The following is a 72,089-nucleotide window of genomic DNA, read 5'->3' on the forward strand; positions in this document are numbered from 1 at the left end:
GAAAAAGGCTTCTTTCTATTCTTTAAAAACCGGTTCATTTCACCATTGTGGCACATTTCAAGAATCAGATATACGTAATTGCTATCTTCAAAATAGTTATAAAGCTAAAAGGTAAAAAAAAAAAAGAATGTAAAATGACGGTAAGATGAATGTAAAATCTAATTTAACGCAAAACACGTCGAGAAATAGTTTTCTTACCTCCAAAATCGAGGGGTGCTTTAACTGGCAATGTATTTCCACCTCGTTCCTGACCCTTTGCACCATCCCAACTTTTTGCATGGCTTTTTTGTCTATCTACAGAAACAAAGCATTTCCACATTGTAAGTACGATTAACCACTAAAAAGTTAATGCCAGCTCTTGCCTTTTACTCAGTGCATGATATCCACAGGTTTAATACCTAAAACAATCCTTATCGGATCCCAAGATCACTATAAATGCGCCTGGACACTTTCCACGGAAGAAGAATTCTTACAGATAACGTCCCATGTGCCCTTACCATCTTTATGGCAACCTCGATGCCAGTGTTGATAGACTGTGCCCTGTAGACGCAGGCAAAAGAGCCTTTGCCAAGGAGGTTGAGGACCTTGAAGTCCTAAAAGGGAAATAAAAAGGGGAAAAAAACATCAGGTCAACTTAGAAGGTCACAGGTTCTTTTGGGAGAATAAAGATAATCTAGAACAGTTTAACCATCTATGATCTGATATATATATATATATTCACACAGAGTCCTGCTTATCCCCAACAGTGTACCTCAATGCAGCTCTCCCCTTGCATGGGGGGCATGCAGAATCCCCCTGTCTCCTTCTCATCTCCTCCTTCAGGGGGGCTTCCTTTGGAGGTGAGGTTCGGGAAGAGAAAAGTGAGGACCTTCTCCAGCATAGTTCCAGAGGAAGCTGCAGTGGCCCCAGTACGGGTGTGCGGAGGACCAGACGATCACAGAGGACAGCAGCACACAGGCGGTGATGGTGCCAACCCACAGGGGAAAAAGGCTGCCGCATCCCGGCTATATTCCCGCTGCCCCAACTGACAGCAACAAGACCACTCAGCAACCACAACATGACAGCAAGCCAGAGGAGGGGCGAATGCCAGGGGGGCAGACACGCCCCCTGCTCTAAGCACACAGGTAAATAAGCACCGCTCATTTATATGCCCCGTGTAAACGCGGTCTGTGCATAGCGCTCTACAGGAATTATATGATTAACGCATTCCATGCCGGGCACACTGATATTGTTAAGTGGGACCGAGACACGGAGTGCCTACATGTGAGTGTAAAAGGTTTACCCGCCACTACTATAAACCGTCCTTATGTTGTTTCACATAATGAAACCCGGGCCTCTCGTTACATTTTATCTAAAGGGTACGGTTAAGCTTTAATTTAATGTAAGTGACGGAGGCCGGCTCTCCGTGGGTTACACGCACCTCTATCCTTGCCCCTATGCTGCTCGCCATATTTGTTCTTCGCAGTCCGATTTCGGCTCATTCTCGCGGAACCACACACCGTTGACTCGCGGCGGGGAACAGAGCGCCAGTGGAGCCGGTGACGCGTCCGGAGTGGGGGCTGGGGCCCGCGGGTTCGGGATCCATTCCCGCGGGTCCGCTTGTTGTGATTTGAAAATTCCGCCCGTTAGAATCACGTGATGTCGAAGGGCTCCGACGTAGCTGAACACGCCTGCAAAGACGCAAACCCTGCCCCCTAAACGCATAGCTGTGCGTAGAGTATCCAGAGAAGCCTTTGTATTGTCATGTTAAATAAAGTTATTTTACTTCACGTTTTGAAGCGCGTCGTGTCGTAGCGTGTTCCAACTAACGCATTTATTCCTCTTTTTTCTTCATGATTTCGTTTTTCGTGCCAGAACAGGAGAATCGGTGCTGTTGTAACAGTCTCATCTTAAACGCTGTATACCAAATAACGTGATTATATACTAAAGACGTTATTCAGTAGCATCTATCCTTCCCAGAACGATAAATTGTCTTTACTTCCTCTTTATTGTTATTTTTTTTGTACTTGCGCAGTTTTCGGAGCACAACTTTTTTTTTAACGTTTCCCTTAAAAAAAATGACGTACCAAAAAACATTTTATTTTTTAAAAGGAACTTATCTGTCTCTGAATTTTTTTATTTAGTTTTACAAATAGTGTTGTCCATTGCATGTATGTATTATAAACGTAATATGCTATTTAAAAAAAACACAAACACAGTTTAAATTGGATAACAAATGACCATAGCTTTATTATTATAGGGTATAGGAGGCATTAACAAACATTAGCCATTTAATGTAATAAAAAACAAATATAACAAAATACAATCCACTCTTCCCTAGCCAGATTGTATAATAACCAAGCCTCTGTCCACCCCAAACCAGAGGAGAGCTTTACCCTTATGAAAGCTGCGACAGTATAAAATAAAACTTTTAAAGGGGAGGATGGGACGCTCGTTCAGGAACAGCTCTTCACGATTTCAGCTGGGGTAAAGAAAACTATCCCTTGCACTCTGCTATTTATTTGAATTCAAAGTTGTCTCACCCCGCAAACACAGCTGATTGCACCTATCAGCTGTGTGCGTTTTCCCGCCGCAAAGGCTCGTGCTACCTGCCTGACAGCATCAACCAAAATGCCCTGACCTGCACTTGCCCTCTGAATGACCCCTTAACCTATCTAATGTCCAGCAATAGACAATTACAGCGCAGCTTTAGACAATTCTGGTAATATTTTAATGTCACTGTTGAAGACTACAAACAAAAATAAACACAAGGAATTAGACAAAATACAACAGTATTTCTGCCAGTGCCTCAGAAATGTGTCTAGGAATGCTGAGAAAAAAATCAGAAAAAAAGAATCCTTCATAACATCGGGATTACATATGACTGCACTGACTATGAGATCTACCGTATTGGCTGGATTATAAAACGACCCCCCGGAGTTTGAATATTAATTTAGGAAAAATGAAAAATCTTCAATATAAGGCTACCTTATAGGAAATCTTTAAACTAGTAAATATTAATTGACATATAAACAATTTTTTCATATTTAATAAAAACTATGATTTTTATGCACATCTGCCCCATGGATTTCTACTCTGACCCCCAGATATGCCTTATACCCTCCTATTTGCCACTCTGCCTCACTGATATGCCTTATACCCTCCTATTTGCCACTCTGCCTCACTGATATGCCTTATATCCCCCTATTTACCACTCTGCCCTCCAGATATGCCTTATTCCCCCATATTTGCCAGTCTGCCCCCTGATATGCTTTATACCCCCCCCCGACTTACGAATGCATCCCTAGACTTGTCCTCCGTGCTCCAGACTCCCTGGTGTCAAGTGGGGCAGCCGGTGGACGTTTGCGCGATGTTAAGTTTAGTGCACATTAGTGCAGGGCATGACAGGTTTGCTTTGAATCTTGGAGTCAGCCTAAAAAAGTTAGGAGCCAGTTTTTTCTTTGAAATAAAAGGGAGAAGTTCCTAATAATTTCAAGGTAGTCCAGGAGAAAATGGACTATGTGAACAAATTTAAAATCAGTAATGCGAGTACTGAAATTTCTGGATTTTAATCTTAAAACTCTCAGCTGGCTGCTTGAGCTGTCACATTCTCTTGGGTGAATACTTTTAAAATTGGTACAGCGTCTTTTAAAACAGATTCAAGGTCATCAATGCATTCTTCTTTCACTGAACTGAATGTGCCTAAATCTTTGGCTATCTTCAAGAAATCCTGTCTAGGAGACCATGCACTTTCAAGTCTCTAGTGATTGTTTCTAAGTACTCATCTGCTTTCCCATTGTTGATGTATCTGACATACGATATTAACTCTTCTACTCCTCCTTTTGTCAGTTGATCGGTCTACCATCAAACTGACACTTTTTGCCTCATTTAGCTCACAGGTGAATTCTTTCCTGATTATAGTGGCAATATGTGAGATGAATTCCTTTAATCTCTTGTCATTTGCAAACTCACAGCAACCCCTTGTTTTCTGGTCACCTCTAACAAACCTTCAAATAAAATAGGCCTCATTAACTAAAACTTTCATATGGTTGAACATCCCTTCATCCATTTTCTTAACACATATAGCCAATGGTGTAGCTTCTGGAGCTAACAATGCGTGTTTGGCCTTTACACACTTTCCATGCTTTGTTGAAGGTCTCCAGTTTAAATGGCACATAAAATCCGTTCACAGTCTTAGACACTTGGACAGCAATAAAGGGAAGGAGACACAGACCTCACATATGGCTATACTCGTGGTATGGTCATTTTACTTTAAATCTCTTTATTAATTCACAGGCATTGGAAAATATATACCAGTCAATATACAAGGTTCCAAGAAAGCAGAATCATTCTCACATGGAACAATAGTCATCTTCCATACGGCGCAAAAAGATACACCCAACCACCTGAGTTTGGCAAGAAAGTAAACAATCAAGCTGTGTACACCAGCCCATTTTTTTCTACATTTTCCTTAAACCAAAATAAACAAACAATAACTAAATAAACACAATTAAGTGAATTGTGTGTGTCCAGGGTGTCTACCATCGCTTACAAAATTAACTACCCTGCACACCGTTGCCAAGGTCTCCCCCCAGAGTCCCTCGGAAGAAGGTGTCTGTCGCTAAGGACGTGTTCTCTATACAAACTAGTCTACTGAAAAGCTTTGAGAAGACTTTGTGTGGGAGTCTAGGTGCTTGATATAAGGAATCCATGTCATAAATAACCTTTAAGTCTTAGGCTTCTTATTTAAGGTAGTTTCCAAAAAACTAATAAGTGAACCTTTGGATTTAATAACTGGCCAAACTTCAACTTTCTTTGCATCAAGCTGACTCACGGGCATATAAAAAACAAGATTAAGAAGAATATAAGAGCGAATAAACGTGAACATTTTTAAACTGACTAAGCAGGATGTTAAAGCTAAGGAGGATAATGGCGAGAAATGTGATGGAGAGGAGAAGAGGCAGTATAGGGGTATATTTCAATGGAATATAATATACTGAACTTTGCACTCCAATAAAAGATAATAAAATAAAGTTATTTAATGTGCAATAAAGTAACTATATACACGCATTATGGCAGGAGAGAAAATGAAAAGCTTAATCCACTTTGCGCCTAACATGACGCTAACTCATAAGATGAATTGTATGTGCAAACTGCAAATAAATAACAAGTGTAATCAATGAATTATTACATCAATATAATTACATAACATTGTGATATCAATTTCACCGTTGTACAAAAAAGCAACAATATAATTTATTAATATTGTATATAGTATGAAATACCTTCTTTCAATCAATTATAAAGTTCAATGACATCAATTTACTTTATTGGTAAAAATTAAGTGCATAATTGAGAATAAAATGTGTGAATATAGTGCCATTGTAATTACCGGTATTTATAAATACAGACAGTAGATTGACATCAAGTTTACCACGGTAATAAATAATACAAGTTAGGGATATATAATTCCTTATCTATAAACTCTTTTACAATCATGAACATTTATAAATACTAAATATTCAATAGATAAATGCGCTCACTAGAGCTATTTCTCTTGCAGGTTTCTTAAAGAAGGAAGTACTGATTGTTGATCACTCCTTCATCCGCTGAGCCGATTAGAGAGCGGCATCTAGACTTTACCATAGTAGTCGAGGAAAAGATTCCCACAGTGGTGCCCACCTGCCATAACCCGAACGCCACCTTAGCACGATGGCATATATCTATTAGACATTGGTCTAGATTTGTTTAACAATGACCTTCAGAATGTCATTAAATTGTTGCAGCTGGGCCAGAACTGGGCACTGACTTTGTGGTCGGGGTTAGCAATGGCTTAAGACTGGATGCAGGCATAGCCCTCAAGTGATGGTATCGGTCAATGGCAAGCATTTATTTTGTGATGGCGAGGGAACCCAAATTTCTTTTTGTTGTATTAAGTAATAAAAGTGACTTTGTTTTGCCACAATCTTATGTTTTTTGATTTCACATAGTTAAGGCATGCTTAGGGAATACATTCTTGTTAACTCATCTTTAATAGTATCTATCTATCTATCTATCTATCTATCTATCTATCTATCATCACTATTCTTCCATCCATGCCTCAACCGACTTTTGTTTTTGCCAAATAAATGATAGATCTACATGTCCAAACTAGTCCAAAACATTCTTTCACAAGAACCCCACAAAACAGAGTGCTTCCTCTTCTGCCAAGTAATGCGTGTGATGACGGCGTGCAAATGATTGCTCATAGCTTTCTGCCCTCAGCCACTTCACATGGGCAACATTATACAATATTCTGCATTGAGAAAGGTCAGTGACCTGTGAGGAAAGGTATTTGCATTCACTATTGTTCTACCCTTTCCCCAGTGTTTCTAAATTATGTCACCATAGCAACCCCTACATGTTTAGCTAGGTCCTTTTCAGTGTTCTTTGGCTGCTGCTGGCACCGCACTGCATTGTAATCTCTGACAGTGCCCAGGGCTGTGCGGTATCTTTAACCGGTAAGTATACTATCTGATTCCCATTACCGCCTTTTAATCACTGCCTGTAACTTTTTCATACCGCAAAACATGTCATTTTAGTGCATTTGTTTATGCATTTAAAAACTAAGTTCACAAGACTGCATTATGTGACATTTATTAACGATCCGTTAATAAATAACTGTTTTTATCTGTACTATAGTAATGTTCTTTTGATGTTTTTTTGGAATATCTGACATGAAAAAAAATATCCAAAACTTTTAATAATTTTAATGATTTTTTTAATAATAGTAATGATTTTTTTGTGTACAGGTTAATAGAGTCGAGTGGAATAACTCAAAGCAACCTAACCTATCAGTTATTGCTAAGTGTTTTATGAAAAGAAGTGTTATTCCAAAGTTAGCATTTCCCTGAAATTTTGGACTGTGTTTGCTTAGAGTTGTACAATGTTTGCAATTTACCGTGTTCATTTACATTCATTTATATGGTACTGGAACTATAAGTTATTACTAATGTCATTTCTAATTGATTCTATTGAATCCAGTTAACTGTTTTATTCTGTGAATAACACATGTGTTTTCACTCAACAAATTGTATTAAATGGATATCCACCCTCTAATGTCTTTTGCTCTGTTATACACTTGTTTCAAGATGTTCTAGGAAATATATGAATATATATATATATAACAATTGCACTCCAAATGCCAAATTTCTGCCCGGTGCCAAATAACTGCAGCAGTAAATAATATAAAGTCCAAAAATAGTTACCGGCACTCCAGGGACTTTGCAAATGACCACACAAACAACTTCGGTTTTCAAGTCAACGTTTCAGTCTTGTTTATTACAGACTTTCATCAGGACATATATATATATATATAAATATAATACACACACACATATATACGCACATATACACTGCTGACAGCACCCAAGTTTTTAATGTATAGTACTTTGCCTGGAATACGTTTATCACAGATCTTCTATTGTAGGCTGTTGTTCCGTGTGTTTTTTTAACAAGCTAATAATGGCTATTTAAATGTAAATTAGAGCAGTTAAAAGATAACAACTATACAGGGTTGTTCAGATGGCATCATAGAAAGAGGCAGAAGCTTGCTTTTACTACTAGTTTGAAATGTCCTGTATGTGATCCTGCAGGATTTATCTATGAATAGTAACAAAGGATATCGAAATGGGTCAATCATGATTTATATATTTACAGTATATAGCTGTTCTGTAACATGTATTTTAGACAGCAGGAAAAGTAAAGTTGGACACATATAACTGGGAAAGGCAGATTAAATGAATAGGAATAAGAAATTTGTTGCTCTGTGGCTGTGGACTACAGTTCCCATCATGCTCAGTGAGAAGAGCCAAGATTCACTAAGTATATTGCGGCTGGTAACTCCCCAAAGCTGGAGTCATAGAGGTTTACTACACGTAGTTCAGATAGCTGCATAGTTAATGCGTTTGACTGGATAATTAAAAGTGTGCTACTCCCTAGTTGTCAAAAAGGACAGATAAATACTGTCACTTTAATCAGTTTTCCATGCTAAATTACATTGTTATAACTCAAAATGCCTGCTTTAAATCAAACATCGCTCTCAGTTTTACCAGGGACATCATTTGGCAAGAAATCTATCATTTTAAATGTAGTTATTTAAGAAGAGAAATTCTATGCTGCATTTCACACTTCCCTTTCTCCACAAGCCATCTGCAAGGTTCTAAGAGTATGAGGAGTTCCCAAGAAAGATGCTTATATTGACCTTGAATAGCTGGTAATGACATCATAAATAATCATTCACCTTAACACTCATGCCCCTTCGACCCATCTAGGGCCACCTCTAATACTATTTACACTAGACTATTTTGTCCTCTTTAAGAGACTGCAAAAATGCCCTTTTTTGTTACCATTTAGATACCATTATGTTTTACACCATTATTGTGTGTTTACACAATTTCATTTAATATTATTTTCCTTTTTCATCTAGACATAATTGTAACTTTGAGGGCTGTAGGACACTAGTAATACACTCAAATGCACCAAACATTCTGAGCTCTAGTAGTAAAGCAGCCCAAAAAACATGCTTAATGTGCATTATCTGATCCTGTCTAAAACTATTTTAAGAATGGCAGATGAGAACCATTCAGTCCATCTAGATAGGAGTAATCTAGTAGATGGCTAGATGGGTTCTTATTTACTGTCAAATTCTATTCGTCTATTAAAACATTGAAGACCCAAGGAAGCATGTTAATGCTGTCCAAAGCCTTGTTATACACAAACATTGTTAGTGGCCACAAAATCTTTTAAGCAGCCCTAAGGGGACCCCCATGGCAACTCTCATTTGACTGCAGAGTAGAAACATTGTGGCTAAAAAGGGATATATTACACTGTTTATACATTTTGTATAATGCAGCAGGCCCTTTATAAAAAGTCGATGGGGAAACGGCTACATGAAAAGCAGTAGAATGACCTTTATGAGAAAACCGTAGTTGAGTAACTTTGAGGAATCCATGTCTCTTACATTCATTAAGGGGCCCCAAGACCCCTGGTGGCCCCTAAATCTGCTTATATGATGGAGTCAAAATTTTCTTACATTCCAGCACAAGCTACTGAAGTACAACATTTAAAAATGTAATTTTGTTGTGAAAGTTTACATATGACCTATGACCAACCTAAAGCAACAATGCCCTCTTTTTTTCCCTTTTTTAGGTAAACAAACAGAATCCTTAGCTGGCAATGGCTGCCCAGGTAACTGAAACATCTCAAACATCTAGTCCAGGGATTTATATAACATTATATATTTTAAAAGCAACATACAATTTATTTTATGGGGCTTCATGGAGCACTTCCTTTTTAGGGTAGCAGTTACTAGAATTTCAGTTTGTGTTAAATAAAAATAATAAATGTTGCAGGTTTTTTGTATTAAACAATCTCAAAGTAGCAGCATTTTTAGTAGATGAAAATTCAATAAACACTCTCCAACTTGGGTGATGTAAGTAACATATGTTATCGGTGAAGAGAAGCCTGGACAACGTTCAATGTTCTGATGTTTTATGACAGGTTGGTCATTTGAAAGACATCGAGCTTCAACATCAGCCACAACCAAGCAAAGTCTTGTTTCACCTCCCTGCCACAGTGACAGAGACCCCGCACAGGGAGCCATTTATCCAAATATCACCCATGCCCGATAATACCGTAATGGGTGTAGGACAAGATGGTTTAATTTCAGTTTGGACTCCAGACCTTAAACTGAAGAAGAGTCGGTCTATTCTGGTGGGTGTTTCTATAATGTGCTATATAATAACATATCTTATATGCATTCACTACTATTAGGAGATTATGGTGTAGAGAAAAGGAAGAAGTTCTGGTCTTAGTGCCAGGTAAGCCAGGCAGCTGCCTCGGCGCCTGGACCAAGAGGGAGCCAACAGTCATCCCAATGTGTAGAAGTCAGTCTTCTACCTGATAGGGGTGCAACAGAATCCTCAACATTTTTTTTTCTTTTTCAAATCTTTTATTAATTTGGTAAAATTGACAACCTGTGAGGGACATGCACAACAGATGTATGCCTACATTGGCATTCTAAAATATAATAAAACATGTAGTGCACTAGTTTAGGGCGGCAAAGGGGCTTTGTGCCTAGGATGCTCTTTGGTCTCCCTACTTTCTATCAATGTATGTACATTAGGTACCCATCTTGCTTCGCCACTAGTGATTAACTTAATGCCTGAAGAAATACTTTCTTTTTTTGAATTACATATATTTTATAAAAAAATATTAGCTATACCTGAGCTTAAACCAAGGAACTAAAGTTTTGTCAATTTGCCTACTTTGCATAATAGTAGACAATCCTGTTGAACAGCTGGAGACTATCATGTTTCGTTAAACCTACATTTTATAGTTCCATATGCTACAAATACCTATGTAATATTGTATACCTATTAAAATAAACAGGCATATACCATAAAGAAAAGTGGTGTGCTTATTTAATTTTTGTTGGATCTGCATGATTATTCTTCAACCAAATCGCATCCAGAAAGAAGCCCCTTTGTTGCCCCACAAACGGGCACACCATGTCTTCTACATTGAACATGCCAATGTAAGCATGGATCTCTTGTGCTTATCCCCCACAGATCCAAATCTCCAGATGAGTACCACGAGTGACAACAAAGCACATGCTATAGGTAGTTTTAATGAATTCATTTAATTATGCTATAACACTGTAATAAAACAGCGATATAACAGTTTACCTTTACAGCAAATTAAGGATTACAACATGCATAGACCGTAAATTCCACAACACTTATTGTGAGCCACAGAATAAAAGGACATGCATATCTTTTGGCCTCATTTATGCAGCTATTTTCACTTCCATGTATTACCTCTACCTTCATAGGATGAAAATAAGCAACAAAACAGAAAAATCAAATGGATCTCAGACTCCATTCTAATGCCTCAATACAACAAGCTAATTATTGGGACTTGGTAAGGACACTTATTTGGCTATCCATAGTGGTTTATTACGCTACACACAAAAAATAAAATAAAAGTACCTGTACTCTCTATAATAGGTGGTGTTTATGTATATTGCTTTCTTCTCCATGAGATTTGTATATATCATGTATGCCTTTTTCCTAAATTACTGTTTTTGTAAGTAGACATCTCATTGAGATCTTTCATTTTCTGGCTGTTATCAGTAGAATGCATCAGAAAGTCTACACAAAACCAGGACCAGGACTGCCCAAATACTTTGGGGTATATTAACTAAAAAAAGAGTTTGCAGGAGAGTTGTGTTTCTACCTCACTTACGTCACTATTCATTATGGAGGGCAAGCAAGAAGGTCAAAGATGACCCTGCATAATGCATAATTCAATGTGTAAAGAGTCTTTCAATATCCTTGACTGATTTAAGTATACATTATACAGGCCCAGTCAAGCTCTTCCTGCATCGTAAACTTACAGGGGATGGCTCTTCATAATGTTTAGTGATGTCAAGGAGTGGAAACAGAGCTCTCCTGCAAACTCTCCCTTTAGTGAATACACCCCTTTGGTCCAAATCTGTAGGAATGATATGAAGAAGAGCAACTTTCATAACAGTATTATAATGGACTATAATAATTGTTATTTCTTTGCCCAAGTTTTTGAAATCAATTATTAAAGTGGTTTTTCTGTATAAATATGTATAATGGTACTGTGATATGTGTAATTTCAGTGACAGAGAGATACGCCTTTACGAACTTTCTAACTTTGAACCATACTGCCAAATTATTGGACTCGAAACTATGCCTCTTCACTTGGGATACAGGTAAATACACTATGCTGCTACAGGCTGCTGGGTTATGACATCATAGAATAACACTGCACTGAGAAACCTATACATATGTAGGTCAGCGTGAAGCAGGAGAAAAAAATCTGGGCAATAATATTGCTATACGTGTTATCCATCTGTATCTCTGTAGTATTTTTATGAAGTCATAATCTTCACCGTTGGTATAAATGGAAACACCACCAAGAAAACTAATAAATTGTATCTGGCCAAAAGTTATGGCATGTGAAAATTTGCATTATTAGAATAAAAAAGGGGAAAGTCTGGATATATTATGAATGGTGGGAAAACATCAATACGTACATTCAGTTAGATACCCCAACAAATACTGTAATAACGCAGAAACCTACCCTGTGTAAAACAAACCTGGCCAGGTACACTATATAAAGCTTCAAAGACGCGTTTCGAAAAGACTTCCTTGGTTCCACTGCGTTCACAGCCTATATTTTTTTGAGTTTTTGATTGAGTTTCATCATTGATTGGCCTTTGTAGCGAATCGAAATCCAGCCATACCTTTAGCTTTTCATTGGGCCAGCATGAAATATTCCAGTGTGTGTGCCAACTGCGTGAAGCTTCTTGCTTACTCGTCTGACATTAGTTTCTTCTTTTCTGTAGTCCGAGAGATGCAGATGAGTGTGTCATATATTTTGGTGATGAACAGGTAAATGAATGCTGAATTTTGGGTAAAGGAAGAAATGCGTTATCAATTGACTGAAACATTTATTTGATACAACAATGTTACTTGGATATTAGCAATGTAGGGTCGCGAAAGCCTGGCGGCCAACCCATGTCTGAAAACTGCTGAAGCACTGAGTCTTAACCTGTTTTATAAGCAACAAATCTTTTTATTGTTTTCTTTGTTGGTTATGGAAGAACACCATCCAGAAATACCTGCTTCTACCCCAATGTACCAGTTAGTTGTCTCTCCTTTAGTTCTTCAGAGTCCAGGTTTGAGCAGTTGTGTTGAGCCAAGCATCTTGTTAATGCTAAAAACATTAGCGGTTTGTACAGCCCGTAGAAAAGGGAACTTTACAAACTTAAGATGCTGTCAAACAGCCAACATTTACAGTCCCAAATACATTTAATTTTGAACTTAATTTAAACACATTCAGAGATGTCACAAAAGTTGTTGTAAGCAAGAACATATATTGCTAAATAAAGCTATTTCTGCTTTATGTTGTATCTTAGGGATGCGTCAACATCATTCTGGTTTCAAACGTGGCAGAAACATTGAGGTATGAAAAATACCAAAAATAATTTTCATTTCCGATAAAACTTGGTCGCCGTCTGCTTTACTAGTTGCTGTAATAATCATCTTTTCCTACTCCAAGCCTCCTCTTGCTCTGTAGTGTATGGTACAGAATTTCTTTGTGTGCGAGTGAATTTTGTTTAATTAACTACAGGAACTGGACAAAGAGCCAACTTATCGACGAAATCCCCAGTGTTAACATTGATTCCATTGAGGAGCCAGGGAATGTTAAATACATTCGCTGGAAGGTCCATAATGACTGGGTGACCCAAGTAAGTTGTCTTGAACAAAAATAAATCCTTATTTGTTTTGCAGATGACTGCAGGGAATATCAGGCCACTGTCACTACTGCCTCAAAATGTATACTTCTATATTATTCATTTGCTGAGAGCGAGTCACCATATTTTTTAGATTTGTCAATTAATGGATTAAGTATATTTTTTCAGGGGACTGATGCAGAAAACATGTTTCTAGTGAGAAGTCTTCACATTCTATTGAATGGGATGGGTCAAGCCCAAGTCATCTAAGTCTGGACACCAGTTCTTAAAAAAGGACGTTATGGAGCATTAAAGAAAAAGTGCAGTGGTGGACTAGAAAGTTAATAAGAATAGGACACTTGTTTTGAAGAAGAGCTAGAGATCTTGAAGTTTTTACATTCGAAAAAAAGGCATTGTTAGAGGGGATATGATATTATTATACAAATACATATGGGGACAATACCAGGCGCTCTTTGAGGACCTGTTCTTTAATAGGTCTGTACAAAGAACCAGAGGTCATCTATTCAGATATACCAGAGGTTTATCTAAAGCAGCAAAAAACGTTCTTTAGAGTAAGAATAATAAACTTGTGGAATTCACTATCCACAGATGTAGTGTTATCAAGTGCAATAGATGCCTTTAAATGTGGGCTAGAATACTGTTTAGACATGAGGAATATACAGGGAAATAACTGGTTATAATGACAGGATTAGTTATAGCTTGTTGATCCAGTGAGATTTTACATTTTGGTGTCAAACTGTGCCCTTTTTGAGGCACAATTGGAAATCACTGCAATGAGGGTTTTTTTCTCGCCTCATTTTGGATCAACAGCAAGGTTTTTGTCTTTTTTCAACCTAATTTACTATGTTACGCACCTTTTATCCCCCTTTGCAGATTAGATATGTTCATTCAATAGAATCAATTATCTCAAGCTCGAATGATGACTACACAGCTCTTGTGATTGGTGAGTGATCATGTTTGGATATGTTCCATTATGGTGTCACTAGAAACACTGTACAATTAAAGAGAAACATAGAATTTGGAAGCATCTAAAACATCCATTTTATTTTCATGTTATAAAGGATCCATAAAAAAACACCACATTAAAACATATCATCCTATAACTTGTAGCAAGATAGATGGCTCACAGCTTGGCCTAACTCTGGTTACAAATAATATATAAGTTAACAAAGGAGCCCTCCATTGAACGGCAGTCCTTGTCCTTTGTCAATGTGAGTGTAAGAATTCTGTATAGAAATAAACTAAATTACAATTTAAATACTTATTTACCTTCATGAAGATTGTACTTCTGCTGCACAGCCCAGAGTCTGTGAAATGGCTAGTATTAGTAATACAAAAAGTGTCTAGACTTTAGGATTAAACAAAAATACTTGGTTGCACATTTTTAATGTTTTATGGATTTTGGACAGGCTGTGTGGAAGGGACCAAAAACCTACAGCAAAGACTCCGAGACCTTATGGATTCGAGCAGCACACATGGCAGGCGCTCCATGCTCGGGAACGCTCCTCCCAAGAGAAATATCAGTGATGAATCCTCGTTCAAAGTGAAAAGGGGTGTCAAGACTTTTGATTTCTGCAAGGAAAACAACATCCTTGTGACTGGAGGCTTGGACAGGATAGTTCGTGTGTGGAATTCGTATGTTCCCGGGTATGAAGCATTATCCATTTAAACAATCCATGTGTGTTAATTATTGTATGTTGGAAGGGGTCAAAGTATGCCATGAGCAAAACACTTTTAGGTTGCTTCACCTAAAGGACAATAAACAAAAAGAGTTCACAATGAAGGACAGGACGTTTTGCACAAAAATCATGGAGATGTGAAATAATATTGTTCCAAAACACAAAACATTATACAGTATTCCATAACATATACACACATACACTACAAGAAATAAAAGATCCCTCCAATAATTGCGATATTATACCAGAAGGTTCCTGATATACCTCGATGTCTCCATTTTATATTCATTATGCATTACCAAGCTCAGCTACTCTGTGTCATAACTATAATCTTGGTGAAGAACGTTACTAAACATTACCTTGTGGAAGCTGCATGCTCCTGGTTATTAGTAATGTTTTTGAAAAGGGCCTGTGTTTGGAACAAAAAACAACTGGCAAAAATCAAATCAACAATATATTTTTAAACTAGCTTTTGATAATGTCATGTGGGCACAGATGACACTTATCTAGATTTTAAAAAATTGGTGCCGAGTTGGTTTTGGAATTGTGGGAAACACAATATCATTTGGAAATATAGCACCAGCAACTAACATACTATGGGGTATGAAAAACTTAAGACAGAACAATACATAAGGTAAAGCCTGCAAGCTTATAACTCCCATTTTTACAAGCTACTTTTATGAGCAGTACTGATTATGGGCAGGATCTCCCCTACCCACTCACTGAGCTGTTAAATCAATTTAGGTCTGTGCTTTTGCAGTACAGACTCAATTGCAGCTTCCTAATGGCTAGGGCTGGACTGGGGATAACTTGGCAGCCCAGGTCATCTATTGATGTAATTGCAGCCAACAGTTGGATATGAGAAAACACATTGTAGGCTCACATAGCGTGAGGCCGCCCATATCCAGCCAACAGCTGCAGCACCCAATGTGCTGCTGGAGAGGCAGATGAGGTGGATATCCAGCAGACCACCAGGCATCTGCCCAGTGTGCCATATGGCCGGTCTGGACCTGCACATAGCCACCCCACTATGTATTGAAGCGTAATACGACATCATATCCTGGTGCTTGGTTTTGTTACATCGCAAGGTGGTTGGATCAGTAAAGTAGGTGAATGGTCTTGCCCCTGGCCCTGCCTCCAGCCATGACCCCAATAAGGGTATCCTGCCTTGGGCACCTGAAATGTTGGAGGTATGTGCAAGCACATAGATTTCAAACTCAATACATGAACTTTCTACTCATGCAGTCACTTAATAACACGTGATTACAGCATTTCAGATTCTTTCTTATCCTTTCTAGATGGCCTACTGGTTTACTGCGTGGACACGCTTCACCCATCACCTTCCTGTGCATTGGAGATGGAAACACTAAAATATACTCAGTGTCTACAGACTGCACTGTTATGGTAACAGAACTTTTTGTGTGATTTCATGTACTAATGTGGACAAGTTGTTATTTGACATGTCATATTTGACATTCTCACAATCTCGTTATTTTATATACTGATTAACAATTAGTGCTTATAACCAGACCTCTCTTGTCTGGAGAGTCCAGTGTTCAAAATATACTATTTCCATAATTGTCTACGTTTCAAAAAATGTTTGCCTTGTTCACAACATATAATTGCTCACAGTTCAAGTTTTCTAAAAGCATGGCATGTTTGCAGAGCTGACATAATAACACCATTCTCTACCAAGGCTCCTTGTTTAATTAAAACCCAAGGTGACCCAGGTGTTTTACCTCATTAGATATGAATATGTGGGAGCTTTAAATAATTTGTTTTTAATTATAAATACTATTATTCACATTACTGAAGGTGGTTGCCCTGTATTTTCTTTTTAACTTTAGATGTAACATTGTATAAGCCATAAAATATTTTGAATCTTGTATGATGACATTCTCCTACGACACCCTTTGATGATACTTTCTTGGAAACAGGTGTGGGACATTGAAGACCATACTTGTCTCATCAATGTAATATCCAAAGCAAGTCAGATAAGAGGAGAAATAGCCACATGTTACTTCTCATCAAACCTCAGAGCCCTGTATGTGGCAGCCGATATGCTCTGTGTATTACAGCTCCAAGAACCGTAAGATACTCATTTAATGTCTGCTGGGCTTCTGATCCCCCACATTCCTTCCTTCCGTTGTTTGCTGTTACCACGAAAGCATTGTAATTACACATGTATGTGGTTTCATTTTCAAAACAAGCAAAAGTCCTTAGCCAGCTGAATATTAGATGTCATGCTACAGCTGTTTGATTTCCTATATTGTTTTATTTTCCCTTATAATGAAATGGTTTTCTAAAATGTTATATCACAATTATTATTGTCTGGATGCCTTAGCCTGACTCTATCCAGGTGCTGCACCCTTTAAAACCTAAAGCGCTAGGCATTTGCTTAGTGTGCCCTGTTGATCGAAGTGATTTAGACTTTGTTTAGGGCTGCCTGCATAATAGCAGAACTGCCAAGATCTGATTTAAAAATACAGAGACGAGGTGGGCACTCACTAAAACAAATATAATAATGTTTGCAAAAAGAGCAATCAGGAGCAAGCTCAAAAATACGGTGACCTCAACCGTAATATAATATAGATACTGAAAAGAGAAGGCTATATGTCCCGGACTGGGACAAAAAAAAAAAAAGTAAAAAAAACCCCGATGTTTTAATTTAAACCCTGTGCGGCGGCACACCCCTAAGGCCTGCCCTGGTGGGGGCTGCCCGCCTCCTAGAGTGGCAGACCCGGTCGCAGTTGCTGCGGGCTTAAGGGGCAGGTGCCCCTTATGCCCTGCGTTAATGCGGCCGTAGAGGCCGCATAGGCTCAGTCAGTCCGGTCCTGACTGGGCCTATTTTAAGGTAGGGGCCTGAAGCTGCAGCTCCATCAGCCCCTACGTCAATCCGGCCCTGGGCCGCCCGGCCCACCATGCAAATACCCGGTGTGCCCGATGGCCAGTCCGGGCCTGCTATACTATATACTATATATTATGTGACAAACCCTGTAGCATGAGGGCCATACATGTCACATGTAGGGGTCCTAAGCACAGTCCTCTAGGGCAATCAGAGTCGGGAACACCAGCTTGTTGCAAAACAGCGCTTTATTTTAACTCAAACCCCAAAACCAAATCATAAAAAGAAACACCTAGCTCCCAATTGGAGCCCTCTCTAACTGTACGATGCTGGCCCAGACTGACCAGCCTAATCACCCACTACCTCAACCTCCCAGCCAGACCCAGCTACGCCAGGCTCTGGAAAACCTCCCCCAAACAGTACACAAAAGGTCCAGGCAGGTATTGCCTCACTTGGCTCAGGGATGGGCTTCTTGTTCAGGGCCTCTCCTTGCCCTGGGAGCTCAGGGAAACATTACATACACTACATACAGTGCCTCTTAATAGTATCAGACACTGTTAGAAATGAACGCTCATGCTTCCCCAGGAATATACATTTACATTTGTCTTAATTCTTTCCACATTGACAGCTCGGCACAGCTTGGCCCGGTGGCTGTCTCTCACAGTGAGGCCGTTACCTGCTGTCAGTATAACCAACGCTTGCAGCAGGTAGTAAGCTGCTCCGAGGGGTCGGTAAGTACCTGACTCTCGCCTTATTATGCTACTAAGTGCCTAATTATGACAACGTTATGTCTCAAACATGACAAGTTCATAAATAGATATGTGTATAGATAATAAATTATTATTGCTTCCATGAAACAACCAAGATGTATGTGTGCACATTGTGAGTTTGTACTGTACACACTGTTACAAATGGCATTTGTGTATACTAAGTTGGAAAGCATAAGAACCTTCTTGTGTGCAGGTTATAAAGACGTGGGACATCCTTACAGGACAGCTTGTCTGCGAAGTCAGCTCAGCTCATGGGATCTCTCCTATCTGTAGCCTGGCCTTAGACTGCAGTGGGATCAGGTTAGTCCTGGAACAAATGCCTTTTGGTATGCACTATGTATGTAGTATTCATTTTCATATTAGGAAGCATATTGCCACATTACGTGTAAGCCATGCATATGCATCCTGTAGCTGTGGATACACCTTCTATTCCGGGTGAACAGAGGGTATGCTATGGAACATTGTGGGATATCACGGGTGAAATATATGATGGGGATAAGAATTGAAGAGCCTTAAAGGTTAGAAGAAGGAAATTGTAGGCAATGTGGTATTTTATAGGAGGCCAGGGCATCAGTTTTAGTAAGGGTCAGAGTGGTGTTCTGGAGGAAACGAAGAGTATTCCGGTGGCTCATTTCAGAGCAGATTGTAGATTATCATTATTATTATTTATTGTTTTATATAGCGCCATTACATTCCACAGCGCTGTACAATGAGTAGACAGGATATAACAAGTAGTATGTAACATAACAAATTGACTAACAGAGACAACAGGTGAGGAGGACCCTGCTCAAACGAGCTTACATGAGAAATATGTGTAGCAGGAAGACTGTAGAGAAAGGAGTTACAGCACTGTGGGCAGGAAATGTCTGTATAAGTGTTTTAACTGTAAAATGGAAGAGAAATAGACGCATTTTGGCGAATGTTTGGACATTTTAGTAACTTGGTTAGTAAAAGAAAGAGATTAATTCAGACATACAGATAGGTAAAGTCAGCGTGTGGGGTATTGAAATGGCCAATGCAGTTGATGAGGTGTTAGCATATGACATAAAGAAAGATTGATGGGAAGGATAGGTCAGAAACCATGACTGGGCCAATACTACGAGAGTGAAGAACTTGGGAGACGGTTGCAGTCAACCATGTCAAATACAGCAGATAGATTGAGAGACACCCTTTAGATTTTACTATATAAAGATAATTTAATACTTCACAGAAAGTGTGGTGAACACTAGACTACATTGGGTCCATGGTGAGTAGACTAGGCATTCAAAAAATGGTAGGAATGATACAAGGCAGTAATTGAACAGGGATATAAGTACTAATGTACACTCCTTTAGAATGGGGGATACTATTGCATGTTTGACACTCCGTCAATAATGAGGAATGAAACACATTAGTATAGGACCTATGGAAAACGAAGGATAATGAAGTATGGGGTTCGGAGGGTAGCTAGTGACTGGTGAGGAGAAGAGGACAACGGAAGTGTCAGATTCAGATGAGAATGAGTCATAGATAGAGGTAGGAGGGTCAGTGGTTGTGGTGTAAAATAGAAATTACCGAAATTAAATATCGCACAGATATACTGTAATAATATATACCGGCATCAAAATTATATGATCTAGAATCAGCTGAATAAATTGCATCTGTATATAAAATGTGTAAACACGGAAAGATGAAGAGGTTGCACTCTAATTAAGCTGATTTTGATTTATCAACAATCCAGCTACCTGTGAAATACATGAAAATTATAAACAGATGGAATTTAATGACAGGGAAGGCAGATGGAGGCTGCTAATCACTAACACTGAACAAATTGGAATTATATCAAATTAGCATAAAACACACAGATTCAGTAGTCTGGGGCACTGGGGCTATAAAGAATGTGGCCACTTGCCATCCATGACCATTTATATGATTGTTAAAGATTTAAAAGTTTTGTCACCATTCTGCAACACTTTCAGGTACAATGAACATCTCTCCCCACCCTAGATGTCAACGATGTTGTAAGTTTGGTCTCTCCTCCTTCTCCATCAGTATGTCTTATAATTGGTATTGAATCCAGTAGACATCCCCCATAGCAGATAGTTATGTGGTCAGGCTTAAGGTGGTACCAAAGAAAACTGGGAAGGATGATGACCAAACTGCCATTTTTTCTTCAGCGTGTAGCAATCCACTGCAGAAGGAAGCTCTCTTTAAGTCTCTAACACTTTGAGTTCTGTGCTTTCCAAAGCCACACCACTGCAAGTTGCCCAAGAGGCAAATAACTGTACCTTTTAAGATAAGTTTTTCTTTCAGCGGGCATGTTTTAATGTTATATTTCCAGTTACATATCATTTCTAAGTATCGATTTCCTCATCTAGTCATTAATCCAGTTTTATAGAACAATTATACGCGTCCCGTGCTCACTTAGCAACATGACGTTAGGCAGTTGACATGTTCTGTGACCTAGCTTTTACCTAGAATTATGCACCTTTCCTCTTGAAGTGTTTATTGCTGAGTTTATCCTCTTAGGATCAGCCATTCCTTCCTTAAGCTTTTAAGCATGGACAAATACAAGCTTTTGTCTCTATTGTTTTATTGTGTGTAGTTTAGACAGCCTTTTTGAGAACCAGCAACAGTGAAAGCTAATATTGTGTCATTACCGTGCAGAGTATCATGTCTGGTAAAAGTGGTTCTGTTAAATCAATCAATCTTCTCAAATCATACATTCAAAAGTAAATCCACCTGTGTACTGGAGCGCACACATCAAAAAATGTTCATATACAAACTCACCGTATTTTAACGTCTCAGGATCTGCATGGTTATTCATCCCCATTAAGTCAATTCTCTCCTTGTTGAGTTACGGCTCCATTTCTGTTGCAACAGATTGGTTCCTCCAGTTTGTATAGGGTTAGAAAAGAGAGACAAATTTAAGCCATGATATCAAAGGTTGTGTAAAGGTTTTACATTATTTAAATAATGTAAGCTCACAAGTAGAGGGCCTTCTTCTCTGTTTGTCTTAATATTAAAGTAAATTCTCCTATTGCAATAGCTCTATGGAATTTGCAGAAGCTCTATAAATATGATATAATGTAGGTGTCAGGAGTTGGTATGACATCAGTAGAAGGATACTGGTGTCTATAGGGATACAGGTCTCATGGAAATTGGGTGCCAATGGGGCACTTAGTGAATTGCCCTCCACAAAATCACGTTGCCGCCCACCCCTGCTGAAGGCTGTGAAGGTTAACAGTTCCCTATTATATAATATTTGGTCAGGATGTCTAAACTCAATACATTGACAGTTTTTCTTAATTCAGAGCACTCAATAAACAGTTTATTTTCAGAATGGTCACAAGCGGCAAAGATGGAAGTGTGAAGCAGTGGAACTGCACGCCAAACTCAGTCAGCTGTGTAAAAACTCTAAAACACAGTGGATCAGGTGTGTCCATAGCTTCATCATTTCCTTTCAGCCATTGGCACAAACAATAACGTATTTTTAACATCTTTTTGTTATTTTCAGACAGTTCAAAAGATGAAGTCAGCGACTGCTCATATGCTCAGCTTCACAATGTGTGGTACGAATTCTTTGACACTTTTTTCCAGTAGAAAGTCATTGTTTATTCATACCCTCATACCCTAGAACAGAAATATCCTGAAAAATATTGTTTGTCATTATTGGTGTGTTCTAAACGTAGGTAACATTTAGGTAACTTGTTCTTCTCTAACCTGTGCAGCGCTGATTTTAATACGGGCCTGTAGTATAAACTTTCAGTGAGAGTCCATCTTAATCTCAGAGAATTATGGAAGATTATTCTTTAGGGGTCAGACAAAGCCCTCATAAGCAATAGCATACCTCATTCTCAATTTCATATTTTCTGATCATGAAAAAGTACCGATTTTGCCTTGTTTTTACATATAACCACGTATTCGACTTGTTCAAAATATGCAAATATTAATCTTAGAAGAGTATAGAAAAAAATATTTATGAGACAAAACAAGACCTAAAATGAATTTTTACACAAAGCTGATACATTTTAATAAAAAATTACAGCTTCTTATGAACTATCTAGGAAATATCATCTTTTTCCCCTTGCCTCCACCTGTGAGCCTGTCAAATGGAGGTGTCAGAAGTGTCTATAACAATGGGCAGGGGAAGGCTGGAGCCTTTTGGCCCCGGGGCAAGTAAAGCCAACCCCCCCCCCCGCCACCCATATACGAACTAGAACACATAGAAACACCTACACATACTTACACTAGCAAACACATACTCAATACACACTTACACACTCCCTTTCACACAAACACTCATGTTAACTCACACATACACATTCATGCTAACACACATCCATGCTAACAAACAGGCATATACATTCATGCTCACACAAACGCTTAGACATACACATTCATGCCCACACACATATACTTTCATGCTAACACACAAACACTTACACATTCATGCTCACACACAAAAATGTACACATACATTGTCATTCTAACATACATACATACATTAATACATACTCCCTCTGTCATCACTCACAGTTTTCTTTCTGGCCTTCGAGTTACGTGACCACGCTTTGTTACTGCCTCCCTGGGCTGATCCAGAATTGTTTACAAAGGGCTGGTCCAACCAGGACCAGCCTGGTCCAGCTCGGACCGGCCCTTTGTGAACATTTTGCACTGGCCTGGGAAGCAATTGATACTGGTGGAGTCATAACAACTAAATGTATGCGAGCACCACAGTTCTACCAGGTAATGCTTTATTAAACATAATACTCACTATTAAGAATTGCATTTATGTGTCTGGTTATATAATGTGTGGCATATTTTGATTAATATGTTACAAGTAATATTGCTATTATTTTTTACTTTAGGTACATAATATCTGTTGGCTGTGACAGACAGATCAATATTTTCCCGGTAAGGGTAAATCAATCATACGCTACAATAATTTTGGGTTAAAAAACGATTGTTGAAAGTAGCTCCTTAAAGCACATTATCAAAAATGATGTCACTTTATAGTGTAAATCAGTTTTAATAAGTTACATTTGCTTATTTCTTGAGGAATAATTCACATGGTGTCAAAATCTATGACCTCCCTGATGTGAAATGAATGAGAGACATCTTAAAAAACTTGAGGCTTTGATTGTTAGAGATTACATTTCTGTTATTGTCAAGCATTTGTAAGGCATCAGCAGTGTAGACAACACTTATTATACTATTTAATAGGTAGGCAAACAGATACATCTTAAATAGTTGATGGAGTTTCTGTATTCCTAAATCATCTCTTGAAAGCATGAAATTCATTGTGCATTATCCAGACAAAGTTTTACAAAGCTATCCACTATTTTTTTTCTTTGCACTAAGGTTCAGCTGGACGCAGTGATACCAGAAGAACATTACCCACAATGCACCTCAATTAACAATATGGTAAATTCAAGCAGATGCTATGTATGTATGAATATCTTTTGTTCTTTTCTACATTTTTTCGATATCGATAGTTTTCCTCATCCTTTTGATAAAGCAGCGTTTTGACAGCTGCATCTAAAGTAAAAAAAAAAAACATTTTCTTTTCTCTTGTACTCTATATGTAGAGAAACACTTGACCCAACTGGAGTGATCAATCAAGTCCTGATTTTCAGTGTTCTATATGGTGTTTAGAGATGCAATATATATATGTATGTATATATATATATATATATATATATATATATATATATATGTGACTTTTTGTACTGCGTTATGTCTAAAATTGGATGGATAAACAGATGGCCCCCAAATGTGATAACTGTAAGAACAATTATAGCCTATACTAATGATCACATAAGTCGTATATTGATAATGGGCGCATTAGCTAGCAGTTTTGTATATGCTATTCTTGAAATTGACCTGGAAATGTAACAGTTGCTACCCTATACTTTAAGCGTAGTTGTATTCCCCATAGTGCTAATTACCTGCTCTGCCCCAGATGGGCTCCTGCAAACTGGTTGCGATTAGCCATGTGTAATGGAAGATATTCTGTTAGAGAGATAGGATGATTGCTTGCACTGTTAATGTGCTGTTAAAGCAGCCGTATGTTAATTTATTTATTCTTAGATTATTAATTTAAAATTCCTGGGTCCTAGTCATTCAAATACATTTTGGAAAGCCCTCAAAGGTACATTAACCCATATACTAGAGTTGCTTTAAGTATTTATCCCCTCTGGACAAACATCTTTTGTCAAGAAATCAGAGGCGTAGCTATAATCCAAATTTTTGCACTGGGGCTCCCCAACTTCCCCTAGCATATCCCACAGTGCCAACTTGCCACCAAATGTTTTAACCCCACAAAAAACCTGTCTGTGCCATCTTAGCCCCTAAATAGTCTGTTTGTGCCTTCTTTGTCCCGAGCTTACCTGAACCATCTTTGTTCCTAAACACCTTACCTGTGCTATCTTAGCCCCCAAACTACTTGCCTGTGCCATCTAAGCCACCAAAAAGTTTGCAGATTGATCCAGCATCCAGGAAATTGATGTGATGCTGCGTTACCTGCAGCTAGTGGCTATTAAAAGGCTGTCTGAGCCCCTTAGAATGGTGGACATATATTGCTTAACCTGCCACTACGTCAAAGTAACCAAAGTAACCAAAGTTTGGTGAGTCCTATCTAATTTTGCATGGCTATATTGCTTACCAAGGAGCTGAATCAATGGGTCACCTGTGTGGCAGGAGGCTTCTCAGCCCAAAGGTTTAGTCAGAACCTGCATATAAGCATAGCACAAAAATATAAAAATATACCATTAATGTACATTTTTGAAAAGAGGAATAAAGTAAAAAAAAAAACAAAAAAAAAAACCTACTCGGTTCGCTGCACTCAGGAAACAAACGCAGCATCTTAATAACAATATTTGCCTTGGAAACGTAGCTGGAAATGTAATGGTGCGTGGATTAGTGCAAATCATGCTAACACTTTAATGTTCATTAACCTACAGAAAATTCATCGTAAAGTATGGCTGAATATTAATGCCATTTCATTCCTTTTGCAGAGAAATGATCATGCAGTGGGAAGTTTTTGTGTAGCATCAATGCCTCCAAACCTTGTGGCTACATCCAGTTATAATGGGGAAATCATTGTATGGAATCTGGAGTCTGGCCATATTCTGTGCCATCTAAATGTGTCCGAATGTGAGGAACTGGAAAATGGAACAGGTGAAAATAAAGTCTCTTTATTGCCATTACGTCTAATTTACTTTAGGTTATTTCTGCTGTAGAGCTGGCCATGGACGGGGCACTGCCCTTTCTTTGTATCTATCTGTACCTTAGTGGTATCACCATAATGAAAAGGCATTATATATTTTTGGTTGTATGGTAGTTTCTGTTTCCAAGAAATATAACAGTGTGCTAAAAGCCTGCAATTTTCTTTTTTTTTTTTGCAGATAATCTTATTGTTAACAAAGTTGAGTTTATTCGCTCGAGAACTGAACAGAAAGACAAATCCGCTGTTTTAGTTGCTAGCGGCCCAAGAGGTAAAAGCTTATATTTATTCAAAGACGGTTTAAAATGATCTAGGGAATCCATACATACCTACAACACAACGTTCAGGGTTTATTCGCTAAATTGAGAGTTGTAGGATTTTAAATTCACCATGCATTAAGGCTAATTTATCTGGAAAAGGACTGAGCTAGCCTTGCATTATGACTAGTTCAATGATTAGAGTAACTTTTTTATTTCAATATTTTTGTTTATGATTTTGGGGTGCACCCAGTTTCTTTTGTGATTGTTGGCCAGTCTAGTATACATAGTGACAGAGCATGCTGTACCCACACAAGGAGCTGTAGTTTTTGAGACCCAATCCACAGTTGCCCCAGTTTCTCAATGAGAGCAAATGATGGGGCGTAGGAAAGAAGTTATAGACTTGGGTTTCAGAATAATGCAGGCTCTTGAGCAAAGACCTTGAGGAAATCGATCAGTCAGACCCGGTATATGATACTTAGGGGGGTCATCAGCAGAGGATTTCTGAGGATCCTATTAATTTATAGTTCCCACAGTGTTGCTTCTCAATACTAAAATGAAGAGTAGAGAGAATACTTAATAAACAACGCATTCTGGATCTTTGGCATATGAGCTGGAGACGGAACTGGTCCCTAAGGGGACCTGGTTTTGTACTAGTGCGCAGATTTTAGAACAGGACTAGGAAAGTTAGTGTGTGTGTTATTTATCGCTTATTATGTCGTAACCAGTGCAGCGGCAGCTGTTATTGACTGGATTAGGTTACAGCCAGTTAATTACACGTCATCTGTTTAAATTCCCACAAGAGTTCCAACTGACAAAAAAGGGACATTCTGAAGAATCACAAAAACCCATACTCTGATCTACTCACACGGAGAGACGTCTTCGAGGGGCAGATGCACTAACAATTCCAGGGGTTCTCTGTACAATTCCAGGGGTTCAAGTACAATTCTCTGATAGCACATGGCTTTATCAAAGGAGAGATGAGAAACATGGCTGAGGTGGCTTGAATGATGGCATAGGTAATATGGGGAATTTCTTGAACCTCTCCTCACTGACTTCTTTATATATTATGAACGGTCAGCTCAGCCCTTCCTTTGTGAGAAGTTCACAGGGGTTGGCTCTAGATGAGGTATAGGATATCAAGGGGATGAAGTGTTCAACTGTCATGCAAACTCCCTATTTAGTCAATAGACATCTATGTGCTGTGATGTATGGTTCCACTGATATTATGTTAGGAATTTACCTTTGCTATACCTTACAGCAGTCCCAGTTTTTACATGACAGTCCCAATTTCTGGCCAGGTTGATTGGGGGGAATTTTCTGATTTCCCCTACCTGACCAAGAAGGGTAAAACCCAATGATAGTCTGTGCTGTTGCAGCAACCCCTTTTTCCTCCTTACAACTCTAGGGTCACCAAGTGACTGTTCAGGTAAGGCTTTTGGTTGACCATGTCACATTCAGGGCAGTCCTGTCCACTTTTAGAACTGGCCCCTTACCACACCCCGAACACAGGTGTCCTGATTTTACACCTGGAATGTTGGGGTGTATGCGATATACAGACATAGATTGGTAAAGGAGCCATGGTGATGTATGTGTACACCATGGGAGCAACGTAATTAATTACATTTTCTCAGTGTTGGTACGATTATTCCTCCCTATTTAAACTCCAGTGTATGAAAAGGCAGGTGACAGGGCTACCATCAGAAATGTGCAGGCCCGGTATGAACTAACGTCTCGGACCCGTGTCTAAAAAACTCAACCCCTCTTCCACAGAAGCTGCCTGACTCTTTCCCCATGGACCTCAAAAGCCCCACTTACCTTCCTCCGTGGCTTGTTTACAAAAAAAAACATTCACTCCTTCTCCAAAGCTGTAATTGCCATTACAGCAGCAGGTTCCCTTTAAATTGTTGGCTCACCATAAAATATTTGTGATAATAGCTCTATGGAGAGACTGTACAATCCTACGCTAGAGGCTCCTATATAGTCTGCTGAAACAATGCAGATGGAGCCCAGAAAGCTTGTGCCGGCTTCCTGCTTGATTGGATGAAATGTGGTGACTATGCCTTTGGTTAATGGTGGAGCTGGGTCAAATAAGTCCTGGTTTGCGTTATGTTCATATTGCCATTCCCATTAAATGTGTAAATGTAATTTTATTTTCTACAGTGACTGTGATGCCCCCACACAGTAATTTATGTGATTTTCTCCAGGGCAGATTGTTTTTTGGAATATTTCGGAAGGTGGCAGGATCTTTGGCAGGTTTGCAGGAGTAAGTATTGGACATTTTTAGTTTCACATTTTTTTCTTTTCTTATGAGACATGTTTAACGAAGCGTGTCTCATACACCAAGCATAAAATAATACTCGTACTCGCAAGCTCATATGGTTTCATGCTGGACCAAAACTCTTCTAAAATGGAAAGCTACCCAATAGTATGACTATTTTATAATCAAAGGTCTCTTAGGGTCCACGGTTATTTTCTGAGAGCCAAAGAGGGGCATTCAACCCACCTCTTGTCTGCTTCCTTTACTTGGCACCCAACCTTCATGAACAATATTTATAAGAAGTCAGGATAACCATTGCATGCTTTCACGTGTGATGTGAATTTCCAGAAAGGATCACTATGCAGCTCTGCTGATCTGTATCCTTAAACTTCTAGATTGTAAGCTCATATAAGCAGTCCTTATTGTACTGTGATGTGCTACTTTTTGCGTCATTGTGCATTGATCTGTTGCAGTCACAATACAAGTGTGTGGTGAACGATATGTCTATCAGTGAGGACGGATGTGTCCTCTGTGCTGCTGACCAGATGCATTATGTTTATATGTGGGACATATCACAATATGCACTGCATGGACCCGAGGACCAGCCACCAGCACGTACGTTACCCGCTTCACATTCTCAGCAGTCGTGTGGGTTTTACCAAAACCACTCTGCTGCAGTACAAGTTAAATGCCAAATCCGTTTACTTGATCACGCGTTGTGTGTGCCTTATGAAAACTATGGCACCATTTCACGGCTATCTGTAGAACCACGTGGCTCCATTACGTTAACATTGCCTTTGCATTTCTCTCTGATTAGTGCTGCACAGCTGGAGAGCACATCTCAGGGACATCACCAGGTAAACCCACCTTTCTGTACATAACTGTAGAAAATATATGCATATACAACTTGTTTTGTTGCAGAACTTGTGGCTTAGGAAACACTTGTGAAAGATCTATATTTTAGTTGCACCACACTAAAAAAAATCTTGAGACATTTCTTATAAACAAAGTTGCTTTTTATCAGAGGAAAATAAATGATGCTACTGTAAACTGAGTTACATTTACCAAATGGTAAATGTTATTGCAATATTCTGTATGACCAAGGCCAGACTACAGAGCTTTGGGCCTTGCAGCGATTACACAGGAAGGGCCCCTTCTCCCGATTTCCTACTTTTAGCAAGCTCTTTTTTCTGCCTTCTGCAGCCTTTTCCCCCCTTCTGTTCTATTCTCTCCTCCTTTCCCTCTTCTGTTTTATTCTTTCTTCTGCCTTATCTCATTTTTGCACCTCACTCATCATCTTTCTAACCAGGGGAGGGCTGGCAGCCTAAGGCCTGGGGGGCAAGTCAAGTGAAGTGGCTCCGCCCCCTCGCACTCACCTTTCACCCCTCACGCTGATTCCATCACTATGCGGCCATCAGACTGCTGGAAATCTTATCTAAACGGCCGCTGGGTGCTGATGCCACCGGCCGGAGCTACTTTAATCCTTTTTTTTATTTATTTAATATGCCGGATCGGCTTACCATATTAAAAATAAATAAATAAAGTATTAAAGTAGCGCCGGCCGGCAGCATCAGCACCCAGCGGCCGTTTAGATTTGATTTCCAACAATCTGATGGCCGCATAGTGATGGGAGCAGCGTGAGGGGTGAAAGGTGAGTGCGAGGGGGCGGAGCTTTCAACCCTCACGCTGCTCCCATCACTTGGCGGCCATCGGATACGGCCGCTGGGTGCTGATGCTGCCGGCCGGCGCTGCTTTAATACTATTTTTTTTTCATTTAATAGCCGATCCGGCTTGCCATATTAAATTTTTTTAAAAAGTACTAAAGTAGCGCCGGCCGGCGGCATCAGCACCCAGCGGCCGTTTAGATTAGATTTTGGGAGGCCTGATAATTGCCCCCCGGCCCAACCCGCCCCTGTTTCTAACTTCTATTCTACCCCCCCACCTACATAAATATACACACATATACACAGATGTATACATACATGCACAAACAGAGGGAGGATGATTGCTGCATGTCGCAGGACTTGATCGGATCACCGCTTCGTGGGACAGGTATGGACCTGTCAGAACAATGGGGTCCTGGAGCAATTGCTCCATGTGCTCCTCCATCAATCCAGCCCTGTGTATGACTATAACACTGCTCCCACCAGGGCCAGACTGGGGATGAAAACTGGCATTCAGCACTTTAAGGGTAAGTATGGAGCCCTATCGGCCAGTGGCCCACTTGGCACAACATGACTGATCCATCGTCAAACTGCATAGGAGGCATTGCGTTGTACAGCTTCTTCATAATCAAATCTTAAAGAATTAAAATTAAAGTAATCACAACATACTATAATATGTATTTTGTTTCAAACAGGGTGGTGGCAGTAGCTGAGCACAAGATGGTTATTACCTCATCAGTAGATTCCACCGTCAAGCTCTGGTCAATGCGAGGAGAACACATTGGTACGTTTTGTCACATTTACCAATTATTCTACTTTAAGATGGTTGGTGCCATCAAAGCCATGACTATTCAGTTCAAGCATTTATTTACAAAAATGTAAATGTCACATTAGCGTCATATTAATTAATCTGTTCATATTATAGGAACGTTTGGTCAAACAAAACCGTGGTCCATCAAGAGAATGGCATTCTCAAAAGATCAAAACTGTGACACAAGCACGGACTCTCGGGGGCAGCCACCACCGCCTGAGTTAGTATCCAAGCAGGATCAGGACTGCCGACAAGAAGTGGACAGAAACCTGTGCGTTCCTCTGGAGGCAGAAAATCAGACGGTATTTGCCATTTACAGAATTCTGTACAGTTAGGATAACATGTACCCGGATTGTATTAATCTCCAGAAACGTTATTATAATAAATGCGCTGATATAGTCAATGTCTATATAAATATATAACTATCATACGACTGAAATGTACAATATACATTTACGGTATATGAATTATGTAATTGTAGACTTAATGTTTGATTTAGATGGAGTAATCTAATAGGCATAGAACAATTACTTATATACAATAAACGCGTGTGCTGGTACGTTTTTAGTAATGTATGCAAAACAATAGAATTTGGTAAAACGGAAGAATTATGTATATATTTTCAGGCCTTTGGTGTCTCAGTACCACTTGATGATAAAGACATTGCAGAAGAGCTGAAGAATAGAGCATTAAACTTGAAAAACAGGTAATGAATCCATCATTTAATGTCACATCATAAGAGGGACATCAGTAGTCCCTGGTTGACCATGTAAAGGGGGGTTCTTATTTAAACCATCCATGCCAGGAACCCTTTCTGAACCCCAAATGCAGACTTATTCCTCCATGTGGCCCATTATTTTTAAGAACGCTAAACAATTTCCCCTTTAGTTAGTTTGTGGTATCATTGGAACTCATAATCAATGATCATATCCATTTTGTTTGAGAAAATTGAAGATAATATAGATAGATAGTTTTCATTTTTCTTATTCCTGGTGGCAATATGATCATCTAGAGACTTTCCCTCTCCAAAGTAATCAAACAGTGGTAGAATTCATAATGTATGTTGGACATACAGGTTCTTAGCCGTGTCAGTGCCATGGACATGGACATGGGATGGGTATTGCAGCTACATTTTGGGTTCTCTCCATGTAGTACTATAAATGTTTCTGTGGTATGTCTCTGTACATTCAGACATAGCATGTACATTCAGACATGCTGAAGTGGAAATGTGGAACCCTGGGCTATGGTAATTATGGTGTGAGGAACGTTGTGTCTCTTGTGGCAAAGATATCACGATCCATCCTAATGACATTAATACACCGTGGCATGAGTCACTTGTGGCAATGTTGAACTTGTGAGGATAGTTCTACTGATGGGAACATCTTCCTGCTCATTCATATTGGACAACAATCCACAGGAAAACCAGATATGTAGACCAATTACTGTTATAATTCCTGTGATTTTATGTACTACCTAACAGAGTGAAAACCACCAAGCTGAAACAAGCTGACCTCCAGCAAGCTTGTGGGAGACTCAATGCATACAAATCCCTCCAAATCTGTGATTTAATGACTTTGTCAACCACCATCAAGAAGCCAAATCCAGCAGCAGAACTCAATGACCCTTATGACCTGACATTTTGATTTGGTCCTCTCGCTTGAATTAAAGACTACAAGAAGAGGGAGGATGGTGATAAACCTCTTACACAGCAAACCAAACAACCCATGGAAATGGATATGCAGGGCATGGCTTGAAGATAGCTTTTCACCAGCACAGAAAGGAACATTTATCAAGATGATGAGGGCAGAGTAAAACTTACAGTTTCTTTCTAAGACAACATTAATAAAATATGTAATTAATAAAATAAGACATCAGACAGGTGAAGGTAAAGAGTTCCTGACTACAGGTATTTAGTAATCTGCATTGTGTCACCCCATATGTACAATTTGTAGGAAAACAATCAATGTTACAACATCAATGTGATTTTCTCTACAGGCAATATTATGCAGGTTATACAGTAGATTCTTAGAGGAAGAAGAAGAGAAAGGGTATCTACAAATTTTTGCTCTACCTATTCCTGTGAGTCCATCATTTACTCAGATCATTTTAGCTAGACTTCTTAATATGTAAACATAATATACTTTATTCAGCATCATGAACAAAGTTACTAAGATACTATTGTGTTTTTGAGAATATTTTATAAAAATAAATATCACTTGCTACTGATAATAGTAAGTCAGATCTCTGGTATACAGTAATAGTGTCATGTAACTACACTAGCCTGTGTGATCTATATTACCTGTTAAATAAAACACCCTCTAGCTGTGTGATCTATATTACCTATTAAATAAAACACCCTCTATGGGTACTACAGGTCATACCTGACCTATTCCATGAGGTTTTTTTCTCCCCTGAATAGGAATGTGGAAAACCTGCAATACAGACAGCTGCCTCTAGAGGGCACAAAAGCTATGAAAATTCTAAAAACATCTCCACTAAGTTCTTCATTTTGAAACCTTCCATAGCATTATTATTATTATTATCTTTTATTTATATAGCGCCAACAGTTTACGCAGAGCTTAATACAATAAATAAATTCAAGGGGTATGACAAGACAAGAATTGACAGACTAAGACAAACCGATACATTAGGTGGTGAGAGCCCTGCTCGCAAGCTTACAATCTTGAGATGTTGAATGTATTTGGAACATTGTGACATGCAAAAAACATAATAAAAGTGGTTTGATTTTTGTGTGTTTATGTTAAATAGCCCATATTTCCCTACTGATAATTCTTAGTTTAGTTTATTTCAATACTCGCTTTGCTGGCTTGTTGGACTTGAAGAGACCTTCAGCAACAAGTTTAATAAATAATGTATTATAAGACAACCTTAGCATGTAAGTCATGCAGCAATTTGACACTAGCTTAGCCGAAGCACATACAGGGTATCCTGTGAAGACTGGAACACAATCAAAAAGCATGCTGTATGTCCGCTATAATCAAATGTCTAGCGAGAGAGATTGTTTCTTAACTGATGGAAGTGGTATATAAGAACATATTCCAGAACCTTTGGTGTCTGCAAGACTGGGTATACAATAGTCTAAAAAGCAGTATTTACGTCGGTGACGATGGCAGGTCAGGGTACTCCTGTTGCCACAAATATAATGTAGTGATTCATATGGAGCTGCTCTGCACACAGTATTTCTAAATGTTATCATCCAGTCCACAAGTAAAAAAAAGATTTTCATTGCTCAGCCCATCAACAGGTCACATACAGCACACCCTGCTCTTATGAAATAGACCTGAGCAGGAGTTGTTTGTTCTAGGTAATTTGTAGGAATAAAATAAGTTTTAGCTGAAGCTAACCGACGTGACAGCTCAATAAGAATTGGTAAATTCCATGGAATACTCTACTAGGATGCCCGATCTCATTACACCCAACTTCATTGGAACAGGCTTTCCAACATTAAAGGATCAGATCTGCCTCATGAGCCACAGTAAGAGTAAGTAAGCACCGCCATCAGGCACTGGCCTGCCAGACATTTGCCTGGTTTGGCAGATGGCGAGTCTTCACCTGGTATACAGCATGGTGGTTGAGAAATCATTCAGAATGACTGCCTTATATTTAAGTCAACTGGAATGACATCACCAAAGAGGGAATGGCCTGGTTGGTGGTAGTAGCAATTGATGCCTAGCCTGGCTATATACCGGTAGTTTCGGTCTGTATGCCAGATGTGACCAGAAGCAGACGTGAAATGAACCACTTTTGGAGGATGCTGTGAGCACGGACACATTACACATCATTCCATTTTGCTGCTGGCTACTTCTGTAAGCGTTGGCTTACTAAAGAAGTACATGAAGCCGTCTGGAAGCACTTTACAAAATAAATGTATAACTAACATATGGCTTCGCTCTACCATGTGATTTTCAATCACATAAAAATTGAATATACATCCATGTCTTCTACGACAAATCGTTGGCTACGTAAATGTATTTCTCTATTGTCTATAAAACCAGATGTATACAAATGGAAGATATTTATGTACATTTTAAAGGTTGTGTATTACATATACAGTTAAACAATGAAGTTGAAAAGGTCAGAAACGTGCAGATCCAACCATCAATCTCCAGGATACCAATGTGCTATTTTTTCCTGACCGTAATATCTTCTATCTCTTTGAATTATTTTTTATATAATTTATAATATATATATACCGTATATATAGATATAGATATACCGTATTGGCTCGAATATAGGCCGCACTTTTTCCCCCCACTTTAAGTCTTTAAAGTGGGGGTGCGGCCTATATTCGGGGTCTAGCGCCCGACGCCCGGGACATGCAGTCCCGGGCGCCGGGCAGGCAGCAGGGTTAGGATACAGATCCCCCGCAGCGGTGCAGGGGACCTGCATCCTACTCCCCGATACGCTAAGACAGCCTCCCCTGCCAGCACTTCCCACGGGGGGGGACCGGCACCGGAAGTTGTATACGCCCCGCAAGACACCCGGGAGTCTGCTCCGGAAAGTCGGGGGGGGGGGCAGAGGAGGACAGTGGCAGCATATCTCGGGGGGGGAGGACAGTGGCAGCATATCTCGGGGGGGGGAGGACAGTGGCAGCATATCTTGGGGGGGGGGACAGTGGCAGCATATCTCGGGGGGGGAGGACAGTGGCAGCATACCTCGGGGGGGGGAGGAGGACAGTGGCAGCATATCTCGGGGGGGAGAAGGAGGACAGTGGCAGCATACCTCGGGGGGGGAGGAGGACAGTGGTAGCATATCTCGGGGAGGGAGGACAGAGTGGCAGCATGTTTTTTTTGGTGCTTTTTTTAAAGAAAAAAACTTTTTCTTTAAAAAAGCACCAAACTTTTAGGGTGCGGCCTATATCCGAGCCAATACGGTATATATATATATATATATATATAATACACATATACATGCACACACTGTTTAGTGCCTTGCAGAAGTATTCAGACCTTAGCAATTATCTAATATTGAATTACAAATTATATATATTGACATTTTGTTCTCAAAATCAATATGTCAATGCGTTATTAGTTTTATTTTGGTAAGATTATATTAAGGGATTGATATAAATATACTGTATATATTACATGCATTAGCAGTCCCTTCTTGTGCTTAAAAAACTCCAAGTTAACACCCTGAAATCAATTACCTTGATTATATATATATATATATATATATATATATATATATATATATATATATATATATATATATATATATTTAATTCATGCTTACATACATACCTAGTTTGACCCAGGGTCTCCAGATGAAGCTTAGCTTATCCAGGTCTCCGAGTCAGTTTCTTCTTTCTCCAGGCCACAGCCCCTGTCCGCCATTGTTCTGCCCGCTCCGCACCCGGGATCTCTCTTACAGTCTCCGCTTTCCTGTCACTCTCATGTTTGCCTATCTATCTATCTATGTAAGTGCTTTATACACTTTTACTTGTTTTTCGTAATAAAAATTATATATACATATATATATATATTTTTTTTTTACTGTTTAGCGAATGTGCATTTTTCCACATCCACTTTCTCTTGATCCCCTTCCACAAAAAGCACTTTGGGGCTTTAGGGTATGATTTTGTTTATTGCATATTCAATTGGGAGTGGCATTTTCTTAATAAATGTATGGCTAGAAATAAAACATATTTTCATCTTTAGGCCTCTACATACAGTAACCTTGAGAGTTAACCAGAGGCCGTGATCTCAAGGGAAAACAATTCCCAGTACAAAGAAAATGAGGTGCTTATGGAACGTCGTCTGTTTTTGTCTGTATTACAATTTAAATCAATTTTATAGACCTTTTGGGGTGTAGAGTATTGAGCGCTATTCTTATTTTAGGCAATGGATCTCATATTGCAGTCATACACCTGGAAGTAGCACTTTTCCCAGCATATTCTGTATCATGGAGTTCCATGTGTAAAAGATAAACTCGTACTAGAAGCAGCAAAGAGCCTGTTTTAGCAATCATTTTAAATACACCGGTATCATTCATGAATACAGCAGCTGCACGTTTCATATCCGGAGATAAAACCCATAAATGTGATTTGGTGCAGGACTTTCAGCAAATAAGATAGATGCCATGTAGCAGAAGGTCTGGAGCATTTAGCTAGGGACGCTTGTATGCAAGAATATAGATGGTTGTAGACTTTAAACCATATTGTAAAGATGGAATTTCAGCCCCCAGTGACATCCCATGCATCAAGACATTTACATCACAACGCACCTAGTATTTTAGGGAGAACTGTTGCATGCATTGTGACATCAACGTTAGAATCCGCTCTACCGTGGTATAAAGTTATATGCAGCCTCACCAATGAACAACGAATATTGTTTATTTGTTGTACTTAGTTATACTTTGTTCACATTTAAGAGAAGCTGCAGCTCTGTTTTTTGTTTTAAAATTAGTTTTTGGGACATTCTTGCCTTTTTTGGAGTATATGAAATGTGTCACTGTATGATGTCACAAAGGCAGAAAGTGTATTGTGAGGTCACACCTACTTGCCGCTGAATGCCTCTCTATTGCTACAGCAACACCATTTAAGCAAATAAACCGATTGTAGATCTTTAAGCTTGTTTAATGCCATGACATCATTGGCATGATAATGTGTTAATATACGAACATTTACCTCCTCTTCAGGTATCTTCACTTGTAATGACCGATGTCTTTTAAAGCCATTTACTAAAATACACCATCCAAAGTTTCATCTTTTTCATATTGATACACTACTTGGCCCAAGGGAGTTGCAGTTTACGGTGAAATCTTCTTTGGTACATGGATAGGACTCTGTATTCTTTATAGTATGCACCCATTATGTGTGTTCTAACAAATGGAGATAATGTATTAAAAGGTATAGTTTATAGTAGTTTACTGAACAATTCTCAAACAATGAGATCACTTTATAAACCTTTAATTGCTGGGGTCAGGATCCCCCCAGCAAGGCTAGGACACTGTTTCTAGTTTGTTATAGATTTAGGGCATAATCTTATAATATAGCTTTATTTCTTTCCTTCCTTGAACGCTGGGACCATTGTGCTTCACCGTTGCCATTTCCAAAATAAATATTTTACATATTATATAAATATACACACACACACACACACGTATACACATTAAGTGCAATGCAAACAAGAAGTGGTTATACTAATAAACTTTTTTTTTTTTTTAAGTAAAATAATTATAAAGCAGTGCATTTTTAAATAGCCAAACAATATAAAAACCTTACAAAATTGAAAGTTATTTTCAGCAAAATGTTGCAGTAGAAAAAAAGGCAAACTGAAAGGAGAAAAATAATAAAAACAAAATACATTTATGATAAGTGCAGGTATAACAGTGCAAAGTCTGTGCATTCTGTTGGATCTCTGGAGAGAGGATGAGGTGTCTTTGAAGACCAGCAGGCTGAACATGCTAGAGAGGCAGCCCAAAGGACAACTTAAAGGCCAGTTCAACTGCAATCTCGGTAACAGAGTCATGGAAGCAGACATAGAGCTCCTGAGGCTGGGGGTGCAAGAAAAGTCTCCTGTGATGAAATAGAAATAAATATAAAAAAGCATATAAACTGAAAGTACAAATTATATTATACATACATATATGATAAAGCCACAGTCTTAAATTATTGGCTTCTAAAACCCTGAGAGCCTTACTCTAATTTTGTCTCTGCACTCCTGTGCGGTGTCTCAAAGAAAGGAAAAACAAAAACGGGGACTCATTTTTAGTTGTGTCCCCTTTGAAATCTTACCCTATCACCCAATAAGACATTGTTGGTGCTGATTTCCTCTGGTCTGTCCAGTTTTCAGGACAGCATTCAAATAAGACCCCATGCTCCTTAACTGGACCAAGCCCCACAAAGTCAGCGCAGGTTTTGGAATCAGAAATGTTAGATTTCTAGTAAAAAAAAAAAAAAAGAATAAAAATAAGAAAGGCAGAAAAAGCAGGAATATATTAACAAAAGCTCAATTTTTTTAATGTACAACTTCAAAAACGTATGGCTTATTTTACCCTACAGTGCATCCACCTCTTCATTTAGAGTCTTACCTCTTCATTTAGAATTTCTTGAAATACTGAGCGAATTGACAGACAGCAACGATGAAAGTTCTTGATCACCTGCGGATGAATCGAGCCGCCAAGCTGTTCCACGTCTCTGTGAGTAGGGGAGATGAAGATTCCATACAAACTCTCCAGGTACAGGTAATGAAAAAGGGTATTTTCAGGGCCAGAGGTTAACCTTTAAGATAGACACATTTGCATAAAAGAAACAGTTTAAATATAAGAATAAGTAGATACTTCACAGTATTGGCATAAAAGTACTCACTTTACAGTGTCATAAAGATCTTCTGTTTCTCTCTCTGAAAGGTTCTTTCTCAGGCTTCCCAAATTGAATGGGTTGGGAAGGGAAGATTTCTTCTTGTTAATCTGAGAAGCAAAATTATTTCACATAACCATTGCACCTAAAAAAAGTTAAATCCCTTCAAAAGGGCCATTTAACTAAATTAACAGAATTTTACAGCAAACAGGAACCCTTTGGTCCATCTATTCTGTCCATGTTTTCTTGTTCTTGATCATGTCTTAGACTCAGGATAGCTTTACGCCTATCTCGTGTGTAAGTTCCAGTGTATTGCCATCTACCACACTCTTGGTAAAGTAAAAACATCAGAAGGTTAAAGAACTCCCCAGTGCTACTGAATATTCCACAATTTGTTGGCAACCACAAAAACGATAGACAAGAACTGTTCATCACAGTTTGCCTGTTGTAAGGTTTAAGGAAGCTTCACCAGTACCTTGAACAAAGAGCCACTTCCTCCACTTCCATCTGAGCCGCCTGAACCTTGGGACTCCCGCCTTCCAAATTTTCTGGTCATATCTGGTGTAGATTGGCCCCCAATTCCTGCACAGTCCCTCGTGCCTTCATTGCCATTGTCAGAACCTCCACTACTCCTGGTAGGGCTCTGTCTACGCATCCTTAGAGAGGAGGCAGTTTCTGCAAATAAGCCCTTTTTACTACCTGGCGAGGTTGCCTTTTTTGGAGGCACAACAGAATTAGAGAAACTGTTAAACCTGTCCCGTGATGAGGGAAGAAACCAGTCAGCGCATGACAGGCACGGAGTGGGGGCAGCATTCAGCCTCTCTTCTATGCCAACATCTAATGTTTCTAGTTGAAGAAGAGTTGCTTTTACTTGGTCCACATATATGTAGTCAGGGCTTGGATTCCCAATGGCTTTCGATGTGCAACCACCAGCTTCTAGCAGGGTACACAACATGAAGTGTTTCTGCAATAAAGTAAAAAAACAAAGAATTACAATGAAAAAAAGACCTGGTTAAAAATTGTGCGCAGTAACCAAAGGCACTGTAAATCGAGTGGATCCCTTACCAAGCCCACGATGAGGAGGAAGTACCTAGCCTCAGGCTCACTGTACTCCTCAGCCATAGGAGAGCCACATCTGCCCAAGTGATGGTTCGGATACACTTCTCTCCATACAACCACTTGGCCAATTCTCTCGGACGATAACGGCAGGAGACAGTAATGCCGGCAATACAGGACAATGTCAATGAGGTCATCTTTTGGTAAATGGTTAGACAAAAGGTAACCCTTCAAATGAGAAACAAAGAAGCTTGTGAAGGCAATGAAATAAACACAAAAAAGGAACCCCCCCCAAACAAGATCAAACAAGCCTTTTAAACAGCCACATGTGAATATCTATTGTTTAAATGAACCAAAAGTCAGGAATTTAGGTACTTTTAGTATTTCCAAATGACTCTTGGGCTATGTTCTATTTCTTCACATTTCCTATATTATGTATAACACATCTAGGTCTAAGCAATTTGGTATTTGACATTGAGGATATAACAAAGTAGATGAGTTTTCATTGCGAACATGAGAGCTGAGCAAACGCTTGTAGACATTGTTTCTAGCCTACAACATTCAAGGAAGCTCAGCATCTGCCGACTTTGGGAACGGGAATGCTACCGAGCATGTGCTTTCAGTAGAAACATCTGGGGAAGAAATCTCATTACCTAACTGCAATAACCAAAGAATACCTGCACCGATCTGTAAAATGCATTGGAGTCCATGCAAAACGGACTTCAAGGTGCATTAAAAGATATAAAGTACACATTTAAAACTAGATGTTTTCTCAACTGCATGTATGTATGTATGTAAGGCAAGTGACAGTTTTTCAAGTTTGCCTTACCTTATAGAACAAACACGTCCCCAAGATCATATAAAGCCGTCTCATCTCATAGTAGTCTTCGGACTAGAAGTACAAAGGACAACATTGTCATTTCATGAATAACCATTTTACATTCAAGCTATTCAGAACAGAGCCTTCTGACAAGGTTTATTCATTATACTGGGAGTTTGTAGAGGAATTTGAAGCCATTCAATTACCTTTACTATACATTACACAAGCACGCATACTATGTATTATACATGTTATTACTATACAAGACCATGGGAGGTGCTGGCAAGAATTTTTAAACCTTGACTATGAATTACTAACTAAATAAGCCCCAGAGATAGATGCACATCCATTAAACTGCTAACATTTAAAACAAGCTCTTACTTACCAACTCTGCAAAATCGAGGGCTTCCAAATCACTCAGCACCGTATCAATCTCCACCTGAAACGCAGAACACATTTTCAAACCGCAGAGTTGGTTCTTTTTACAATAAAACTTCAAAAAGTAATGCCTGTTCATTCTGAAAAATGCTTTAATGCATAGTATGGCCTCTTCAAGTAGATGTACCCCCCCCCCAAGATTTCTGAATTCTAGAATTATCACCATCGGATGTGAAAAAGGAGACCGTCATCTATTCTCAAACAACTACCGTTAAAACCCCGCAAAGTTCACACTATATCATTTATTTTAAATAGCATTTTGTAAGGTTTGTGTAAAAAAAAAAAACAAAAAAAAAAAACACATGCACACGGGAAATATTTTTTAGTGTTCTACAGCATTGTATATTTTTGTATAGAATGCCAATTTCTAACCATATATTTGAGGGGGAAAGGCAGTTTCTAGCTCTGTGTTAAAACTAGCGGCCAATTTATTTTCAGACTAAAACAAATAAAAGTTTATACAAGAGCAATAAAAAGGTATGTGTGGGCAGGGCAGAAACAGCAGATCCAAACAGCATAACTTTGCATTTACAATATCATACCCTATAAAATAAATATAATTAACGTAAGACAGAAACGGACAGAAATACTCTATTTCGAGTATTTTGCTGCATTGTTTTTGAAGGTATATGTCGTTATTTAGTGCTGTACATAAGGTCCAATCAATAAATGTTTACTTTATTTATGCAATTCATAGAAAAATACTCCTTACATGGAATAGTCGGGTTCACAAACAGCATTTGTAAAAGACTAAATAGAAAAGCAAAATTAGATCTGCTTTTAGTGTTTTTGTCTCATCGTTAAATAAAAATCTAGAAAACAGATTTGATATCCAAACTCATCATGAGAAGAACTTTAATATACACTGATAAAGTAACACCATATGTGAACAGATTCATTATTTGCGGCTCCCTGTGTGCCCCCTAAATACAATTCCTGCTGTCGTGGGGCGACATAAGCCAAGTATGTTTTGTACTATATTAAATACTCTATAAAATCCATAGCTAAGCACATTCGCGTTTTTACTTTAGACATTTGAGAACTCATGCGCGCAACATCTGCATGGGCCATTAAATAAAGAGGATGGTTGCTTTCATGCAATCACATGAATTCACTGAAGAGTGACAAACATAAAGCTGAAATAACTATAACATGCATGTATAAAGCCCAACTTTTATAAAAAATAATAATAATAGTCACTTCTGGATTAATAACAAACATTGTTGAGATGCATATAGTGAACTTTCAATCAGCATTCTGTATAACATTTTTTAGTAATAATTGAATGAATGAATGAATGAATGAATGAACTGGACAAGACCAATTATTTCATTCTTTATCCAAACATGCCAATCGGTAGTAAATTGTTGTGTGGTGAGCACATAAGACAGGGCTCGACAAATCCCAGGCGCCAGGTCGACTGAGAATTTTGTCCTGGCGCCTAGGCGTTTGTCAGCCTGTTACATCCCCCCAAAAAATGCTGCCACGCGGGGGCACTGCTGCTGCTGTCTGCCCAGCACAGCCACTCCGAGCCCGAGATCACTCACACGGAGTGATTCTGTAGGCTGAAAACGCAATTGCAGGAAAACCAGCAATCGCAATTGGGTTGTGATGCCTGATCGCTCCATGAGAGCGAAAGTGCAGCGTTAACCCCTTCAATGCCGCGATCACGGCATTTTAGGGGTTAATTCCCATTTTGTACGGGGCTCTGCTGCTCGTGGTCTGCCCAGGCAGACCAGCAACAGCAAAAAGGAACCCCCACAAGCCCTTTAATGACTCCTGTAGGCATAGAAGCCTACAGGAGTCATCAAAGAGACCCCTCCCTGCAATGGCTGGTCTATAGACCAGCAATTGCGTCTCAGCTGCCAGAGGCAGCTTCAGGGAGAGGGTTCTTCGGTCTCCACATGAGTGTGGAGACCAGCCCCAACCCTCCCCTGCTGCCTGATCGCTACATGAGATTGACAGTGCAGCGTTATCCCCTGCAATGCCACGAATGTGTCATACACAATTGTGGCATTGAAGGGGTTAACATTTGTCCCCACAAGCTTGTGGGGACTAAATATCAGTCAATGCTGTGCTCCAATGGAACATCAGCATTGAAAGAGTTAAAGAATATTTATCAAAAAAATTATTAAAACATAAAACAGCACTGACCTGAAAGTCCAGGGTGCTTCCAGGTCAAATGCTGTGAGTTTAGTAAGTGGGCTGAGGTTGATCAGATCACTCCTGACCAACTGTTTTAAAAAAAATCCGGGCTCCTAACTTTTTTAGCTGGCGCCTAGATTCACAACAAATTTGTCAAGCCCTGACAGAGGGTATTAAAACAACAACAACAAAAGTTGTTTCACCTTAACGTCCTCGGGTAACGACAGCCACCTTACTCCTGGAACGCTGTCGACAGTTAGTGAACTGCAGGCCTCATAGAACCGAGCCCCATGGTCTGCGTTTGAGCTTAACGTAGACAGCCTGGCCACCCGCTGAAAGAACAGGCTGAAGAAATGATCGAGGCGAGGTGTGTTTTCAGTTTGACAGAAGGCCCTGCAAGACACAGGAATGAAAAATCCGTATCAAAACATTATTTCCTTAAAGCATTTAATACAATGAAAACCAGCGGACGGTATCTGTTTGGCATGCGCCTACCTGTCCAACGTGCTAAACATAATCTTTAAAGTTCTAACAATATCAACGGTCATGTTCTTCAAGTATAAGAGAGGGATTCTGCAAAATAAAAGAGTAAAGGAGCATTACACAGAAAGCTAGAATGATGAAAGACGCAAAGCTCTACCTGGCAAGCTCGAGATCTGTATGAACTTCCTTTGCCACAAAAGAGAGTTATTGTATGAAACAAAACAGCGGCTCTTACCTCTCTGCGGGAACGCCAACAACCAATAACTTATCGGACTCTTTCCAGTACGATACGTGAACCAGCTGACCATCCAATATAAGGGAGGAGCTAAAAATACATAACGTAATCAACATGACATCATTAAAACTAAACTCCAAACACTCTTACCACCGGCTCTTATCCCAATTATTCTGTGAAGTTTCCTCTTCTTATTACATTTTGGTTACATATGTATTTTTTCATGAATCCCTGTGCCATGGGCAGAGTTGCATATCATGGGGGGAGGGGGGGTGTCAAATAAAAGGAATTAAAAAAAAGTTTACATGTGAATATTTAAGAATAAAACTTTTTTCTATAGGGTAGTCTTATATTCAGGCTTTTTCTTGTTTTTCTAAATGAGTATTACAATTTTGGGGGAGGTCGTCGTATAATCGAGCAAATAGGGTAAGGAAAGTACCTCACGATACGTGCAGCTGTCACATTCTGCAGCATATCACTTAGGGTAAGGAATAATCCACGAACGCTTTTAAGTTTCTGTGAGGCTTCTGACACGGGATACTGGTAGAGAATTTCTTGCTGTTCAAAGAAAATAAATACATTTTAAAATGAACATCGATAACAATAAAGTGGCAGATAATTACTTCTCTTTACATTATGCAACACTCATCTGTTTTTTTTATGAGCTGCCCAAAGTGCCAAAGTGGAACAGCACCTTTAAAGCTCATATGATGGTTGGAGCGTCCCTTAATGGGAACAAAAATCTGTTTCCAAATTATTCAAGACAATAAGGAGAAGAATTACAACAGAATCATCTTGCATAAAATACTAATCTAATGAGTTCAACCTCTTTATTGTTTTCGCGCACCACCAACATACTTATTTGCATGCATGCGACAGTTTTATTTCAGAAATCTTTGAGCGAGGGCCAAAGAATGTATAAATACTCTGACCGGATGAACCGGTGGAGAGCAAATCTAGTTTTGAATAAGTAAATCCTTTTAGTGTCAGTGCTTTTTACTGACATCTGCTCAGCAGATTGCATTCAAGTGCATTGAGGTAGGAGGTCTGAAGCTTAGTTCAATATTAAACATATTTCACACATCAATGTTAAACGAATGACATCCTGCCCCTGCATGTCAATGCTTTTTCTTAGTCTGGGAGATAAATTATTTTTCAGTCTGCCGGTGCCTTCCTGGGCCCTACCCCTCTAATTTTAGGGGAAATTCCCTGTCCTGTACCGTGGAGCTGGATGCGTCTACCTGCCAGCTTCTACCCAGTGTCCTTACACTACTGCTGCTGCTGCTTTACCACCTTCCTAACGCTCAGGGATCAATTCATCACAATAGTTACATTTTTGTAGAATTCGCTGCTGAAAGTGTGTATCCATTGGTGCAGTGCTGCTGCTGCTGGCCCTTTGTGAATACCCCTCAATTTTGTTCCTGAATCAAAAAAGCCCCCCCCCTGTGAATTTCATCTGAGCCAAAGTTTGTTATCTGAAAGTGAACGCAGCAAAAACAAAGAAAAATGTAGTGTGAATCAGTTTTGCTTGCTGTGCCCAGTCTACTACCTATGCAATTAGTAATTACAACACAGTTCATATTTTTAAAGAAGGTCCAGCATCCTCCAAGTTCATAGAACTTCACTAACCAGGTGGGGTCCAGGTCTTCAATTGGAAAAATATATGCACCTTAGTAGAGGCATTTCCTCTACAGAGTCAAACGGGCAAGATGCCAGTAAAGAGTCTCCTTGACAAAAAACGTAGCTATGAATGAGAACATGGCTTAGTAGATGGGTTTTTTACTGCACACTAAGCAAACTGGGCATTTACCGCATTTGCTCGATTATAAGACGAGGTTTTTCAGAGCAAATGCCCCTTGTCTTCTAATCGGGGTCGTCTTATAATCAGACCTCAAATAGAGGTCTGACTATGAGACTAAGATCCAGATCCCCCGCACCGCTGCAGGGGACCTGGATCCTTCTGTCTCCCCCCCCCACACACACTTACCGATGCTTCCAATTTCCTGCTGTATACTGGGGCAGCGGGTTGACGTCCACACAGACAACCCCCGCTGCTAACCACACCTCCTCCCGGCTGCAGCGCAAGTTGTCTACGCGGATCGCGTGGACGTCAACCCGCTGCCCCGGTATACAGCAGGAAATTAAAAGCACCGGTAAGTGTGTGGGGTGGGGGGGGGGGAGACAGAAGGATCCAGGTCCCCTGCAGCGGTGCAGGGGATCTGGATCTTAGTCTCATAGTCAGACCTCGATTTGAGGTCTGATTATAAGACGACCCCGATTAGAAGAAGAAGTGCTAAATGTGGGGGAGACAGAAGAAAGACTGCTGTCCCGGTATACAGCAGGAAATTGGAAGCCCCGGTAAGTGTGTAAGTGTGTGTGGGGGGGGGAGTGTTAAATGGGGGCATAGGGCATTTCTGGAGGCAGAGTGCTCTATGAAATGCCTTTTAACCCCCTGAACGCCACTCTGCCTCCTGAAATGCCTTATACCTCCCTATATGCCACTCTGCCCCATAATATGCCTTTTAACCCCCTAAATGCCAGAGTGGCATATAGGGGTATAAGGCATTTCTGGAGGCAGAGTGGCACATAGGGGGTTAAAAGGCATATCATGGAGTGGCAAGCCTGGGGGCAGATGTGCGTAACTGGGGGGCAGGTTGGAAAATACAAGGAAATAAAAACAAAAAAATATTTTTTTCAATCATAGCTTTTATTAAAAAATGTAATAGTTTACATGAATTAACATGAATTACCATTAACTGGTAAAACTTTTTTTCCTATAGGGTCGTCTTATATTCAGGCTTTTTCTTTTTTTCCTAAATTAATATTCAGATTTTGGGGGGTCGTCTTATAATCAGGGTCGTCTTAGAATCGAGCAAATACAATAAATGTAGAGCCGCAAAGGGGAAACAAAACTGAGAAGGAACCAGATTCCATGGCTATAACAAAAGAAGGGTCTGGTTAGAACCCTCGAATGCCCTCCAGTGCAATGATATAGTCCTAGCAATAAGTGCACACCTAGGGAGTGAACACAGGCAGCTATGCACACAACCGTCAACAGGATAAGTAAAAGAATCACAAAGAGTTACCTATATTACACTGCTCACCCGTGTATTGCTAAAGCAAAAACAGTTACCACCAGTCGGGATTCAAATTCATCTCAGGAGCAATACTGACCTTACCCGCTTTTCTGATATGTTGCTTCAATAAGCAGCAAAAAAATAAAAAAAAATACTAAAACAAATAAACTTGGGGATATGAATCTAAAATTTTACAGAGACAGTCTGGAGGACACTTTGGCATCAAGGAGCTGAAAGAGGAAGCTGTTTTGGGGGAAAGAAGGTAGGGGGATTATGTTTTTTTCTGTGGTAGGCAATAAAGCATACCTCCACCAAACAGGGGCGATACAGACCACACTCTCCACTGGTCTCTCGGCAAAAAAAAACGAGTGGCCGCAAGAGCAGAAGCACTGGTCTGTAGACTTTATCTGAAGGTGATTTGGGCCAGCCTCACAAGCACTCTCATACCACCTGAGATAGAACATCACGAATAGCACTGGCATGACTAGGGTGAGCTCTTTCTATACGAGTCTGTCCTGTTTTGCGGCAAAGCTCATCAAGTATGCAGCTGAGGAGAAATGGGTGTTAGATTTTGTAAAGAATCATGTACCTTTTGCGCCTTTTTACCTTTTTTCCTTGTTACCACACATCTTCATATTTACCCCTAGACGAAAGGTGTCGGCACATGGAATCCCCTTTTCCCAAAAATACCCCATTTCCGACAACTTCTACAGAACACTTACCTCTTCTTTGGATGAATCAGAGTCTAAATGCAACGTGAGGTACATGACGATATGAGGCATCCCTTGTAAGACGTGCTGGTGGTTTACGTACTCTTCTCCCCAGATGAGCTTTGTCAAATTACTCATAGGGGCTGCTGTGCAAGTTTGTTGTTGGAGGGCTTGTGCATCAAAAGCAGGGGTTTCAAATGTCAGCTTCACCTAGAAAACAGGAATAGAAAACATATTTGTATATCACTTTTTACACCTTCCTATCATTTGTTACCATAGAGGCAAAAAATCCTAAACAAAGGCTATCAGAGAGGTGCAAACGCCCCACCTAATAAGTATCCGATATTTTTAAATAAGCTAAATTACTTACTCAATGAAAATACTGGGGAAAATATCACACAATAGAGAATCAGAAGTTCCTTACCTGCATTGGGCCAGGGATGCAAGATAAAACTCTCTCAATATTTTCAGTGTGAACTTCCACATCATTAACAGCGACTAAGGCATCACCTATTAAAATATAATCTCATTAAAAAAATATATATATCAGCTCAACACAAAAATGTACTTTTTTGTACCAACTTTTAACATAACAAGCATGCCGACACCTCCAGAAGTTCTTTCAACATTTAAGAGCAAGAAAACACCAAATATATATATATTTTTTTTTTTTTGCAGGTGAAGAATTCCATTTCTGATATTCTACAAACAGAAGTTGCCTGATGTACTGTGGCAATAATTACAAATCCATGATTAAAACCAACATATGCCACAATCAATTCCCTTTTTTGCCAAGTTATTTTGTGTTCAAAACACATATACATTTTATATCCGATATCTGTATAAACACACACCATTTCTCCTTACCAATTAGGATCCGACCATTCCTCATTGCAGGGCTACCTTGGACAAAGCCATGAACAACAATTTTTTCATGTATAGGCCTTCTCTGGGTTGCATCTTGGTTGCCTTGCTTGTCTACTCTGTTACTGTTCCGTGGTGGCTGGTGAATAATGCCAATAAGCCCCTCCAGCAGACAGAGTTCCTCCTCTGGTCCCTTTTCAAATATATGGTTTGGATTCACATACAGCCAGGTATCCTTGTACTGATGATGCACCATCAACCCTGTCTTATGATTGGAATGATGCTTGAGGATAGAGGTTGGTCCTGTTTGACCATTACATCTCGCTGTAGCTTTTTTGCCGCTGTCCTTCTTCTTTAGCATTTTTGCGAGTGTTTTGAAACGTGGCTCAGCTTTCTTTTTATCTTTAAGCATATCCTCTGCGATAACCTCTGCTTCATTTTCACAAAACCTGACATGGTTACCCGTAGGAGACTCTAGAGGATTGGGAGGTAGAAGGGTCTCTTCTTCTCCTTCGCTCAGTTCAAGGTAGAAGAGCTCCCCATTCTTCTGTACACTGTCCAACCATTCAGGCTCGAGATCACTGAAGGACAACACTGAGTTAGTAATGATGGATATGTCAAGTAGAAAAAGAGTTTATAACAAAACAGCGTGAAACATTCTTTCAAACATCAGTTTCATTATTTCTTAGGACCAGGAAGACAGATAGTCTTTTTTTTTATTATTGTTATATTTATTATGTCCCCTTTACTGTAATGTTTACAATGTTGGTAATATTTTTACAACTATTTCAAATAGTACTGCTGATTCTTTAGTACTAGAAATCTAATGTCATAACTCATATAGCATCGATACCAAGTAACACTTGATCAGACCAAACATTTAAGCAATCTTGGTTTGGTTGGGCGGTTTACTCTGGTACTAGCGGTGCATGAATGAGGGTATCCCATTTGCATTAAGTCACAACAGCTGCAATTGCTTTACATATAACAGCAGAGGTAGAAAATAACAGCATTCAATGTTGACTTTAAGGAGTAGACAATTGCCACATAGAAAAACCATGTATGAACTAATTTGGGGGAAAGAGAGGTTCAAAAATGGGACCAGCACGAATATCTTCAAAGTCAGTGTACAAAGTAAAAAGTATTTGATCAAGAGCTGAAGCACCCTGGTACATTCAAGGATCACCCCATTCCCCCACATACACAACCAAGGGTGCAAGCCAGACATCTGTACCAGATAAACATACGTCTCTGCACCATCACATGTAGAAATACTGATGTAAATTATTTGGTTTACTTAACAAGGATCAACCATTTAGGACAATATATTCATAAGACTGAGCAATTAAAGGGAGACTCCAGCTATCATATGCATTGGCTTTTTTTAACACGCCCCCAGCTAAATGTCGTGGCAGGAGGCTATATGCCTGGACGTGATATACTTACCTTCAGTAAACTCCAGCTCAGGGAGCACTGTGAGCGGGTGACTCTTCAAACCCCTATTCACATGTGTGGAATGGGCGGCCATTATTTTCTATAGGAGCAATTTCCTAGAACTGATTAACTACTTCAAGCAGCCAATCAGTGTCAAGAACAGCCGGACCATGGAGGAAGGCAGCTGATGACAGTAACGTTGTTGCTGAACCTGTTGTGAAAGCCCTCTTTGGAACTCTAGTGGGCACAGGTGGCATTTCAAAACCTGTACAAAAGGAACACTCCAGCCATCATACACATATTATAGCCAAGATGTCCTTTCATGATGCCCCCTCCCCCAGATATTTTCCATGCAGGAGATGCATGAGCTAAACACATCTTCTGACGCATGATATAATTAATGTCAATCAGATCTAAACACTCCTGTCTGCCTGAACCAGCCAATCAACAGCAAGTAAGTGTTCTCACGCTACCTGACCCCACTGAGTGCCTCACGTCACTCACTTCACCACGCACCCACAGGAACGCATAGTGTGCATGATTTGCAATGGCAGAAGACAGGCAGTGGTGTGGCAAATATCCAGCAAATGCTGGAGTCAGTGTGTAAATGTATAGTGCCAGATTCAGTGTGTATGTGTCCATCCTGGTACAATTAGTATTTTTATATACGTATAGCTTTAGCCAGCGAGTGTTGTGCCAGTGTGTATGGCACTGTTTATGTCACAGTATGGCATTAGTATAAGTTTGTATGCCAGCATATAGTGTTAGTGTGCATGTGTATTAGTGCATCGTGTTAGCATGTGTGTACAGGAGCAAACATTAGTATGTGTGTGTGTTAGTGTTTGTAAGCATAAGATGTTAGTGTTTGTTCCTGTATGGTGTATAAATGTATGTTAGTGTATGTCAAGGCTCAGCATTTTATGAAAATAAAGAAGAAAAAAGCTGGCTCCTAGAACCAAACCAAGTTTGTCAATGCCGGGTTTTACATAGAACCATGTATAATATCATCTGTCATACACAATGAACGCAGTTTGGCTCAATAACTACAATATAAGTTTATTTACAAGGGGAAACTTTACCATGGGCTAAGAGAAGAAAGTAATTTTTTAATTTTAAATGTGTACAATTTTAATCACAGCTAGCAATAAAGAATGCATTCAAACAGTTTGTGAATAAATAGCATATTAAGTTGAAATCTAAAACTGCATTATAAGCCATTCTGTCTTGCAATATGTTCCAAGTTTCGATAAGTTGAAGTTGGTATTTCATGTTGATGAAAAGACCAAAGGCCAATTTCAAGCCAATGTATAGGATCCAGAGCGTAAGGGAGAAGTGAATTTTCTTCTGTCGGTGCTTAACAAACGTAAACCTCTTTTATCCTCTAAGAGACTGATGGTGCAAGGTTTCCATGCAGCTTCTGCCATGTATAGACCCCCTGCCTGGTTTTTACCTAGAATAACATAGAGCTTGTGTGGATTATTTCATCACATCTCCTCCACAGTCAGCGAGGGCCACTCAGTAAATCCTCAATGCCCTGCTTCATACAGAGGAGACAAATTAAGCAAAAAGCAAGTTCCCCCTCTCCTCTCTTTCTTTTATAAAAACCATGGGAATGAAAAACAGATGCCCCCTCCAAAGACAGAAACTGTTGGTATCTGCATTTTAGTATTCAGCCGCTGCAGCATTTATACAGAACAGCCTCATTCAATTGTGGCTTTCAGATCAGGGATTGAGTAAACAAGCATATCCACAAGCGCTGGAGAACTGCTTTGAAATGTTCAACATGAATGACAACTTTCTAATACTCCCACAGCTTTCTCTCTTACAACCACTGGAGGACCTTTAAAGAAAGAGAGAAAGGGAGAAAGAAAAGCTTGCGTTGCCCCGTCAGACTTTTTCAGAGTTAGACAATTATGTGAAACTCAAAGCATGGATTAGAACATTGCATTGCCACTAAAAGAAGCCAGGTTAAAGAGACACAGTCTCAGTCACAAATATAGAAATATAATAAAGATGGGTTCCTCATTGAATCCATTAAATGTTGCCCATGCTCAATGAACTGGGACTCGTTTGGATTTTTGGGGAGTCCTCCTACACACTGGCATTGTGCTTGGTGTTAGAGGATGCCCTACAGGGCACATCATCACCGGGCCCCCACATTTATTTAATGGGTTAATGCAGAACAAACTATTTGGTCTATTGTAATCAAACCCTAATTTGCATGCTGATCCTAGTTGCTTTTACAGTTTTAAAGTTTACAAACATCGTAGATTTTGAACAATAAAACCGTTCTCCTTGAGGAACTCCCCTTAACCAAGTCTTGGCTGGTTTTGGGTGGGTTTTCACCCCTTAAGTAATTGCAAGATCTCCAAAATGCTGTAAACAAAGACCTAGGAAGAAATTACATTTTAGAAACCAAAAACCCCAACGGGTCCCGTAAGTCTTGGTGCCATCACAACCCCAATTATTGACCTTTTGGGAAAACGCTAGACCTCATGCTTGAGTTACAGTCGTCAAACATGGGGGGGGGGGACATCACACATACAATACACCAAACCAACTAACAGCAAGCCCCATCGATCTGAACCCAGACACAACTCAGATCATTCGGTTCCAGCATTAGCTATAATCTACCTTAACTCAAACAGAGCCCATAGTGTTGATTATAATAAGAAACAGTAATTAAAGTCAAATATTTGTATTAAGGAAGTCAATTAGTTAATAGTGAGATCAGATTACATTACTAGAATAACGCTTCGTAATCTAATACAGACACGTAATGAGCAACTGGCAAGTCCTGCCATTGTACAAATCCTGTAAACAAACACGGCAGATGCCCTCGCTCGCACATGATAAATATATTGGAAAAGGACCCCCAAGACGTTACCAGCTCAGAGAAAAGAAAAAAAAAGCAAGCATCACATGTAGACATTTCTAAGGAGCGGAAAAAAAAAAAAACCACAACATGAGGCCAGTGGGGACCAAACATCTAGGTCTATTTACCCAGCTCTGGACAGAGCATGTCCATACATGTACCATTTAGCTACCAGGAATTCCCCCACTGGGGGGGCTTTTAATAGTGACCAAACCCAGACAGCAGCTTCATTGACTGCATTCGCTCAGACATATCACTGCATTCGAGACTAAGCATAAGGTCGCAAAATATAATTTGGGAACACATCCACCCAAACACGACTCCTCGTCAGTGCTAGATTTCATAACGTAATCTACAATCTCAGCTTATTTATAGACGTACCATTGGGTGGAAAACTGCCATTGTGCCAGCGCGTATTGGTAGCAATTGCAGAGTGTGCTGCGCCATTAGCCCATTGGGCATTTGCCCAGTTTACCAGATGGCCAGTGCAGGCCTGCTCCTGGCGCCATTCTAAATCACCCCACTGTACTTTTTCCTTTGAGAGAAACTTCTAAATAGAAGGAGAAAGCAGAAGACGGGCAATGACAGATAAACAGGCGTAGGAACCCAAAGCACATCATCCCCAAAATATCCACATGTGTAGATACATGATGACACGTCACCAAGACAGCAACACAGAATTCTGCTTCATTGTAAAAAAAGAAAGAAAAGAAAATGTTTTGATGTCATCAGGGTAAACAGGGTCTCTTACTTGTCACAAAAACACTTATCACAAAAACACTTTGAGTCACCATGTATGACCTTTTAATTGTTTCCTGTTAATCCCTGTCCCTGCCCATCACAAGGACCCCGAGGGCTACCCTATCACAGGCTGTAATACATCACCAGCCATAACTTTTGGCACATTTACTTTTACTGGTCGGGAATCGGATTCTCCTGGATGAGGGTTACCTGGAGCAGCAGCTGCTGCAGTCGGTGTAGGATGATGAGCGGGTGTCTGTAGACTGACTGTCCCATCCTCGTCCCGGCTCATCCTCCGCCTGCTTCGGTATCTTGTCCCTTGTGGCATCCATGTCCTGACAACCCGCCAGCTGCAGGCACGTTCACTCACACTCCGCTCATACTACACCTACAAGGCACAACACAACCTAAAACACCACAATACGGCTACTGTGTGTTACGAAGCAGCGTAAAGTCGTGCAATCACGCAGGCCGGTACCGTCTCTCCGAGTTGTACAACACCGCTCGGGATGCCCATACTTTACAGGTACAACCTTTCAGCGTTTGTAGCAACAGGCTCTCAGGTAAGAGACACTGTCTCTCACCCAGGTTTAACCTCGGTGATTGGCTGAACGGACACATGTGATCGCTGCCTCCCCGGGACTTCTGGGTTTTGTAGTCCTACCCATAGGCTGTCCTTTGCATCAAGGCAGCGAGGCTAACTACACTTCCCAGCATCCTCTGGGAGCGCAAATTTCAAACGGCCGCCGACTACCAAACAGAAGAGTTTGAGTTGGTGTATTTGTCAAGTACCCAGAGATAAAAAGCGAATGCTGACCGGAAGGAGAATAGACCATTCCGGTGAAATTGGAGGCTTGCTTACCCTGTGTGTGCTTTACTAAGTACATGAAAATAAAGCGGTGCCTGAAGCTGTCCAAGTCAAACCCAACAATAATCACTTCATATAATATACATCTTAGAATATATATATATATATAATCTATTAATATTTCATTAACAACAAAAAAATGTAGGAAAGGTATATGCAGATTTTAGAATGTAAGCTCATGAGTGAGGCCCACCATTCCTACCAGGAAGGGTTTTCTGACATAAGGTTAGATTGTACAGCACAGCGGAATATGTCAGTGCTTAACGATAACAGATTTGTTATGTTAAGAAACTAAAATGATTGCTATTGGTAAGTGAGGTTTTTAGTATTCTGAATTTCCTCACCCTCCAGCTAAATGCCCTGGAGGATTTGCATTTGGAGGATGCATCTCCCTGCATGCAGTGTGTATGTGTAAAGTCTTCCCATTGATTTGGATGGGAGCACTTCCTGACTTTGATTGACAGCTTCAAGCAGCCAATGAGTGCCAAGAAATGTTGGATTGTGAAAGAAGAAAGGTGTTTTGCAGCATAGCTGTGTCAGTTCAGTGTTTTATTTAGTCCCTACTATCACTCTTGTGATTTGGGGGTCTCTTATGACCACGTAATGCTGACATAACACATGTATGTGGTACTTACGTGCTCAGGAGAAGTTTACTTTTAATTAAACAAGTATTTAACGTTTCAGAAGAAACTTATGTTTTGTGTTTTCTTTCTTGTTCCAGGTAGCTCAATGTGAAGCTTCCATGCCAAAATGTGCTTGGCACGTCCAAAGGTAGATCTAAACCTTGAAATCCTGGGTTCCTGTTAGATTTGTAGGGAAATCACCCAGTAGGGTGACCTGTTCAAATGTCAAGTTTAAAAACTGTTGAATGCAGGTGGTCGTATACTACACATTTATATTGGCCTAGATGTAGAAAGGGCCGTTTGTAGCTGTTGTTATATCGGCCACCTGAGGTTCCTGGGTGACCTGTCGGGATGGTTACTGGTCACAGGACAAAAATATTTCAAATGAACAAGAAGGGCTTGTAAAAAGCAAAGCTTTTAGAAAAGTGGAGTAAATTATATGTACTGGATCAGATACTTGTAATGATCATGAACATGTACAATACAGTATTTGTATATTTGTATATTTTGTGTTATGCACATGTTCTATGTGTTAAAAAAAAGTTTGCTTTAAAAGTTACTTTTCATAACCCAAAATCACACTCAAAATATAATTTTGAAATGCTTAAGGTTTTTAAACGTTACATTAACACTGAACTTTTGTTAGCGAATATGGTCTGATATAGTTACAGTAACTTGGAGAGTTTTTAGTTAAGGCAAGACGATATGTTTGTAAACCATGTAATACATGGATATTGGTGATAGCTCTGTAATAGTAGTAAACCAAAGTACGGTAATTAAAAGAAGGAGAATTGCTGTAACTGGGGTTATGGATGTCTGTTGCCAAAATTCTGTACTATATTGGACAGTTGGCAACAAGGAGTTTGTAACTTCAATTGCAATTTAAGTAAAGCAACATGCTCTGTTTCATTCAGTTGGGTTGACTCTTTTTATGAGTGATCACAAGGACAGATGTCTTGCCAAAAACTATTTATTTGCTCAGAGACAAGGACAACTTAATTTAGTATCAGCTCACTTTATCAAAGTAGATTTTATAGCACAAAAATGCATCACTTTACTCCTAGGAATGTAATGAACTCACAAATATGTAGACTCATTACCCAAGGGATGCCTCACACAAGGCAATCAATGGGGTTTATTTACTAAATGAAGAGTAAATAAGTAGCTCCTTGACTGTTTGTTATGAATGTCCAACCCCAATAAGTTTCTGCTGTATTAGGAGCTGTATAGTTAAATCAGTTAAATATAGTTAAATCAGTGGGATTTATTTAAAGTTTCGTCACACATTGAAATATACATTATGCAGGGCCAGCTTAGCCGTTCACATTGGCCAGACTTGCTAATGTTGGCCCTCTATTATAAATAGTGAAGGGACAGAGTTAAAAATCACAACTCTCCTGCCAACACTCCTTAAACTACAATGTGTTAGCAAAAAAGATGCATAATAAGATTTTGCCAATTCTGCATTTTTCTCAACAAAAGCAAAATCGTCCAACTAATCTCTAAAAGCCATGTAACAGTTAACTGGATGTGATTGGTTCTTGGCTCTATGGGGCATAGAGTGAAGAACCAATCAAGCTAAGAATACACACCAAGCCTCTGCAGGATAGTGCAGCGTGCATTGAAGAGACGTGCTGTAGGATAGTGTTTTGTGTGGAGAGGAGAATACAAAATATAGAGAAGAAAGAAAGAGTGAAGAGAGTAGAAACCACAATCATCCCTTTAGTTAATAAACCCATTTATCTTTCCCTGTTATAACAACCAAAAACATGTAAGTAATATTGGCCAGAAAGATTTGGTTAAAAAATGCAGATATTGCTTAGTAAATAATATAGGGATTAAGTCGTACATGCAGGACCTTTATGAAGGTAAATGTTATAGAAAAACATGTAGGATGCCTATATGTCCTGTTAAGTGTAAGCTTTTAAACAGCATATATACCCTATAACCTTATACAAAGTCCCCTATGTTCTAATAACATGATCTGACAATTTGTGAATGTGGTCTTTTTTAGCTACATTTCATATACTGTACACATATTATATAATGTATTATATATATATATATATAATTATCAACCAAATCTTTGGTTTCAAATCTAGTAATAATGTGCAGTTTACTATAGTGACAATATATGCTCTAATTTGACTAAACAAAGAGTTAACAGCAAAAAAGATTGCTACTGTCACTCCGATTATAGAACAAGCTCAATTACACTTCCCAGTGCAGTAGAACCGTGCATTTAGTGGTTCAAATAAGCCTGGAAAGTTTACAAATATATATATATTTACCAAGGCATTTGCAATGGATCAAAACAGTATAACACTGCGGCAATGAAAATCTGATCTCATAGTTATAACTTTCGATACCCCATTAAAGTCAAACAGCGGGCAATACAACAGCTTCAAAATCTTTGCCAGTCCAGCAATTGTGGAATACAACCCCCATCATGCTCAGCCATATCTGCAGGAGAGGTTTAGTTTCAACTAAGTGGCTTCCTGATGTGTTAGGAAGACCCAACTGCAGTGATCCTCTCTGACACGATCAGTTTGGCTGGTCCTGTATAAGGCGTAATTAAATCAGTGAGCCTATATAACTATTCAAAAAGTAGTTGCAGCTATCTGTTCTTGTCGTTGACACCTGCCATGGTTGGCGCTTAATAATGTACTTTAAAGTCACTAAGTTGAAAACACAAACTTATAATCGCCTGCTTAAATGGGAAAAAACAAAACATTTTTGAAAGTACCAGTAACATTGTATATGGAGGTCGTTTGACTGGTGTGGCCTGCAATGTAAAAAGTGGTTTATAACTACAATGGTGCATGTGTCTAGAGCACTGACCAATCATATTATGCAGAAATCACTTCTGCCTTTTAACAGCAGTCTAATGTCTGTAGCATTGACAACGTTTCTCAGTACAAGACGTGCTTTCCTCACTCACCTGTGCAGTAAGATGTTCTGCACTGAGTCCAAATCATCCAGGTTCTTCATTAAAGCTCTTGGGATAACGTGACTTCCAACGTTAAACATGGTCCACTGAATAAGTCAACTAAGTTCATGGCACTGAAGGAAAAGGGGGATATCATCAAAAATCCTTACAAATGCTCGTTACGTTGCCTGGCTATAAGGGTAAATTGGTAACTTTTGTTGAGAGAAGCAGCAATTCAAGAGTGCGCAGTCTTGAGTTTAGCATATTGTGGGATGCTGAGCGTGTTCCCAGATCTCGGGTAAGCCTGTTTTTTGTGTATCTCATCCTTCAGTCTGGCTCCATCAGACGGTGGGTGGCTGTAGAAGTGCAGGAGTCCCCGGTCCCCTCCTCCCAGGGAGATCCTGTGTGAAGCGGTGGCTGCGCTAGGAGTGCAGTAATAGTCTGCCATCCTCTCTCCTGTCTCTCACTTTACTCTACTGAGCTTCAGCCCTCCCCACTCCCCATTCATCCAGCAGGCGTCAGGCAACGAACTATGTGGAGATGCATGCTTCACAATATACAGGCTGGGAGAAAACAGTGCACCGGGTTCCTGGGATTTGGAGGCTGGCTGCTCCATCACAAAACGATTGATACTGCCATGCGGTCACATATGAGATTGGAATATGGTTTTTCAGAATCACTACAAAAATGATTGCAGCTATTTTTTCATCATTAACTACTAATGAAATGTCAGTTGATCTTTAGGCATTTATGTGATTGCAAAAACACAAAGTACGGTCAAATTCAAATAAAGCTGAGAAATGGGGAAACACGACTGGTCAAGAAGCGTTTATCACAGTATTGGCCAGAATGTGTGAGATATTTCTGCCATTATCTGTTGTATATTAGCGTGATAAACAACTTCTGCGCAGAAATGTTAAAAAAGCACCCGAGACCAGGAGTCCAGACACTATGTCTTATATTTTGTTGCAGATATGATGCTTATTTTCTTTTCTCAATAAATGGTTCGATCCTGTGTGAGATTTGAACTATTCAACGGAATGTGACCCTTTCAACTTTCTCGATCTGAAAGTGCTGGGAATTTCATTGTCAGCTATGCTAATTTTCTCTCCATCAGATGGAGAACACTTGCTTACGTGATGCTTGATGCTTATAAGAAGTAAAAGTCTCACTTAACCCCTGCAGCACTATAATGAGAACTTCCACATAGTTGGTCTCCAGTTGGTATTGTAATTCATGATCCGCAAATGCAGCGTTTCTCATAGAGCTATCTCCTCAACAACCCTAGTACTGTTTCAGACAATGGTACTCCGCCACAAATAGGGCATCCCAACTGTGTGTATGCCCTGTGCTGTGTATTGTACAATATACTCGGGCTTTGCAGATGCCCTGTAATTGAAGAATAAGATTTCAAGTTTGTTTTGCTTCGAAACACATGCTACTTTTGCTCCAATCTAGTACCTTATGGTAAGCTGGCTAGATATTTCCGCCGCCACATATGACATAAAAAGACTGAAAACCATTGCTAACCTTTGTTAATGTTTTCCTTTTGAGAATGGCCTGCAATGACAGATGCCCTTTGATGAGTATTAACGTGATTTGTGTACACTAAATGGCTCTTAGACATGGTAATATTACTTAAAAACGCAAATGTATTTTTTAAATTTGAACATGATCCCTATTACAGTTCAAACGCTGACATATTTTCTGAAAAGACTAATTTACTTAACCATCCTTATTATGGACAGTCTTGGAGGGAGAGATCCAATTTTTTATCATTCTTTGTAGCATTATTTTTTTAAGAAATGTGTACTAAAATGTTGTGAAATTGTATTTTTTTTTTTTACTAAATTGCCAACACACCCACAGTAGTATGAAGTGGTTACTTATTAAAGGGATTTGAACTTCATAAAGTTTATAAATCCCATGGGGTTCTCAAGCATGAAAATCTTAGTTGGTATTTCATAATCCACATATAAAATACTGCGATTCTGTGCGATTCCGCATTGCTCTTTTTGTGAAGGACTCTATAGCCTCTCTATATGCGGTGGCCCTAAATGTGTACAACAAACCAACGCTGTATTTTTCACAATGCAGATTAAGAGTGTAATTCCGTTTTAGGGCTCTTGACCATCAAAATAAAATCCAATGCTTTGTATTCCACGAGATTTAAGCCATCACTTAATGTCTGATTATGAAGTTCTACACACTGTAAACTAAATGGAATCGAACTCCCATTTGACACAAATATAGGCAAGAATTCCTGACACGCATAGAACGCTCGGAAATGTGATCTAGCCGGTAAAGCAAAGCGCTGAGGTTTTTCCAAGCGCCCCGTATGAAAGATAATCTGTAATATGCTTCAGCACAACTATAATTACATCTAAAACATGGAGATGTGTAATTAAGAAGCATATCCCTTGGTAAGAGAATATTGAATTATTCATAGTCTGTATTTTTGGGGGATATCGCATGCTTATTTACAGATTAGTGAAATTAGTCTTGCCGGGGAGGTAGCTTTCCATGTGCAGAGAAAACATTCTCCTGCCAGATATTCTCAGTACTCTGAGCTGTTGCTTGTGGTTATTCCAAGTCAGGAATCTGCGCGCTTGCCCTACAAATTATATGTATACTGCACATAAATAATTCAAGTCTTTTCGTGGACTGTGGTCTATGTTTTGAGACTTTCCATTTATTCTGGTAAAAAAAGTATATCAAATAAACATATACTTTTCTTTTTTAGCTATTTTCAGAAGTAGTGATCTGTGAGAGCTCAGTACTAATCTCTAGCACTCAGCAAAACTTCTGAACCGTTGGGGTTTGCCCATGTGAATTCGCAAGTCCTTAACTGTTTGAGTACAAAAGAAAGCCAGCTTCTAAATGTTTCTACATCCAGTGCTTTAAATAAGTAAAATGTAAAAATCAAAGGAAGGACTTGCTTGTCTCATAATAGATAGTAGTTCTGTAGGGACGCATGTTACAAACCCTTGGTAACTTATTTATTGTTTGGCTTTGTCCAATTATCAAATGTATGGAATGGTAGCACTTAAACACAGCAACACAGGGTGGTTCTGGGTCAGATGAGCTCTAGATCGAAGAAAAATATAATTTTGTAACAATAATACAAAGCATAGAATCTCACCCACCCCCTTTAAAATGTTTGGCTTGTGGTAGTTAAGCAGTTTTAAGAACATAAAAAACATCATCATATGAACCAAATGGGATGCTTATTGAACCATTCTACTGGTTGCTATGATGACTACTTTTGCAACTTTGCACTAGAACACATTTAAGAAATGAGCTTTGTTATTCTTGTGATTTGCCAACTGCTGATAACACTGGAACAAAGGCAGATGTAGATGGCTGCAGGCAGGTTATGTGGAAAGTTCTCCTCTCTCCGCTCCAGTTGTGGTTTGTGCACAGTCCTCAGTAAAACTCAGAAAATTAAAGAAGTTTAGGAACGTTCTTACTACCTGGGGGGATGAGCAGAACGTAAGGAATTCTTGGAAATTTGAAAGTGAAATGGCCTGAAAGTGTGTGCACACAATAAGCTACCTGCCTCTGGAAATCACAATGGATGAACAACAAGGCTGTTGGAAAAGAGACAGGGGATGACATTGAAAGAGAAAGGAAAGGGAAAAACTCAAAACTATAGCAGATATACGGGAAAGGGATTAGAAGAGACATGAGACTGGAAGTGTGACTAGTAGGAGGGTGGACTAGTGACAAAGCGAGGAGGGAATCCTCAGAGAAAATGATGATGTGGGACAGAGGGGTGAGATACTTGAGAGGGTTTGGGAAATGGAAGAAAATAGAAGGTAAAAGTTCAGGGGATTACGGGATATCCTCCATAATAATAATAAAACCATCAGTGTTTCAGACTTTAATTAGGGCATGGAAATCTTTCCCCACCGTTGAAAGTCACAACTACTGGGCACTGATATGGTAGGTGCCAGATAACGTATGACAAACAATTTAAACATAAAGAGTGTTCTTTTATTAAAAGCCAGCCCTGGCCCTAGCTACATATCATAATGCATTAAAGCACCTAGCTGTAGGATCTTAAACTTTGGTTGCTATAATTCTGTTCGCTAACAGAAGCTGTAGGTTTATTAGTCACTAGGAGTAAATAATCTAATGCAGCTTTTTCCAGTTGCTAAGCACCATAGCATTAAGCTGTCTCTTAGTTGTAACCGGCACATTCCTAAGAAGATTTGTATTTGGTCTTCATAGTAACATTTCAAGTAACGGTAGTTACAATCTGTGAGTGACAACTGCATGTGTGTTTCCTGTTATCCACATGACTAAGTGTGTCACGCCACAAACCCTCATTATATAATATAATCCATCACACTATGTTGAGGATGTATGTACGATATCCATGTATAAACATTTGGGTTTTCTCCTATTGGAGTTAAAAAAAAATTGCAACATGTTCTGAAGTTACACTTTGGCACAAACTGGAAAAAGTAATTAAAACAGTAGATTGTAAAGCTCTGAAAAGATCATTAGCTTGCAGGAAAGATAGCAAATATAGTGACATGAGAAGAAAGAGGCACTATCCCTGCTAAAAAGACACTTGAGACGTTTGTTTAGGTAATTTTCAAAATGTGTTACTTCAACAAACCACCTCATCTTATCCATTTCCGTAATATACCATATGTTGAGGTCATTCCACAGCATCTCTAATGGTTGAAGGTCTGACTGGGCCACTCCAAAAGGCAGATGCTTAGGTCATTGTCCTGCTACATTACATAACTTCTACTGGACTTCAGCTGGCAGAAAGCCACCTCCAAATTATACTGTATGATACCTTGATAACTTGGGAAGTCATTGTCCCTCGATGATGGCATTTGTGGAGTGTCAAGGTGCTCTTAGGCAAACTTAAAACAAACAGCGATGTTGAATTGGAGAGCAGGGGCCTACTTCATGGTTCCCTGCCATGGATTCCATGCCTGTTCAATGTTTTGCACATAGTAGACTTGTGTTAACCTATTCCAATCATTGGCACACTCTCCAAAGAGGCAAGCGATACTCAAACTACAAAGCAACAAATAAAGTATAATTGTCTTTTATTTTCAAGCAAGTATATAAAAAGACCTTTAGCTAGGTAAAAAATAACTATAGTTATTTTTTACCACATTGATCATTCTGTGTTGTGTGATTGGAGTCATCTTGGCTGGGGGCCAACTTCTAGGCGGGGTAGCCACGATACTAAATCGTCTCCATTTATAGACAATAGGGTTGCACCTACCCTTTGGAATGCCCTTCCCCAGCCTATACGTCTTTGCTCCTGCCATCGGTCCTTCAAAAAAATGCCTCAAGACCCTCTTCTTTAAGAAGGGCACCTACGTGTTAACAGCCTGCCTCCCATATTACTTAGCTGACCATTCCTAGAACCCTCTTATGCCTTCCAATAATACCGCATTTGCTCAATTATAAGACGACCCTGATTATAAGATGAATGTGAATATTAATTTTGGATAAAAAGAAAAAGCCTGAATATAAGACTACCCTATAGGAAAAAAGTTTTACTTGTAAATATTAGTTCACATGTAAACTATTTTTTCAAATTTAATAAAAACTATGATTGAGAAAAATTATTATTCACATCTTCCCTTATACCCCCTTATATGCCACTCTGCCCCCCAGAAATGCATAATAATGTCTAATTGTAAACTTATGAATATCTAAACTCTTTAAGATTACTTTGTAACCCTTTCCAGCTTTATGCATATCAATTCTTAACTGTAGGTATTCCTAGATTTTCTTTTTTGTGAGGCATGGTTCACATGAGTCAGAGGCTTCTTAAGCATAGCAAACTCAAAATGTTTAACTGTTTCGTTTTATGTCAAAGTTGCTCCAGAACACACTCCCAATACCGTTTCATTGATTGGACTCCAAGTTTGCTCCTGACTCAAATAAATTTTTGTTCAAGTCATTAGCCTAGGGGTTCACATACTTTTTCCAACCCACACTGCAAATGTTTGATCTATTCAATATGGACAAGAACAATACAATAATATGTGTGTTATTAGTTAAAACAGATTGTGTTTGTTGAGTATTGTAACTTAGATGAGGATCATATTTTAAGGATAGTTCTTTACATAAATGCTGGTAATTCACTTTTTCTTGAATTTATGAAAAACAGACAATTGCTATTGTGTAATTTGTTGTGTAATATTGGCGCATTTTAATTTAAAAAAAACTGTGCACAATGCTTGCTAATGTACTTACTGTCAGCTATCCACTAAATGTATTTTTGATGTAGAAAAACTACAAGCAAAAGAACACTATAAATTATCGATGGAAGAGCGCCACCTTGTGCTACTTTTGGTGTAATATTTTACCGGGAGCTTCATCTGCCTTGATTTGAACAGGTTCCGAACCCTTTGTGCCAAAATAGAAATAGGAGTTGTAATCAATAAGAGCTGGGGCACCACAGCTTCCCTAATATCCTAAGCACATCTTTGTCTGCAATCTCAACAGAAGGTCCTGAGGCTCTCAGATATGGTTCAATGCAGGAGAGTTGAACTTATTTCACATTCATTTTTGTTTATTCAATACAAAAGTTTTACCTAGGACCTAGGATCACAACACCAAGTCCTAACAAAATCTTAACTAATTTTTGCTGTTAAAATATTTGATTTCTAGTTTTGTTGCATGTAAAAAGGTTCTTGCGCAATTTCTGGCCATTTTTTCTTTATGCTTATGATGAAACAAAAGCCCCATGTACAGAGAACAAAACTAAATACACATTTCAATAACACAAAGTCACAAGGTATGCCACATTTTTATTCTGATGCCTTAAGAATAAAGAGGTATAGGTTAATGATATAAATTATCCAAAGGGACCACATTTTGCGTAAACCATTTTTATTTTTTGTATTCTTAAAAAGAATGCAACATTATTTTGCAAACATTAAAAAATATCATTATAAATACTCAACATATAAAACTCTTAAATTGTAAACATGTCAGGATCTGATGTGGATCAGCTGTTTTTCATTAAATATCAAACTTTCGCTCCCTTCCTTTAATTCTGTCTTCAGAAAGTGGTGGAATGACGTAGAGGAACTCTAAAATGTTTAGATAGCATCCTCTATCAAAAGGATTACGAAAGCTTCCTTTGTTATCCATCAGGTAAGTGTACTTTTTTACATTAATCCTCTCATTAGTTGTGATGTTCACTGATGCCATGTATAACTGTTAATGCATAAAATAATAAGATTATAAAATCAGACGTAGCATGCCGTAATTTACCTTGTAAGTGTATAACTAACTTGTGCATTGGTGGAAGTATATGCTACAGACCTAATAATCATTTATTTTAAATAATTCATTAATTTAACAGCACAAAATAAACACTACAATCCTCAAATAATATAATGTTCCAATATAATGGACATAGGGTGGTAGGGTAATTGTAAAAATACTGAAATGTAATAATATATTTATATGATTACTGGATTCTGCAAGGTAAATAGCTAAATATTTCTTCTTACTTACACACATCAATGTCATCAAGCCAGAAACAATGCCGATAATCGCAAGAAATAGGAACCCCATTCCAATTAATAGGCTTGCTCCTTCATTGTATAGCCAGTCCCAGCAAAGGTAAACTCCAATCAAACAGCAAATGCACATGGAAGCCAGGAATCCCACAAAGAACACTCTGAAAAATATACAGCCTTTGTGTTAACATCACACATTAGTGCCAATTAACTAGAACAGAATTCATCTTCCTGACTGGTATCTGCCCTTGGCTTCCAGATATCTTTCAGCGTTGTCTGATTTATAGTCGCATTAAGCCCTGAGATTTCTCTCTTTTCTGTATGGCAAAAAACTAAGCCTTTGCCAACTTTAGCCCCCCCCCCACACATGTATGGGCCTCCTATACAGGTCACAAAAAGGAGGAACAAACTTTTAGATTGTGGTTTTATTTTATGTATGAATATAAGATCATTTGTTACGCACACAAGTCACTTTATGCTTAAAATTGTGCCATAATGGTGCAGCTTTTGCATTGTAACTCTGGTATCCATGAGCACTGCTATGGATAATGTCCAGTAGGGGTGTATTGTATACATTTTATGTGAATACTTTAGTTATCGTTCCTGGAATAGTTAGTTCCTGTTGTCATTCACAGCATGACAACCCATCAGCCAGGACAGCAGGACATTTGCAAGTATAGTATGTACTGGAAATAGTAAGCAGACCGTGGAAACTGCATTTGTTGCCTAACAGTTGAGTAATATCGTATTAAATACATTATGTTCTTACTTTCTGCTGCATTCTGCTTGACAACGCTTACCAACACTTTTTTCTTTTGCATATTTTAACATTTTTAGTTTAGTACTACTTTACTTTGTTTTTACTCCATTAATTCACACTCTAGTAGTGCATCAGATCTTTATCCCACAGTAATGCTTTGTTTGAGGACACTGTAAGATATGCAATCCAAATGCATTTTGGAAAATCTTTTTAACCATATTTTTTGTGGACCATTGGTTTGCCACCTAGTTTATATTATCAAATATCTCCACACAGCTTCTCAGTTTCCTGGTGCCTGCATAAAGTGGGACCCTGAGCTACAAGGCTCTGTTCACAGAATGTTGTGCACTATTAGTGTTGTTATATTTTTATATAATGTTCTGTATATTTTACATTATTTCACTATTGCATGCTAAAACACCAAATTCAGAAATTAGGGAGTATGCTGTATTAAAACAAACGGGTTTGTTTTACTAATGTTATAACTATCCAGTTGTGTCTTCATTAAACTCCTACAGAATTCACTAATTTATATAAACAGTTTACTCATATATGCTGTAAGTATCAGATGAAAAGTTATACTCCAATTATAACTACTTCTTGCTCACTGAGGATCAGCCACACACCAGTTATATTCATTATCAGTATATTTCAAGTACATGTCAAAATGGTACCTGTTATGTTGTCCAACATCATTATAGATATAAGGACAATAATGGTCAAACTGAGAAACGCAGCGGTTTGTGACACGACAGTGCTTGGAACGAAGAGGCTTAACAAGATGACATGTATGGCATAATCTGCTCAAAGGATTCCTGCCATTTCTCCAGTCATTAAAATTAACGGCCTAAATTACGGAATAAAGAGAAGTAATTACTATATATATATATACATGTATAAGTTACAGTGATTATGAAAACCTTGTTGTGTTACTGTACAATATTGCGCTTTTACAACTGATTGTTCAAGCAAATCTGTAATTTTCTTTAATGTTACTTTTACAAAGAATCAATATACATTATATGGACAAAAGTATTGAGAGACCTGACCATAGCACCAACAGGGGCTTTTATGACCTAACCACAAGCTATACATTCATACCAGAAGTACAATGTGTGTTAAAAAACGCCGGTGGTAGAATTAGTGCATGTAAAGAGTTAAAGAACCACCATTTGAAAATACCCTGGGGTGTCTAGTTTTCAGAAATATATGGTTTAATGGCCGGCTTCAAAGATGGCCCAGATAGGACATGATGGCACAAAGACCAGATGTTTGGTCAAAAAATGCACACTTCCCAAACAACCCAACAAACCCATGCAAACCCATCGTACTCGGGAGATGTCAGGTGTGTATGAACACATACTGGGGTGTTGTTTGCCAGTGATGTATACCAGAAACTATAAATTCACACCTGAAGTACAATTTGTGTGGAAAAAACAAAAAATGACTACAACAAACATTGGCAAAGTGCATGGAAAGGGTTAAATTACCAGCATCTGAAATACATTGGGGTGTCTAGTTCCCAAAAATATATGGCTTCAAAATATGACCGGCTTCAAAACAGCACATGGGGGCAGAATGACCAGATTTGGAAAAATGGTTTTGAAATAGCAAAATCCTCTGTCACGAAGGACAGTTTCTTTTAGGGTAACATAGAACATCCTTTGTCATAAAGAGTTTAGTGTTAAGTTTTAGCTCTTCCGCTGTACAGATATCACCTGTTCAGATAGAAATTTCCACAACTGTTTGTACAACCTAATGCTATTCTGATCTGACGAGTCCACAAATCAACTTTTGAAGACCACACCTGCTTGATGGCTTGGTCATACTCTTCAGTATCCTGAGGAAGGAAACCAGGATCCATCAAAGAAGCTCTTAAGAAGAAGATCCACATCAATACATTGCAAAACAGGAAGACAATATGAAATTCCCACAGAGCATAATAGGAAACTGGCATGATCTGTCAAAAGGAAATAAAAAACAGAATGATTACGAAAATGACATTGGCTGTCTGTAATATAACCAAGGAACATCACTTGAGCCAAACTAAATATGAAACTAAATCAAGCTCTGGTAGAGGAAGCTATAATTTATGTTGTTCCATCTATTTTAGTCGCATCATTAGTTATGTTCAAAAAAGGGAATAAACAACTTCTAAGATACTTGTATTCTTTACACAGGTTATATGACTTAAAATCCAAATGTTAAGCAAGTTACCATTTAGATTCCTTACACATTATATTGTGTTACTTATCTTTACACAATTCACTGTTTATCTGAGTAAAGTGTTTTCTTTTGAGGTCAGGGCAGAAGCTTAAGTACCATGGGTAGTGAGTGCAAAGATTTTTTTTTAATTACCATTAAAAGTCCAGGACAGAGTCAGTCTCTGTTCCTTAAAGTGAGGAGCCACTGGGTATGTCACTAAAGACATGGTTGTAATCCCTTAAACCCTGATGACCTTTTCAAGGTTAAATATTTTCTTACCTTAAAAAAATATGTTGGATATCCCCACAAGAATAAATTGCCATAAAAAAATAGGATTGGCCCTTTTGATTTGCCTGGACGGCCAAACACCCAAGCACTACAAGAAAAGATGTAGACTGTTAAGTATTATAATTATATTAAGTCATTAATTATCAATGTGGCTTCTAGAATCTGGAACCAAAGGTTATTATTAATGTACTTCTACATCGCAGAATTGTTCCAAAAAAGACATGTTACCATTTTAACATTTAAAATGCTAACTGAGGCCTGTAGAGTCTGGCATGTAATTCTTTGTTTTTTTGCAATTTCTCAGAGTATTGGGGTAACCTTGGGGTAAAATTTCTGGGACATCTACTCCTGGGAAGCTTGGCAACTGCCTTGAATGTTTTCCACTTTTGATTAATCTTTCTCACTGCAGAATGATGAACTTTAAGTTGTTTGGAAATGACCTTATAACCCTTCCCAGATTGAGGGGCAGCAACAATTGCTTCTCTAAGATCAGTGCTGATGTCTTTACTCCTAGGCATTGTACTAACACACACCTCTGAATGCTCCAGATCAGCAAACTGCTAAAACTTCAGCTTTTATAGAGGTGGTCACACTTGCTGATAATCAATTAATCAAAGGCATTTGATTAGCAGTACGTGTCTGCTACTTAGCATCTGAATTTCTATGGAAGCAGTAAGTGTGCACATTTTTAACACATGGCTTCTCCATTTTGGCTTTATTTTTGTTGAACAAATTATGATACAGTGTAATATGCCATGCGTTGTTTATCTGAGGCTGTATTTACCTAATTTTGGGACCTGCTAAGGAACAGATGATTGCTATTATGTCCTGATATGTAAAACCATAGAATTTAAAGAGGATGTACTTTATTTTTCACACAACTGTATACTAGTGAATTGGGCTAAACCAAAAATAATAAAAAAAAAAAACAACCCAGACAGAAAAGAATTACCTCCAGTCAAACTTTGCATAAAGGTTTTTTGATTGGATAATTGTGCTGTGCAGAAAGGAAGCAATATCCTTAGACTTTCGCCCCCTTGCCAATTTTAGAGGGGTATTTCTGTTGTTATCTTCACGTTCTAACTCGACTCCTTCCTGAGGTTTAAAATAGTAATAAGCGACCGTTAAATATAAAATAAGCAGTGGCCACAACCATGCAAGATACCTGGCATTGAGTGACACATTCTTGACTATAGGCAACATGTATGTGATAGGCCTACTAAAAATATGTTAGCTGTAGTTGAAGAGTGCCATTAATCAGTGTGTCTGTGAAATCACATGCTGTTTCTGATGTATATTCACTGCATAGTGTTAAAGAAAGCAGTTTGTCTAAAGTAGTTGATAACCTTCCTTAAATGTTCTTTTGAAGTTGTAAGTGGCAACATACTGGTACATTATTAGGTCACTGAAGGTACAAACTAATATTAATAAAAATATTGATTTGTAATTTGCAGGTTTTTCACCCAAACTGCACTCATGTTAAAACTGTATAGTGACATTAGATATGCAATTGATATATTGCAGTTTCTAAAATGTCTTAAATTTCACTTAACTTACTTGTTCACACAATAGCTGGACAGTTGCGAGGCTTCCACTTAATACTGCTAAATGTAAGGGTGTCTGTGGAAGAATAATAGTTGTCATAATTAGAGATATAACCTCTCAAGTGTTTGAAACAAAAATATCTAGTACTCAAACTGATGTGGAGGTACGAGAGATTGTCGTAATATGTCTCAGTCTAAAAGTTACCTCATAGCTAGACTGGTGAAAGAAACATTTCTGCCATATACAACAATTGTACACATAACAAAAATGGAAACAAGAATAAACTACTAGCAATGTTGCTTGGTCAGCATCATGGGACGCAGACTTTGGCACCAGCATCTTGGTGTAGGCTGAACAGATCTCCTTTAACCTAAGACACTTATAGGAAATGTATACTGCTGGGATGCATTAAATTATTAGCTCACCTGCACAAGGTATATATGGTCACCCTACCTTACAGAACTAACCTTCCTAACTATACCCAATTTTGCTTCAAAGGCATAGCACTGTGTTGCTTTTAGAAATGAAGATGAAGCTGCTGATTATATTGCTCAAGTAATTGTTTGTGATAATGTAGGAATTGATCGGAAAATAAGCGCTGCACTGGGAGACCCTTCAGGCAAATTCATACTTGGTCAATTGGCTGACTACACTATATCAGGGTTCCATAAACACAGGCCTTTCCTAAAAGCACAAAATAAATTCAGATTTGGTACAAATGTAACAGAGAATAACATGTTAATCTTCCAGCCATGGCTCTCTGACACAGATACAACCCTCAGTTATTCTTTAGCATCAGTTACTAAACTAACTTCCAACAATCATTTTACATCCATCAACAGGGAATAGAAAATAGAGAATCTTCACGATACAACAAATCAATGGCATACATAATTACACTTAATGCACTCCAGCATTCAGCTTTCATGACTAATGCACCTTACCATGCAATGTTAATTATCAAATGTAATGTTCTTTAGATCTTAGGGATAAAAGCACAAGAGGATATTTTTTGGATGCAAAATATTTCTGGTCTCTTTGTTGTTGCTCTATAGCCAGTTATAACAAATTCCTAGTTCAGCGGAAATTCCATAAGAGCCTTCTTAAAAGAACATTTTACCCCGGTGTGCATTTTTAAGAGAACAGTCTGCCTAAATGTTCATAGTCGTCCCCTACTTATAGCATGTTTTAAATGACTACCAAGCTCTTGATTTGGAGGCAACATTATACTGGAAACAGCTTACCCATTACCTAGGGAAAACTATATATTTTTAGTTAAACTATTCATATATATACCATGTGTTCTATCACATGATGCAAGGTTAAAAATACAAAATACTTCCAAAGCATACTT

At 39.0% G+C, this 72,089-nt stretch overlaps 5 protein-coding genes across 7 annotated transcripts in view; 2 read left to right on the plus strand and 3 right to left on the minus strand.

Annotated features, from left to right (window-relative positions):
• Positions 1-1,582, minus strand: part of PLK4 (polo like kinase 4) — a 10,415-nt gene extending 8,833 nt beyond the window's left edge. The window contains exons 1-4 of one of the 2 annotated variants that reach the window (XM_053461362.1): positions 1,421-1,582; positions 498-593; positions 199-294; positions 1-104 (exon numbers count right to left, since the gene is read on the minus strand). The exon at positions 1-104 is cut by the window's left edge and continues 11 nt beyond it. In XM_053461362.1, the coding sequence (XP_053317337.1) occupies positions 1-104; positions 199-294; positions 498-593; positions 1,421-1,450 (326 nt within the window). In that variant the 5' untranslated portion in view covers positions 1,451-1,582. Of the gene's footprint in view, positions 105-198; positions 295-497; positions 594-751; positions 989-1,420 lie in introns of those variants that run through there. The other variant, XM_053461355.1, reaches the window with a different exon arrangement.
• Positions 1,583-6,400: 4,818 nt separating this feature from the next.
• On the plus strand, positions 6,401-16,413 carry LOC128484274 (WD repeat-containing protein 64-like). The gene is made up of 11 exons (XM_053460639.1): positions 6,401-6,479; positions 9,169-9,207; positions 9,520-9,732; positions 10,853-10,941; positions 11,669-11,761; positions 12,398-12,443; positions 12,971-13,017; positions 13,186-13,303; positions 14,183-14,252; positions 14,719-14,956; positions 16,287-16,413. Exons 2-11 carry the CDS (start codon positions 9,196-9,198, stop codon positions 16,411-16,413), a joined length of 1,053 nt encoding a protein of 350 aa, XP_053316614.1. The 5' UTR covers positions 6,401-6,479; positions 9,169-9,195.
• A 5,511-nt stretch (positions 16,414-21,924) lies between these two features.
• On the plus strand, positions 21,925-32,552 carry LOC128484361 (uncharacterized). The gene is made up of 11 exons (XM_053460756.1): positions 21,925-22,018; positions 22,100-22,154; positions 23,454-23,505; positions 23,947-24,009; positions 25,602-25,764; positions 25,992-26,081; positions 29,145-29,184; positions 30,687-30,775; positions 30,917-31,104; positions 31,429-31,508; positions 32,283-32,552. Exons 1-11 carry the CDS (start codon positions 21,925-21,927, stop codon positions 32,443-32,445), a joined length of 1,077 nt encoding a protein of 358 aa, XP_053316731.1. The 3' UTR covers positions 32,446-32,552.
• A 5,515-nt stretch (positions 32,553-38,067) lies between these two features.
• Positions 38,068-58,591, minus strand: INTU (inturned planar cell polarity protein). 2 transcript variants are annotated; one of them, XM_053461384.1, is made up of 16 exons: positions 58,436-58,591; positions 48,957-49,534; positions 48,514-48,599; positions 48,102-48,299; positions 44,742-44,860; positions 44,303-44,392; positions 44,080-44,157; positions 43,788-43,977; positions 41,387-41,440; positions 41,011-41,073; positions 40,191-40,409; positions 39,601-40,089; positions 39,135-39,235; positions 38,858-39,047; positions 38,562-38,707; positions 38,068-38,342 (listed from the first exon to the last, which is right to left on the minus strand). In XM_053461384.1, exons 1-16 carry the CDS (start codon positions 58,522-58,524, stop codon positions 38,231-38,233), a joined length of 2,802 nt encoding a protein of 933 aa, XP_053317359.1. In that variant the 5' UTR covers positions 58,525-58,591; the 3' UTR covers positions 38,068-38,230. The 2 variants fall into 2 exon arrangements, with proteins under 2 accessions (XP_053317359.1, XP_053317350.1); XM_053461375.1 differs by lacking the exon at positions 58,436-58,591 and adding an exon at positions 54,214-54,569.
• A 6,429-nt stretch (positions 58,592-65,020) lies between these two features.
• Positions 65,021-72,089, minus strand: part of LOC128484834 (uncharacterized) — an 11,114-nt gene continuing 4,045 nt past the window's right edge. The window contains exons 4-10 of the mRNA XM_053461396.1: positions 70,748-70,810; positions 70,143-70,285; positions 69,182-69,278; positions 68,505-68,657; positions 67,372-67,544; positions 65,933-66,098; positions 65,021-65,629 (exon numbers count right to left, since the gene is read on the minus strand). Of these exons, the coding sequence (XP_053317371.1) occupies positions 65,432-65,629; positions 65,933-66,098; positions 67,372-67,544; positions 68,505-68,657; positions 69,182-69,278; positions 70,143-70,285; positions 70,748-70,810 (993 nt within the window). The 3' untranslated portion in view covers positions 65,021-65,431. The remainder of the gene's footprint in view (positions 65,630-65,932; positions 66,099-67,371; positions 67,545-68,504; positions 68,658-69,181; positions 69,279-70,142; positions 70,286-70,747; positions 70,811-72,089) is intronic.

The sequence above is a fragment of the Spea bombifrons genome, chromosome 1 (genome assembly GCF_027358695.1).
Source record: "Spea bombifrons isolate aSpeBom1 chromosome 1, aSpeBom1.2.pri, whole genome shotgun sequence".
Classification (NCBI taxonomy): domain Eukaryota; kingdom Metazoa; phylum Chordata; class Amphibia; order Anura; family Pelobatidae; genus Spea; species Spea bombifrons.

Excerpts from the sequence above, each read along its gene's own strand:
- LOC128484274 (XM_053460639.1), top strand. Across the intron at positions 9,733-10,852 it reads AGAAGAGTCGGTCTATTCTG|GATGAAAATAAGCAACAAAA; the intron begins GTGGGTGTTTCT and ends CTACCTTCATAG. Across the intron at positions 11,762-12,397 it reads CCTCTTCACTTGGGATACAG|TCCGAGAGATGCAGATGAGT; the intron begins GTAAATACACTA and ends TCTTTTCTGTAG.
- LOC128484361 (XM_053460756.1), top strand. The coding sequence starts at position 21,925 with ATGGTCACAAGCGGCAAAGATGGAAGTGTGAAGCAGTGGAACTGCACG. Across the intron at positions 29,185-30,686 it reads CATCTCAGGGACATCACCAG|GGTGGTGGCAGTAGCTGAGC; the intron begins GTAAACCCACCT and ends TGTTTCAAACAG. Across the intron at positions 31,105-31,428 it reads TGGAGGCAGAAAATCAGACG|GCCTTTGGTGTCTCAGTACC; the intron begins GTATTTGCCATT and ends ATATATTTTCAG.
- INTU (XM_053461375.1), bottom strand. The coding sequence starts at position 54,335 with ATGGATGCCACAAGGGACAAGATACCGAAGCAGGCGGAGGATGAGCCG. Across the intron at positions 39,236-39,600 it reads GAAGTGGCTCTTTGTTCAAG|ATTAACAAGAAGAAATCTTC; the intron begins GTACTGGTGAAG and ends TTTGCTTCTCAG. Across the intron at positions 38,343-38,561 it reads ATGTCTTATTGGGTGATAGG|GAGACTTTTCTTGCACCCCC; the intron begins GTAAGATTTCAA and ends ATTTCATCACAG.